The sequence below is a fragment of the Leucopleurus acutus genome (genome assembly GCF_964270905.1).
Source record: "Leucopleurus acutus genome assembly, chromosome: 14".
In the NCBI taxonomy this organism is placed as follows: domain Eukaryota; kingdom Metazoa; phylum Chordata; class Mammalia; order Artiodactyla; family Delphinidae; genus Leucopleurus; species Leucopleurus acutus.
The window spans coordinates 33,963,587-34,035,675 of record NC_139156.1 but is presented as its reverse complement, the minus strand read 5'-3'; the positions used below and the strand labels follow the sequence as shown (position 1 = coordinate 34,035,675).

At 38.8% G+C, this 72,089-nt stretch overlaps 2 protein-coding genes and 1 pseudogene across 6 annotated transcripts in view; 2 read left to right on the top strand and 1 right to left on the bottom strand.

Moving 5' to 3' along the window:
• The window catches only part of IDE (insulin degrading enzyme), a 112,851-nt gene extending 110,717 nt beyond the window's left edge, over window positions 1-2,134 (bottom strand). For 2 of the 4 annotated variants that reach the window (XM_082855031.1, XM_082855028.1), the window contains exon 1: window positions 1,985-2,134. In XM_082855031.1, coding sequence (XP_082711157.1) covers window positions 1,985-2,082 — 98 coding nt within the window. In that variant the 5' untranslated portion in view covers window positions 2,083-2,134. The remainder of the gene's footprint in view (window positions 1-1,984) is intronic. The other 2 variants (XM_082855030.1, XM_082855029.1) reach the window with 2 other exon arrangements.
• Window positions 2,135-17,010: 14,876 nt separating this feature from the next.
• On the top strand, window positions 17,011-65,276 carry KIF11 (kinesin family member 11; the record flags this gene model as incomplete). The annotated part of the gene is made up of 22 exons (XM_082854180.1): window positions 17,011-17,087; window positions 20,887-21,019; window positions 21,252-21,349; window positions 21,438-21,516; window positions 22,244-22,429; window positions 22,553-22,677; window positions 25,157-25,247; window positions 25,800-26,042; window positions 27,451-27,546; window positions 31,068-31,156; window positions 35,083-35,170; window positions 35,920-36,108; window positions 36,739-36,946; window positions 38,402-38,574; window positions 40,243-40,368; window positions 44,008-44,166; window positions 48,817-48,923; window positions 57,841-58,120; window positions 60,523-60,745; window positions 61,961-62,112; window positions 63,013-63,129; window positions 65,145-65,276. The coding sequence occupies 22 exons, from the start codon at window positions 17,011-17,013 to the stop codon at window positions 65,274-65,276; spliced, it is 3,171 nt and encodes a 1,056-aa protein (XP_082710306.1).
• On the top strand, window positions 45,318-46,125 carry LOC309971424 (heterogeneous nuclear ribonucleoprotein A1-like; annotated as a pseudogene). Its single transcript has one exon. The product of its transcript is annotated as a heterogeneous nuclear ribonucleoprotein A1-like (transcript).
• Window positions 65,277-72,089: the final 6,813 nt, after the last annotated feature.

Sequence of the window (72,089 nt, the reverse complement as noted above, 5' to 3'; positions counted from 1 at the left end):
AGTATGTTCCTTCCTAAAACTACACCCTGATCCCTTTGATTGGACCTGCATTTTCCTTACTAGCCTCAGCCACTAATTTTTAGTGTAGAGCTTTCTAAATGGTTGATTCCATTTATTACGCTTTGAGTCTCGAATTTCCCTCTCTGAGAACCACCATATTTTGAAGCTCTGGTTGTTCAACCCATGCCCTGGACTTCATCAATGAAAGTGAAGAACAGTGGCAGAAAACCATAGAGAAAAGTGAACTGTAAGTTGAACATATAAACCTTTTAGTTGTATAAAACTTAAAATTGATGCTTTCTTTAAAATCGCAAATTCTGTACGCTGGAGATAAGGTGGAGCAAAACACAGCCTATTAGCAACAATTTTAAAAAGTGTTCTGACATGAAGGAGGCCCAGGGAGGTACCCCGCCTATGCTCAGCACCTCCGCTTCCCTTTCTAAACTCAGGGATCGTTTTGCATGTTGTAGTGGATTCTGGGGTGTAGGAGGAAACAGAAGAGGGAAAAGAAGTTCCACAGATTCTTCATTTGCATTAGGCCTCCTTTAGTACCATTACTACTATCCTAGTTCAGGCAGTAAAGACTAAGGCCCAACCAGTTTCTCTGCCTCAGGCCTCTCCAGTCTCTTACAATCCTGCACACAGCTACCAAACTAGTTTCCTAAACAACCAGTTTCATTAGATCACTTCCCACCTCAAAAACTCCTAATGGCTCCCTACCAATTATTAACCAGAAAAAGCCCAACTAAAATCCAAAGGTCAAGCTAGTATTATCTTACTTTTATAACACAGGACTTGTTTCTTCCTAATTCCCCCAAGGAAATTCTCTAAGGCTCCGACTAATCTGCTCACCGTCCTCCCAACACAGACAGGCTAACCTGCACACCTAGGTAGGATTACACCCACCTTCTGCCTTCCCTTCAAAGGTCAGCCCAGACCCCCTCCTCTATCTTTGTCCCGCACCATGCTCCTAAAACACATCCTGCGCAGCTTCTGACCCTCTCAGTTGGCTATGCTCTCGTGGCATCTCAAACCGCTCCAGCAATTATGAAGGCAGACCATATTACACAGAGGGTCATCACTGTACCCTGCACTTATTAGGTCCCAGATAGTTGTTAAACCAGACGAAGAGTTCAAATAATGTACCTAAGTAGGGCAAGACAATACTGCCCATCTTTGCCAATTCCTCTTTATTCACAGTAAAGGGTATTCAGCGCTCGCTACAACGCTGAAAATTTCTAGTACACACAGAGCAGCCAAGTGGAGAGAGCACGCCACCGGATGGCAAAAACCTGCGTCCCAATCCTGGTTTCTGCCACAATCTCTCCTGGGCCTCGGTTGTCTCAGGTGTAAAACAAGGGAGCTGCGGTGAAGGATCCCAGGGTATCTTTCGGCTCCCAAATTCCCTCCCACAGTAAAGCCAATACTCGGCTACTCGCTAAGGCGGAGGCAGGCAAACTTTTACACTTCCCAAGGCTGGCATTTCCACAGAGGAGTGGAAACTCAGTCCGCAGAAGAAAAAGCGGAGCTGAGAGGAGGGTGAGAAGCGGTCTCCCTGGACTCGGATCCTTTACCCCATAGCAAGGGACAGTCCGCCTCGGCTTCCCAGTCACTCACAGGAAGACTCTCCCCAGAGTGGCGCGGCCCTGCGCGGCTCCCGGCAGCGGGCCGGGGTGACTGTTCGCGCTCGCGCCCCGCGCCCCCCGCACTTGTGACACACGCCCGCTGACCCCGGGTCACAGCCTCCGCCCGCCCTCACCACCCGAGGGACACCCTCCTCTCCGGGCAAGGGCCCTAGCTCCCGCCCCGCGAGCAGCCCTTCCGGGCCCCGTGCGGCCTCAGTGCGGCCGTCCGGGCCCCAGGCCGGCGGGACAGGCGGCGTGAGGGGCGGCGGCGTTAAGTGCTGAATCACCACTTTGCAACCCGAGCTCCAAACCACCGTGACCCAAGGGCCCCGAGGGCCCAGGCGCTCCGCTCGGCTCACCCACAGAGGCGCTCCGGAGGGGGCAGGCGGGCGCCGAGGACCGAGCGGAAGGTGCTGGACAGCGCGGAGTGCAGCAGCCACGTTAGCCGGTACCGCATACCCCAGCGCAGCCGCCGGGACCACAGCGAACGCTTCCTTCTTGCGCCGGAGCCGGCCTTGCTCACTGCGCATGCTCAGTCCGCCGCGCCGCGCCGGCTCCCGGGAGCCTCCGAGCGGCCGCCTCCCCGGGTTTTGCCTGGAGCCCGACAGGGCGGGGACGGAGGGCAGCCAGGGCCGGAGCTAGCGGGCGGGACGGAGTCTGGCCAGGGAGCTGTGGGAACCCAGCCATCAGGCTTCCCGGGGCGGGGAGGGGCCCGGCCGGCTCACGCCAGGCGCACGCGTGAGGGTGGCGATGTGTATCTGGCTCTGTGTTAGCAGGGGTCAGGGGGCTCACGAATACCGTGAGGACACAAGGGATCACGTTTGCGGAGGCGCCCTCATTGGCTGTCGGCCCCGGCAGTGCAGGTGTTGGAACAAGGTCGGCGAACTAGGCGACCTCGCACAAAACCAGTCGGCGGCGGGCGCGCGGCCCGCGGGCTCCCTCTAGAGCGCGGTGGGGACGTGGACCGCGGGGTAGGGGACCGGGAAGAAGTTAGACTCGAGGGCCCCCCCAGATGGAGGCCGGGACCCTGGGAGGAGTTTCCATCCTGGGAAACTAGCAGCCCTTCAAAGAGCAAGGTGGAGATGGGACAGGCCACAACAAAACAAGGCTTTCGGGGGTTTACAAATCTAGAATAGAAACTACCGCTCTGTACTACTACTATATATTTTTTAAAAACATTTATATGTAGTACTACTACTATTGTTAGTGTACTTCAGTCACTATTCGTAAGACAAGACTTTTTTCCTCCCGATGGCTTTCTGCTGTTTTGCACCCGAAAATAATTTAATAGTTGTTATGAATCTGACTTTCCGTTACGTTATTTTACAGGAGTCTTTAAAGAAAAGCGAAATTAGGGTCAGCAACTCTCTAGCTTAAGTGCTTTTAGGTTCTTGATGTGGCATACCGGAGACTACAGCCGAAGACAGTGCTCAGAATCCTATTATAGCTTCAAATGGGAATTCAGGAGAAGGATTCCTTAATCAAGTGGTTACTTCATCAAAGAGGTACTCGGGCATCTTTTTTTACCAATTTCTGCTAAAGGCAAACGTTGGATGGACGAAAACTGAGATAGCAGAGAGAAGGAAGCACTCCTAGTGCAGTGTAAGGTAAAATTTCACAATGTTACTTTCTAGTTCCAGCCCATCTGTATTAGTTTCCTGTGGTTGCCATAACAAATTACCACAAATTTAGTGGCTTAAAACAACAGAAATTTATTCTCTCACATCCTGGCTGCCAGAAGTCCAAATCAAGATGTTGGCAGGGCTGCACTCCCTGCAGAAGGTCTTAGGGGAGAATCTGTTCTTTGCCTCTTTCAGCTTCCGTGGCTTGAGGCCATATCACTCCAATGTCTGCCTCCGTCTTTACATTGCCTTCTCTTCTGTGTCTTTCTTCTTTTGTCTCTTATTAGGACATTTGTCATTGGATTTAGGGCACAATCAGGTAATCCAGGATGATCTCATCTCATCCTTAACTTAATTACATCTGCAAAGACACTTTTTCCAAATAATGTAACACTTACAGGCTACTGGGTTTAGGACGTAGACATATCTTTTGGGGGGCCGTTACTCACCCCACCTTTCTAGCCTCTACACCTGCCATCCACCAACTCCAATTCACACAGCTGTCACAGCTAATTGATGCTTACAACAATACTAACTTGTCAGTGCTCTTTCAAGCCCTATTGAAAAGGCATTGCCTTTACAAAACTTTCCTTCAATTCCATTCCTCACATACCCCATTGGAAGTAACACTCTGATCTGAGCCGCCACTCTCTAAAGGCATTTATTTGACTCTTAACCTTCCATATGGGTAAGAAGCAGTAGATTAGGAATGATGTCTTTATCATTTTTGTATATCATCTGGCAGCAAGCACAATGCTTAGGCAATGCTTGTCAAGTGCATGTTTGCTGAATCTTATTAAGCCTCTAGATGTAACTACCATTTATAGGAAATACAGGGGACAAATGTGTTAACTTACACCATAAGGATACAATCAGCAAAGTTTAGAATGTTTGGAACATTACACAACAAATGACTCTATTACTTTGACAAATAAATTGCAAAATAAAAAAGAGGAAGGAGAAGCCTATGGATTAAAAGGGACTTAGAATTGTCAAGCTATGACAAGCTGTTATAAAATTTGAATGAAAATGCAAAGGGCCAGGAAGACCCAAGCCAATCTTGAAGCAGAATCAGAAACACTTACGCTACCAAATTTTTTTCTTTTTTCTTCTTTCTTTTTTGCCACACCACGAGGCTTGTGGGATCTTAGTTCCCTGACCAGGGATTGAACCCGTGCCCTCGTCAGTGAGAGCACAGAGTCCTAACCACTGGACTGCCAGTAAATTCCCACCACCAAATATTAAAAGTTACTATTAAGCTATAGTAATTGAGATAATATGTTAATGGCATGAGGGCAGACAAATAGGCCATGGAAAACTATTTAGTAGTATTTACTAAAGCTGCACACATGCATATGTTATGACCCAGCAATTCCACCTTTATACTCAGAAATGTGAACACACATCCACAAAAATACATGCACTAGAATGTTCATAGCAGCATAATTATTAATAGTCCCAAACTGGAAACAGTTCAAATGCCATCAAGAGTAAAATGCACAGGAAAAGTAAACTGGGGAATAGTCACACAATGGAATACTATACAGTGATGAAAATGGACATACAAAAATTACACTGGACAATATGAATGAATCTCACAAACGTGATGAAAGAAGCCAGACCCAAAAGAGTATATACTATATGCGTCCACGCTCTTTCAAGCCCTATTGAAACCAGACCAAACTAATCTATAGTATTAGAAGTCAGGTTAGCGAGTACTCTGGGGTCTGCAGTGACTGAAAGAGAATGCAGGGAGCTTGTTTTACATGGGTGTGTTCAGTTTTTGAAAATTGAGCTTATAATTTGTATACCTTTCTTTTTGCAATACTTCAATAAAATCTTCAAAAACAGATTGTCTTCAAAAATGCAAAGCAAGAGGGCTTCCCTGGTGGCGTAGCGGTTGAGAGTCCGCTTGCCGATGCAGGGGACATGGGCTTGTGCCCCGGTCCGGGAAGATCCCACATGCCGCGGAGCGGCTGGGCCCGTGAACCATGGCCACTGAGCCTGCGCATCCGGAGCCTGTGCTCCGCAACGGGAGAGGCCACAACAGTGAGAGGCCCGCGTACCACAAAAAAAAAAAAAAAAAGCAAAGCAAGAAAAGAGACATTAACCAAATGAAATGCTTGGTTCTTGTTTAAATCCTGATTTGAACAAACCATTGTGGAAAAGAAATGTTTATGAGACAATTAGGAAAGTAAGAACACTGACTAGAATTTTGATGATATTAAATAATCAATTTGGGGGTTATGTTAGTGGCTGTTCACAGCAACTTTTTTTTTTTTTTATTTGCGGTACGCGGGCCTCTCACTGTTGTGGCCTCTCCCGTTGCGGAGCACAGGCTTCGGACGCGCAGGTTAAGCGGCCATGGCTCACGGGCCCAGCCACTCCGCGGCATGTGGGATCTTCCCGGACCGGGGCACGAACCCGTGTTCCCTGCATCGGCAGGCGGACTCTCAACCACTGCGCCACCAGGGAAGCCCCATGAACACTTTTTTAGTGCTTGGAAGAATGTTTAAGTTATGTTAAATAAAAATTCAGGTTGTGAAACTACATATTTAACTATGATTTCAATTATTAAAAACATAGACATTGGAAAGAAATACATCAAAATATTAATAGTAATCACTAGGTAGTGGCAATCTATTATATATATATATATATATATATATATATATATATATATATATAGGAGTTTAAGAAAGAAAGAACAGAAAAAAAAAAAAAGGAAACCAGTAGAAATATTCAATGGATACTTCAAAATTATTTTCCAGAACTGAAGGAAATGAGTTGCCAGCGTGAAAGGATTCACCAAATGTCAGCTCAGTGGGTGAAAATAGATGCGCACCAAGTCAGATTATTGCAGAGTTTCAGCACGTTGAAGGGAGAGAGAAGATTATTTAAGGTTCCAGAGAGAGAGAGAGAGAAAAAAAAAAAAGAGGCCACAAACAAATGACTGGGAGTCAGAATGGCTATGGACTTCTCAGCAGGAGCAGAACCTAGAAAACACTGTCTTCAAAGTCCTGGGGCAGCAATGCCCTTGTCCTAATGGTGGCACAAAAGCAGGAGAGTTCCCACCCTTCAGGGGCTATATGTGGTTGCACAATAGGTATATCAGAAGTAACTCATATAAATCAAAGTCTGGAGGGCTCTTCCCACGTGTTTTTCTCTGTGTGAAACCCCTGGACCTTTGCACATCCCAGAGTGTGAGTTGTGGGGGGGATCTGCAACAGTAATCAAGGTTGAAGTTTCCACGTGGAAGAGGAACTCAGGGTCACCTTTAATATCATTTAAATAAAATAAAGTAATGTGATATTTCTTACACCACCCAAGATCGTGGTTGCAAAATCATATCTGCTATAATAGTTTTTAGGGTAAAATTTAAGGACATAAAAATTATAGTAATAATCATAGGTATAAACTAATTACTATGGAAAATCAAATGTTGGTGAGTTGGTGGTTTATAGAAAACACTAAGTTCTCCAGATTACTAATAACTTCCAACAGGTTTCACATAGAAGGTCCAAGATAGTAGCAAACGCCTGCCATCCTTAAATTATTCTTCGAGAAGACCTAGCTTCCTGCTTGGAAGGAAATACAGTGAGAACAAAACACAGATTTATATTTCAGTAATTCTGCACTAGGTTAGTAGGATGCCTATTTAAAATGCTTTTCTTTATTGTGAAGGTAAAAATAAAGCTCTGAAATGAACAGAAGCACTTTTTTTTTTCAAGGTTTTAAAGACTATTTTTTTTAAGACCAGTTTTATGTTCACAGGAAAAGCGAGAGAAAGTTTCCGAGATAGCCCATACACTACCCGGCCCTGCACTTGCATGGCCTGCCCTCCTATCAACATCCTCCACAAGAGAGGTACATTTCCTACAATTGATGAACCCACACTGAAACATCACTACTACCCAAAGTGCATAGTTTACATTAGAGTTCACTCTTGATGTTGTATATTCTACGGGTTTGGACAAATATATAATGACATGTATCCATCATTATAGTATAATACATAGTATTATAAAATCCTAAAAATCCTCTGTGCTCTGCCTATTCATCCCTACTTCCCCTCTAACTCCTGGCAACCACTGCTCTTTTTACTGTCTCCATAGTTTTGCCTTTTCCAGAATGTCATATAGTTGGAATTATTCAGTATGAAGCTTTTTCAGATTGGCTTCTTTCTTTTAGGAATACACATTTAAGTTTCCTCCATGTGTTTTCATGGGTTGATAGCTCATTGCTTTTCATGGCTGAACAATATTCAATTCTTTGGATATATCACTTACTAAAAGGATATGTTGGCAGCTTTTAAGTTTTGGCAATTATGAATAAAGCTGCTATAAATATCCACAGGCAGGTTTTTGTGTGGACATAAGTTTTCAGTCTCTTTGGGTATATACAGTGGTCCGTCGGTACCCACAGGCACTGGTTCCAGGACTCTCGTGGATACCAAAATCTGCGGATGCTCAAGTCCCTTATATAACTTGGTATAGTGTAGGTGGTCCTCCATATTAGCAGGTTCCACATCCTTGGATTCAACCAACCACAGATCAAACATCGATCTACAGGGCTTCCCTGGTGGCACAGTGGATAAGAATCCGCCTGCCAATGACGGGGACACGGGTTCAAGCCCTGGTCTGGGAAGATCCCACATGCTGCCGAGCAACTAAGCCGTGCGCCACAACTACTGCGACTGCACTCTAGAGCCCGTGAGCCACAACTACTGAAGCCCGGGCGCCTAGAGACCGTGCTCCACAACAAGAGAGGCCACCGCAATGAGAGGCCCGCGCACCACAACGAAGAGTAGCCCCCGCTCGCCGCAACTAGAGAAAAACCTGCGTGCAGAAACAAAGACCCAACGCAGCCAAACATTTTTTTTAATTAAAAAATGATTAAAAATAAAAATCGATCTACAGGGAATTCCCTGGCAGTCCAGTGGTTAAGACTCCCACTTTCACTGCCACGGGCACAGGTTCGATCCCTGGTTGGGGAACTAGGATTCCACAAGCTGCATGGTGTGGCCAAAAAAACAAAAAATGAAACAAAAACAAACAAAAATCGATCTACATCTGTGATCCACTATGAGTTAATTTTTGTGAAGAGTGTAAGGTCTGTGTCTAGAGTCATATTTTTTGTCAGAAACACTTTCTGTGTTTAAAAATTAATCACTGTAGAGAGAAGTTGCAGAAGTACTTCTGTTTCAAATACCAAAAATCACACTGAAGAATTTTTTTACTGAGATATAATTCACTTACCATAACATTTGCCATTTAAAAGTGTACAATTTAGTGGTTTCTAGTATATTAACAAGGTTGTGCAACCATCACCACTAATTTCAGAATATTTTAATCACCCCTAAAAGAAACACAATCAGCAGTCACCACCACCCCAATGCCACCCTCCCCCAGACCCTGGTAACCACGAATCTACTTTCTGTCTTTACGAATTTTCTTATTTTGAACACTTTATTTTTTTTTATTAAAATTATTTATTTATTTGGCCATGTCAGGTCTTAGCTGCCGCATGCGGGGTCTAATTCCCTGACCAGGGATTGAACCCAAGCCCCCTGCACTGGGAACGTGGAGTCTTAGCCACTAGACCACCAGGGAAGTCCTCTGAACATTTTATACAAATGGAATTATACAATATGTCGTCTTTTGTGTCTGGCTTCTTTCACTTAGCATAATCTTTTCAAGGTTTATCCATGTTGTAGCATGTATCAATACTTTATTCCTTTTTACTGTAGAATAGTAAGTAGTCCATTGCTTAGATATACCACATTTTTAAAACATCCATTCATCAGTTGATGGTCATGTGGGGTGTTTCCACTTTTTTTCCTATTATGAATAATGCTGCAATTGAATATTTGTGTACAGTTTTTATGTGGATATTTGTTTTCATTTCTACTGAGTGTATACCTAGAAGTGGATTTCCTGGGTCATGTGGTAACTCTCTGTTTAAACTTTTGAGGAACTGCAATACCGTTTTGCAAAGTGGCTGCACCATTTTGCATTCCCACCAGCAATGTGTGTGGATTCCAATTTCTCCACATCCTTACACTTGTTATTATCCATTTCTAAAAACATATAGCCATCCTAGTGTATGTGAGGTGGTATCTCCACACTGAGATTTTAAAAGTATTTGTGGAATAACTACTGATTGTAGGCTAAATACTGATTGTAGAACAAATATTGATTATTTTAATCAGTGAGTTTTTTGGGGTTTTTTTTGCGGTACGCGGGCCTCTCACTGTTGTGGCCTCTCCCGTTGCGGAGCACAGGCTCCGGACGCGCAGGCTCAGCGGCCATGGCTCACGGGCCCAGCCGCTCCGCGGCACGTGGGATCTTCCCGGACCGGGGCACGAACCCGTGTCTCCTGAATCAGCAGGCAGACTCTCAACCACTGCGCCACCAGGGAAGCCCAATCAGTGAGTTTTTCAAAGCCCAAAGTTCAGTTATTTCTGAAGTGATTAATGAGAGTGTAATTAATGAATAATCACTATCTCCTACTCTAGCCATGTTTTATGACTTCACACAAGTATCTATATCAAGTTACACAACCCAGACAATTATACAAATATTGGATGATTATGTTTGTGAGGGATATAAACGGGCTATACAATAAAACCACTGACTGCTAGAAGGTCCCGTATAACAGCTCACAGAAAGAGAAATCTATTTTTGAAAGAGAACACAGTAAAGCTACATTAAAAAAAATTTTTTTTTTTGGCTGCACGGCATGGCATGCGGGATTTTAGTTCCCTGACCAGGGATCAAACCGGTGGAAGTGGAAGTGCAGAGTCTTAACCACTGGACTGCCAGGGTAGTCCCTAGCTACATTTAATCCTTTTTTAAAAAAATACATTTATTTACTTATTTATTTATGGCTGTGTTGGGTCTTCGTTGCTGCTCGCGGGCTTCTCTAGTTGCGGAGAGCGGGAGCTACTCTTCGTTGCAGTGCGTGGGCTTCTCATTGTGGTGGCTTTTCTTGTTGCGGAGCACCGGTTCTAGGCGCGCGGGCTCAGTAGTTGTGGCGCACAGGCTCAGTAGTTGGGGCACACGGGCTTAGTTGCTCCGCGGCATGTGGGATCTTCCCAGACCAGGGCTCAAACCCGTGCCCCCTGCATTGGCAGGCGGATTCTTATCCACTGTGCCACCAGGGAAGTCCGCTACATTTAATCTTATTTGGGATATTTGTATTGGCTTGTTTAATCAGCTAACCAAAGCTCTTAAAAAAAAAATTAGAGTATAAATTCAGGTTCCTTATCAGCATTAAGGCATTTAACAGAACAGCATCAAAATAAATAAGGTATTTTTATGATATCCTTCCTGTGGTAGGCTGAATAACAGTCCCCCCAAAGATATTTATATCCTAATCCTTTTGAATGTTACCTTATGAAACAAAAAAGGACTTTGCAGATGTGATTAAATTAAGGATCTTTAGATGGGGGGGAGTATTCTGGATGACCCAGGTAGGCCTTAAATGTAATCACATGTATCCTCATAAGAGAGAGACAGAAGGAGATTTGACGCAGAAGTGAAAGCATGGAGGTAGACTGGAGTGATGTGCCACAAGAAAAGGAATGCTAGCAGCCGCCAGAAGGCTGGAAGGCACATGCAACCAATTCTCCCCTAGAGCCTCAAGAGGGAGCCTGGCCCTGCTGACACCTTGATTTTTTTTTTTTTTAAGGATGTTCTTTTTTAAAAAATTAATTAATTAATTTTTGGCTGTGTTGGGTCCTTGTTGCTGCCCGCGGGCTTTCTCTGGTTGTGGCGAGAGGGGGCTACTCTTCATTGTGGTGCGTAGGCTTCTCATTGCAGTGGCTTCTCTTGTTGTGGAGCACGGGATCTAGGCATGCTGGGGCTTCCGTACTTGTGGCATGTGGGCTCAGAAGTTGTGGCTCACGGGCTCTAGAGGGCAGGCTCAGCCGTTGTGGCACACAGGCTTAGTTGCTCCATGTCATGTGGGATCTTCCCAGACCAGGGCTCGAATCTGTGTCCCCTGCATTGGCAGGAGGATTCTTAACCACTGCACCACCAGGGAGGTCCCTGACACCTTGATTTTTTTTTTTTTTTTTTTTGCGGTACGCAGGCCTCCCACCGCTGCGGCCTCTCCCATTGCGGACACAGGCTCCGGACACGCAGGCTCAGCGGCCATGGCTCACGGGCCCAGCCGCTCCGCGGCATGTGGGATCCTCCCGGACCGGGGCACGAACCCGTGTCCCCTGCCTCGGCAGGCAGACTCTCAACCGCTGCGCCACCAGGGAAGCCCGACACCTTGATTTTGATCCAGTGAAATCGATTTCAGACTTCTAGCCTCCAGAACTGTGAAAGAATAAATTTCTTTTGTTCTAAACCGCCAAGTTTGCTGTGATTTGTTACAGCAGTCATAGGAAACTGATACACCTCTCAAAAAAAAAATCTGAAGTAAAAATACTTAGAATCTGGACTCTATGTATAACCTACTCAGCAATCAAGAGTCAGTAGAATAAAAACATTTTCAGAGAAGCAAGTTCTCAAGAAATTTATTTCCTCTGCACTGTTTCTCAGGAAGCTACATGAGTAAATAAGGGAGTAAAGCAGGAAAGAGTACACAGATGAGATCCAGAAAACATGATCTCCAACCCAGGAAACTGGCAAAGGGAATTCCAAGATCCTGCATGCCACATAGCATGGCCAATAAATAAATAAATAGGAAAAAACCAAAAACAAGCCAAGGGAAACCCTAGGATGGCAGCTGGTACAGGCCTAGAGAGTAAGCAGTTCAATTACAAACAACTTGAAACTGATAGATTTCTGTTGTGATTGAATTGGTGGAAAGTTTTACTGAGGGGCTATAGGAAGAATTAGGAAAATAAGGAAAACTAATCAAATGAAACTGGGCAGTTATTAACTTTACAATAGACAAAAAGTAAAGGAAACATAATCTCACTAGATTGAAATGCTCAGCTATGAGTAGGCATATAACCTAAATACAGGTCTTTGATTTAACAAAAATTGTAATATTGGGGGTATGGGGAAGGGAAAGCAGAGGGGATAGTAAAGTTTGAGAACTAAATCCTCATCTTCCATAAGAGGAAGTCAATAAATGAAGTCTAAAATTGATTAATCAAAAGGTAACAGTACATACAAATTCTTTACAAAAATGAAAATGTGTAAATGCTAGAAAAGTAGCTAAGTTGAAAGTAGTTGTTTCTGGAGTAGAGGTCTGGAGGGATTGGGGTGAGATAAAGCAGGGAAATAGTTTTTTTGTTGTTGTTTTTATAAGCCCTTTAGAAACTATTTAACTTTCAAAATGATGTCCATGTTTCAATTTAAGAAAAATAAAATTCAATTTAAAATAATTTATACAAGAAATATACATACTCTTGAAAGAGAGAATGCCAGGTCAAACACATGGCCAATGATATCGCACTGGTAGAATTTAGGTTAACTATTCCTAGAGTATTAAAAATAATTTCTAGGGCTTCCCTGGTGGCGCAGTGGTTGAGAGTTCGCCTGCCGATGCAGGGGACATGGGTTTGTGCCCCGGACCGGGAAGATCCCACATGCCGCGGAGCAGCTGGGCCCGTGAGCCATGGCTGCTGAGCCTGCACGTCCGGAGCCTGTGCTCCGCAACGGGAGAGGCCACAGCAGTGAGAGGCCCGCGTACTGAAAAAAAAAAAAAAAAAAAAAATTTCTAAACATGGGCGAACTTTCAAGAGAGAAGTGTTGACTCACCTGAGTAGTTTGAGCTCCACAGAGAGTGTAAAATAACATATCAATGACAGCCACCTGCCTAGTGGAACAAAACTCTTACAAATTTCCATAAGACCCTGGCCATCTCCGTTAGATTTAGTCTAGTCTCGAGGGCAGGAAATATAATTCAGCCTATTTCTACAATGCCTGGCTTGTAATAAGCAACTCAATAAGGGTATGATGAAAATGGGATGCAGGTGCACTGACCACATGAAAAAATTAGGTGAACTAGGTGAGGGAGATAGCAGTTAACAATCTGGGATTTGGGATCAGAAAGAATTCTGAGTTCCTTCTCTGTTATTTATTAGCTGTAGACTACAGACAATATACTTAGTTGGCCTGTTTATTCATAAAAGAGTGAGAAATACTAGTTTCTGTTTCAAAGAGTTGTTCTGAAGATTAAATAAGATGGTGCACACAAAGTCTTTCATAAAATCTGACACATGGTAGCCCTAGATAAATGGCAGCTATAACTATTAACAAATGGAGACTCTTTAATTTCTTGCATCAACCCGAATGTCAGCTAATGTAAATATTGTTTTTTGGTTTTTTATATTTTTGGCCGTGCCACGCGTCTTGTGGAACCTTAGTTCCTGGACAGGGATCTAACCTGGGCCCCAGCAGTGAAAGTGCTTAGTCCTAACCACTAGACTGCCAGGGAATTCCTTAAATATAGTTTAGATATTTACTAATGAGAAAGAAAAGAAGAAATTAACATTTCTTGACCTATTATGTGCCAGGTACTTTACACATATTATTATTTTAATTCTTACAATAATAGTAATGATTATTATCTCCATTTTACAGACGGGGAAACCAAGGTTGAGAGAGGTTAAGTAATTTCCTACAGGTACTCATATATTTTTTTAGTGACTACTTTGTGTAAGGCTCCATTCAAGACACTGGGAGGGACTTCCCTGGCAGTTAAGACTCTGCGATTCCACTGCAGGGGGCACAGGTTCCATCCCTGGTCGGGGAATATTGAGCAAAACACAGTCCCTGAAGAAACTTTCATTTTAGCAAGGTAGATAGACAATACAGTGACAATGTAATTATAGATTATAGTAAGTGTTATGAAGGAAATAATCAGCATCTTGAGACAGAAAATTAAAGGAGGAATATGTTTTAGATAGAATGGTCAAGAAGGGCGTTTTTAAAGAGAAAGTTGAGTTGAGATCCGAAGGATGAGAATGGGTAAGCCATGCAAGGAGCCAAACTAGAGAGTTGTAGGGAGATGGTACAACAAATACAAAGGTCTGGCTGCAGGAAAGAGCTTAGGGGTTCTGGAGCACGGTAGTAAGCTGTGTGGATAGAGGCTGGAGTTGTTTGTATAGGCCAAGGCCAGATCATGAGGGTGTTGGGGCCCATGATAGGCTGCCCCCAAAATGTACCTCAGTGGCATATTGATGATTTGGAAATAAAGTTACTTAAGAAAGGGTCACTGCCACAGGGACACTTTGACCCTTCTGTCTCCCTGTGAGCAGGAAATAAACCTCTCATGTGAAAGGTGCACTCCCTGCATCTAGAGGTAAAAGGACACCCTTATCGCCAGAGACAGGGAATTCAGGCAAGAAGCCTATATAAACAGATCTTGTGACTTCTTTAATTTGCTACCCCAAGCCTAAACTCTGTTTAGATTATTTGCTAATTGAGCACCCCAAACTCAGTTTCTCTGTCAATTTCTCATAAATTTTTTGTTTCTTTGTCTAAAAATTACAAGCTGCCTGCTTTGGCCACTTCCTAGGTCCCATTTCTATGAGACTTCCTTGTGCTCCAATTAAAATTAGTTTTTTCTGCCTGTTAATCTGTCTTGTGTCTATTTCATTAGTCCAACAACAAGAATTCAGCATGGGTAAAGGGAGAAATTTTTCCCTTCCTGACAAGGGCCTTACAGAACATGGTAAAGAGTTTGGATTTTATCCTAGGTATACAATGAGAAGCTAATGTAAGGTTATAAAGTACATGAAGGGCATAATCTGTTCGTTTTTAAAAAATAGCCTTCCCTTTGCTGAGTGAATGCAGTGGGAATGGAAAAGAGCAGAAGCAGCGAGACCTGTTAAGTAGGTTGTTAAGGACAGTTACTCAGGGAAGAGATAAAAGAGACTTGGAATAGAGTGGAGGGCAGAGGTGATAAAAGCAACAGGGCTGCACTAGACAGGGAGAAGAAAGGAATCAAAGGTCTGGTTAGCACCACGTGTCTAAATGAGAAAGATTAGGGTGGTGGTAAGGGGGGTAAAGGGGGGACCTGTTTTGGACAGGTCCATTGTGAGATGCTGGTGAGCCATCTAAGAGGAGATATCAGTAGACAGCTGGCTATGAAGGATGGAGAGGACCATCCATCTAAGCTGTAGATGTAGATGTTTTCTTGGGGGAATGTAGGAGGTTAATAAGCAGAGGAACACTTAAAGGGGCCTGAGAGCTTTCCACCCCACCTGGCTGTCACTTAAGAAACTACAATGTATCTTGGGACTTACCTGGTGGCACAGTGGTTAAGAATCCGCCTGCCAATGCAGGGGACACGGGTTCCAGCCCTGGTCTGGGAAGATCCCACATGCCACAGAGCAACTAAGCCCATGTGCCACAACTACTGAGCCTGTGCTCTAGAGCCCGTGAGCCACAACTACTGAGCCCGCACGCCACAACTACTGAAGCCCACGCACCTAGACCCCGTGCTCCGCAACAAGAGAAGCCACTGCGATGAGAAGCCCGCGCACCACAACGAATAGTAGCCCCCGCTCGCCGCAACTAGAGAAAAGCCGCACGCAGCAACGAAAACCCAACGCAAATAAAAATAATTAATTTTTTAAAAAAGAAAGAAACTATGATATCTAGGTTCCCGTGGCCTAAGTGTGGCCCAGAAGCGCAGTTCCCAGAGCCGACTATGGCACAGGCCCATGATTCATTATTTCCTGGGTCCAGCACCCACACCTAAGCTGGTCGAGTCACCCCAAGCACTGCCGAAACGCCCAGAGTACCCTTACGGAAGCCAGCGGTCACTGCGTGCGAGCCGGGCCAGGGTGCGCGGGCTGCCGGGATTTGTAGGCTGACTGGGGCGGGCGTTTGCGCAACCTCCTTGAGACCCTGCCCGACGCTGCGCCACGTAGACAGGGGGAAGCGCGTCCTGAGCCTGCAGCAGTTACTGCAGGACGGCTGTCGGAAAGAGCAAAACTGATCTTGTTTTCTTTCTTGGAATCATTTGGGGATGACGATTTCTCATCAGTTAAAGGATAAATTCCTAGTCCTAAAGTAACATTCAGTGTCCTTTTCATCACGATTTCGTACCCGTGGTAGCCTTAACACTTCCTAATTATTCTTCAAAACTAGTCTGGACGTTTCCTCCGAGAAAGGGGCTTCCTTTGGACCTCTCTCTTCTGTGCTTCCACAGCACTCTCTTACAATTATCTAATAACAATTACAATCACGACCAGCCTTCCTGAGCGCTTCCATGTTCTAGTCTAAGCTATTTACCCGCACCACCTCATTAATTCTCACACAGCTCTCTGAGATGGTTGCTATTATTCCCATTTTGAAGATGAGAAAATTTTGGTTTAGAGACGCGATATAATTGACCAAATTGAGCAAGTTTAAGTGTGACACTACCAAGTCCGGCGTCTCTCCCACTAGACTACGAGTTCCAGGAGGGCACGGTTGGATCTGCTATTTACTTTCCAGCGGGCCACGCCCCGGGAGCGGGATCTGGTGTCTACACCGCGTCCCATGGTGCCTTGCGCGCCTGCGCTGCAATTGGCCCGGAGAATCGGCTCCTTTTTCAAATTGAGGCGCCGAGTCGTTGCTTGGTTTCCTGGGCTTCGGGCGGATACTAGACTGGTGATTCGAAGGCTCGGGCGGGTGGAGGACAGACGCCGGGGCCAGTCACAGTCCCTGGTGGAGAGCGATTTCCCCGGCCACGCCAGCACCCGACAGGGGAGGAGGGCATCCGGGTCCGCGCCGGCCGCCGAGCCGCTCCACGCCCCACGGCGCCCGAGTCCGCGACCAGGCCTTGATTTTTCGGCGGGGACCGTCATGGCGTCTCAGCCGAATTCATCTGCGAAGAAGAAAGATGAGAAGGGGAAGAACATCCAAGTGGTGGTGAGATGCAGGTAGGCCGAGCTTGGCAGGATTCCGAGCCCCGGGCTTTGCTGCAGGGCTCCTTCCTGCGCGGTCCGAGGAGAGAGAGCTTTTGTTTGCAATTTCTGAAGGGACCAGACCTTCCTGTTTCATAGTTATCTGCGTTCTGTTTGATAGAATGACACCAGGTTGCTGTGAGGAGTAAATTAGTATTTTTTCTTTATTTTTCAGAAGAAAGGAATTTATATCTGAGTTTATAGTTTAAACTGCTATTCAGAAGGAGAATTTGGTCGCCGTTCTTTAGTGAAATGTGTTCTTTTCTAAAAAAACTACTGTCGACAAAGATTTAGGTGTCACTCCTTGCAGTTGGTCCGTTTGGAGATGACTGCACACCTACTTTACAGATGTTTTAGCACTTATGTTGGGATTGCCATCCCCTCCATCACCTCTAAAAACGTAATCAGTCCCCTCTTTTTATTCTAGATGCAGTATTTCCTTAATCCCTACTAAACAAGTAAACATCACTGTATTTAAAATTTAAAAATTAAGTTGTAGAGTGAGTTTATGTTTTTAAGATCAAGGAGAAAACTTAAGTTCTGCTACATTTCCCAGTGGTTTCCATATCACTTCCCAATTTTAAAATGAGCTAGGAGGGGAAGGACATACTTGAAGATACTTGAGGCCCTCCATAGTTTACTGGTATTTGTGTGTTTTGTATGTCTGTTTTTGCTGCTGTTGTTTTAAAAACTACCAACTATCAGAAACTTTTCTGTAAATTCAAACGTATTCTAAAATTAAAAGGTTATTTAAAAAGTGTATTAACAAACTTTCTTAGGTTATTGCCTACACAGCTTTGGTGACTTGAGTTGTAGATATCAAAGGTAATAGCTAACTTTCTAAAGTAGGCGCCAGAGAAAACATTTGGTGGTAACCTTAAGTCTAGCCAAAGTTTTAGATGATTTTGATCGTTTAGTAAAGTCAAGTGGTATTACCTTTTCTGTGTGGCTTCATTTTCTTTAATTTCATTTTTATTGTTAGTTACAGAATATGTCAGACCTATAAAAAGTTATAGAGAACAATGAAACAGACATCTGCGTATCCATCACCCAGATTAGAAACAGAACAATCATTACATCTAGAGTCCCAGCGTATCCCTCCGCATCCCTTTTCTCTACCCCAAGAGTTAAACATTATCCTGAACTTCATGTTTATTATCTCCATACATTTCAAGGCTTAACTTAAAAGAGATTTCTTTTACTTTATCACTAATGAAAAGTGCTTAGGTTGTGTCTAATGTTTACAATAACTTCAGTATAAAGAGATGTTTTTCTTTTCAAGTTAGCCTTTTCTTTTTCAAATAGCCTTCCTAATGCAAACATGTCCTTAAACTTTACTAAATAAACAACTTATGAGACCCTCGGAGGTTGTCAAATCTTTTCTGTAAAGGGCCCAGATAGTAAATATTTTAGGCTTTGCAGGCCACGTGTGGTTTCTGTCACATACTCTTCTCTGATTTTTTCCCCCGTTTTTTTTTTAAATTTTAATTTATTAAATTTATTTATTTTTGGCTGCGTTGGGTCTTTGCTGCTGCGCCCACAGGCTTTCTCTAGTTGCAGTGAGCGGGGTCTACACTTCATTGCGGTGTGCGGGCTTCTCATTGCGGTGGCTTCTCTTGTGGAGCACGGACTGTAGGCATGCAGGCTTCAGTAGTTGTGGCTCACGGGCTCCAGAGTGCAGGCTCAGTAGTTGTGGTGCACGGGCTTATTTGCTCCGTGTCATGTGGGATCTTCCTGGACCAGGGTTCAAACGTGTGTCTCTTGCATTGGGAGGCAGATTCTTAACCACTGTGCCACCAGGGAAGCCTTTTTCCCCCAGTTTTAAACTTTTTAATTGGCACAGTTTATTGTAGCCTAAGAGATCAGCAAAATTTGAAGAGAGATGACTTCATTACTTGGTTACAATGAATACAATCTTTACGATGTTCTTTACTTGTACAACAACTCTATGAATATTTATGGAATGAATGAATGGATTTAGCAATTCATTCAAAAAGTCTGCTGGACACGACTTTTTTTTTAAAATCCTCAGTCTTTGTTTACCATTTTGGTTGTTTGAATTTTAATATACTGTATTGAGGCCAACTAAAATTGATGGGTTTGCTAGTGTCATCAGCAGAAACCTTGCAATATCTAATTAAAGAAGTCTGGATAGGAAAATAGTTGCTTAGCAGCACTCTTTATTGCAGTGCCAACAGTCCCTTAAGCTTCTCTCTGGGAGCTTTGATAACTCTTAGGAATGTGTGATTTGTGTGAATTTCTACTACTCTGCCCTGACAGCTTGAATGGTATTCATTTGGTAACTTAATCACACATCCAGGCAAGAGATTAGACCAATTGGAAAAGCTTTAACCATATGAGAGGAATTCATTCCACTTGATACTTTTGTCCTACCTCAGTACAAGTTGGTTTTGACTTAATTTTGTTGAACTTTTAATAATACTGCATACTGTGACTTATGTGCATTGTGTAGGTTTCAGTACATTTGACAAATGACAGCATGACCAGATATTACTTGGAAGTTACTGAGTTAAATTTCCCAGGATCACAAATTTGGTCTTCTGACCGGTCAAACATGCTAGGGGGTGGGGCATGCCAGAGGACATTGAGGTATCCTTCTTAAAATAAATAGCAACTTGGTTCGTCTAGTAATGAGGGGAAAGATAATTTCCTATTTGGTGTTTCCTGTCACAGTATGTGATAATGAATGGGAAAAATGAACTCAGGTCAAGAGTACACCTTTCCCTTTGGCCCAGATGTGCGTTAAGTGTATCAATATCTTATGGATGCTATTCTGTGGACTATGGTTCTTTTTAGCTTTCCCATCATTCCCCTTAGGATGACATTTATTAAGCAGTGTAGTATAACAGATATTTGCATGCCTACTGTGTGCTAAGCATAGTAGTAGACACTGGGGAAACAATAAATTAAACAGGATTTCTTTCCCTACACTGTGAGGTTGGTACTATTACCAACCTTAATTTTCAAATGAGAAGACAGGCACAATGGACTACATTGCCCAAGCAGACTGGATGGAGAGTCCTCACTCTACTGAAATGCCTAAGGAGGCATTTATTATCTTAGTTTACTTCACAGGGAGTCTTTCCCATCACCCATGCCTCTCCCCTATCCCACCCTGTCCCAATTAAGGCCACATTAAACTTTTGCTGTATGTTCCTACCTTTTACGTACCCTTTCTAAACATCACCTCTCTTATAATCACTTGTTTTATGTCACTGTTCCCCACTAGACCTCACAGTGCTGTGAGGACAAACAGTTAATACATGTGAAGCACTTGGAACAGTGAGTACCTGGCACCTAGTAAGCACTCAACGTATTAGTCATTATTTTAATCTGTTTTTTATTTTGTGCCATTTATCCACTGGCAGGTTAATATTTTGAACGCAAATCTGGTATGTTATTTCTACTACATCATAACCTAACTTGACTGGATTCTAAGAACAGTGGAAATAGAATTCTAAAAAATAAGTTTGGCATTTTTTACAAGTTAATTCTGTTAGCATCTACTCCAAGAAACTGTCAAAATTGTACATGTCTTTCAAAACTTTTTAAAAAACTAATTTTATTTCTGGGATTTGAAACCCTTAAAATTCTGCTGTCTGCCTTAGCAGTGTCATTTACTCCTCATTTAATCTCTATCACCAACAGTGTAGTTAAAGCTTCACATTGTTCTTGTCTGAGGTATTAACAAAAATGTCATCAATAACCAGATAACTAAGAGTTCTTGAATAACCTTCTGTGTTTCTTTTTACAGACCATTTAATTTGGCAGAGCGGAAAGTTAATGCCCATTCTGTAGTAGAATGTGATCACATACGGAAAGAAGTTAGTGTACGAACTGGAGGATTGGCCGACAAAAGCTCGAGGAAAACATATACTTTTGATATGGTACTTACTTCCTAAAATGCTTCTACTTCTTTATTATTCACTAATGTAAAGTTATCCTAGTACACATATTTTCTGTAGGTTCTAGTGTACAGTTACAAATTTCAGTTAATCCTTTAAGTTGTCAAATGGTTTCTAGTGGGCTGAATAAGTTAATATATTAAAAACAAAATTATTAAAGTAATTCTGAAGTGTTTTTTGTTTTTAAGAAATGCCTTTTTTTTTTTTTGGATAGGTTTTTGGAGCATCTACTAAACAAATTGACGTTTATCGAAGTGTCGTTTGTCCAATTCTGGATGAAGTTATTATGGGCTATAACTGCACTATTTTTGCGTGAGTGAAACACTATTTTTCAAATTGATGAAAAGGTTTAGATGCGTGTATTCGTTCTTTTGTTTAACACTTTTGTTAATTTTGACAGGTATGGCCAAACTGGCACTGGAAAAACCTTTACAATGGAAGGTGAAAGGTCACCTAATGAAGAATATACTTGGGAGGAGGTATTTATTGTTTATAACAGACTTCTGTCTCTAAAGTGGCTGAAGTATATCCAAATAAAACTTGGTTGAAGGCCTGTCTTGAAATGGAAAAGATCAGAGTACCCATGTCAAACATGAATTTAGGAGAAACTACTACTACAGTAAAATTAAAGTATATGGTATGGCTTTTGTTTAAGAAACAAACATTCTTATTGGCAGAGAGAGGAGCAATACATATGGCACAGTTAAGTGATAAGAGAAGGGTCTGTTGCGGAGAGAATAGTTGGAGCAGACTATTGTGGGAAAGTGGAATGTGAGTAGGGCTTGAAGGGGAAAACCTTGCAGTGCGGGAGTTAGTATCATAAAGTTAGTCAGAATTAGAGAATATACTGTTAGATGAACGCTTCTGATTAAAATGATGGTGTTATGTTCTCATGAGAAAATTTGGAAAGGATTATTGAAATTGGCTGTATAAGTAGCTTGGTTCAATTGGTTTCTGTGTAATGCTCAGGCATAAAGTGGCTGACAGGAATGACAGATTTGTGGAAGGTGTAAGGAAGAATAATTACTATTAAACAGACTGTTGTAAATGGCTTGGCTTCTCCAACAGGTTAGTTTTGTTTTGTTTTTAAACCTGTTTTGACATACTTATGTTTAAATATACTATAAAGGAGGCCCTTGTTATATGTGTTTTAACTATTGCAGTAAATGGCATTCTTTAAAGTCTTTATTAATGTTACAATTTCAGGATCCTTTGGCTGGTATAATTCCACGTACTCTTCATCAAATTTTTGAGAAACTTACTGATAATGGTACTGAATTTTCAGTCAAAGTGTCACTGTTGGAAATCTATAATGAAGAGCTTTTTGATCTCCTTAATCCATCTTCTGACGTTTCTGAGAGACTACAGATGTTTGATGATCCTCGTAACAAGGTAACTTCAGTCTTTGAGAATGAAATGACTCCAAATGTTAATGTGTGATACTTTGGGAAATCTATCTATCTATATATATATATTAAAACCAATCTAATGGATGCTTTTTTGATATTTTGTCAGAGGGGAGTGATAATCAAAGGTTTAGAAGAAATTACAGTACACAACAAGGATGAAGTCTATCAAATTTTGGAGAAGGGGGCAGCAAAAAGGACAACTGCAGCAACTTTGATGAATGCCTACTCTAGGTGAGAAAGCCATTGTTTCCCTCACCGCTCCATTTCCTTTTTAAGAAGAATTATGAACTTGGGGAATCACAGTGGGGTGAGTTAAGGTATGTGAGTCACACGTCTAGATTGTATGCTAGATTGCATGCCTTAGTAATTGGCTTGAGATTTATAGGGAGAGCACCAATGTTGGGAGAATGTTGAAAGGAGAACAAAGACAAGTTGAACTTGAGCAGAAGTATTAAGTCTTTTAAAGGAGAAGACTTCTTTTCCCAAATGAAATTATACATGGGAGCCCAGATTAAACTGTGGCGGCTATAGTTGATTTGGCAGTAGGATGCTCAGAGGCTAAGCTCCTCAACCTTAGGAAGGTTTGCCCTGAGCACTTTTCTGGAGCCTCTCAGTATACTGAGAACACAGTTTGAAAACCTCTGATTTGAGTAAGGATTAGAGGAAAATCAAATGACTTTATTTTATTTTTTTCCAGCTTTATTGAGGTATAAATGACAAAAATTTTATATATTTAGGTTGTGCAACGTGATTTTTTTTTCCCCCAATGGCTTCGTTTTAATGTAGGAAGACAAATGGTCACTAACACTGGCTTTTAAGAGGAGAAAGGGGCATATTTGATAGTAACCCCTTATAGGATGCATCCCAAACTCTCCAAATGCAGTTCACTAAGTCAGAGGTGATTTTTTTTCTGCTAGTCTTTGAAGGAAACATCAGAATGTAATTGAAAGAGCTGTGGATTAGGAGTTAGATATTTGTGTTTAGTTCCAGTTCTGCAGTTAACTAAATATGTTACTTCAGGTAGTTAAACTTATCTGAATATCATTTTCCCTGAGCTACAAAATGACTTTTAAGGCTCTCATTTCTTTGCTCTCTTATAGTTGGACATTTCTACAATATGCTATAACGATTATAATTGCAACTCTGTAAAAATATGTATGCATTTAAAGAAAGAAGAAAAATAGCATAAGATGAAAGTAATTAAGATCATGGAATTATGTGTGCTATTAAAATTTTAATTAAATTTTCCTATAATAGCTTTCCATTTAAAAACTTAAGTTATAAACCAATCATAGAATGAAATTTCCATTTTCATTGAATGATTGGTTTATAACTTTATTTAGAATTTGGAGGAATGAACTTAAGAAAATTTCTTTTCTCTAAATACTTTTCTCTGAAATATAAAATTCCTATTATTCTGTAAATTTGAATAATTAAGGATTCCCTTTTTCGTACGTAGACTGGAATAAAGATCTCTTCTTATGAATGTATGTGATAAAGAGAAGGAAAACGTAATTCACTTTTCCAAAATCAGAGTTGACTTTTGTGTTTAATTGCATTAATTCCATAATCTTCAATTAGGAATGGGTAAATTATGGTAGGAGAATATGAGATGCATATTATAATTCAAATCTATAGTTTATATTTTTCCATGTGCCCTTCCTCCTTTCTGTTATATAAGATAATTCAAATAATTTTGTAAAAATGATACTTATTGTAAAATTTTCCAAGTAACGTGAAAAGTACAAATGAGGAAATTAAAAATTACCATATGCTAACCATCAATGACATTAACAAACATAATGTTATTTACCAAATGTCATTGATGCAGAAAGGAATGATGTCTTTGGTTGTCTGTATGATTTTGATATCTCTCAGATAAAAGTTGAATGTCAATATACAGCATAAGACAGACTTTGGAAAACTTTATAGTCTAGCAGTGATTATCTTGTAGTGTTTTGGTAAACACTGTTTACTAATTTCTGCTGTTCAGTGGAAGGAGCTACCTATCTCTGATGACATTCTCAAAGCAGGCAATGTACTTTTAGAACAATTGGCTTTGAAGGGGAGTAATCAGATGGCTTGCCTGGTGCTGTTTGAATTTATGGTAATGACTTATTTCAAGTGGTTCTTTTTAAAAAAAAAATTTTATTTTTGGCTGCGTTGGGTCTTCATTGCTGTGCGCGGGTTTTTCTCTAGTTGCGGGGGGGGCGGCTACTCTTCGTTGCGGTGTGAGGGCTTCTTATTGCAGCGGCTTCTCTTATTGCGGAGCACAGGCTCTAGGCGCGTGGGCTCAGTAGTTGTGGCTCTCAGGCTCTAGAGCGCAGGCTCAGTAGTTGTGGTGCACGGGCTTAGTTGCTCTGCAGCATGTGGAATCTTCCTGGACCAGGGCTCAAACCCGTGTCCCCTGCATTGGCAGGCAGATTGTTAACCACTGCGCCACCATGGAAGCCCCTCAAGTGGTTCTTATAAATAGAAAGATCGATTGCAAGCCTTCCCTTTTGGGATCTCCCCTGCGGGGGGCAGGTGGAAGAAAACAAAAACCTAGCATTCTATTCATCCACTGTCTTCCAAAATCTTATTGGTATCTTCTCTGATACTATCTTTTTCTACCCTGGTGGATTTAGATCTTTCTTTGCTGTTTTCAATATTTTATAGAAAGCAAATAATGTTTTGTATAATGACTGGGCAACTTGGTCTTGTTTTCTAGTCGTTCCCACTCAGTTTTCTCTGTTACCATACATATGAAAGAAACTACAACTGATGGAGAGGAGCTTGTTAAAATTGGAAAGTTGAACTTGGTAAGCATCAACACTAATAACCACTGTTTCATTCTTTCTGTTTTTTTTTTCTAGTTTTATTGAGGCATAATTGCCAAATAAAATTAAGTATTTAAAATGTACAGCGTGGCAGGATATCCTTTCTCGTGGCTGAATAATATTCAAGTGTGTATGTGTGTATCACATCACATCTTCTTTATCTGTTCATTCATCAATGGGTACTAAGGCTGTTTCATACCTTGGTTATTGTGAATAATGCAATGAACGTGGGAGTGCTGATATTTCTTTGAGATAGTGATTTCATTTCCTTTGGATACATACCCAGAAGTGGGATTGCTAGGTCAGATGGTAGTTCTATTCCAATGTTTCATTCTTTATCACCTCATAAAGCAGCTTGAAGGTTTGTATTTATAGACAATATTTTTGTAGTCACTGGATTATTAGGTTTGTAGTGGATTGTTAATTATGGAAAAATTACTGGCTATTTAATATATTTATGTACAATACGAGAATGAAAGTCTTCTATTCCAAATCCAATAGACTGAGAACTTACTTTTATTTTTTAAATTTAAGGTTGATCTTGCAGGAAGTGAAAACATTGGACGTTCTGGAGCAGTTGACAAGAGAGCTCGGGAAGCTGGAAATATCAATCAATCCCTGTTGACTTTGGGAAGGGTTATTACTGCTCTTGTAGAAAGAACACCTCATGTTCCTTATCGAGAATCTAAACTAACTAGAATCCTCCAGGACTCTCTTGGGGGACGTACAAAAACATCTATAATTGCAACAGTTTCTCCTGCATCTCTCAATCTTGAGGTAAGCTCTTTGAAAGGTATCCAGAAGTGTAGTAGCTATAATTCTTATTTAATATCACATATTTTTAAAGTTCATCAATTGGCTTCATTCATTCTATACTACGGTAAAAAGAATCTGACCATTGCATGTGGACATGTAGAGGAGGACACCACTGGAAAAATTGTCTTTCTCCTTTCTGGCAATTTTTAATCTTAAAAAACTACTTACTGGGACTTCCTGGGCATGGTGGTTAAGAATCCGCCTGCCAATGCAGGGGACATGGGTTCGAGCCCTGGTCTGGGAAGATCCCATATGTCGCGGACCAACTAAGCCTATGTGCCACAACTACTGAGCCTGTGCTCTACAGCCTGTGAGCCACAACTACTGAGCCTGCGTGCCACAACTAATGAAGCCTGCGCACCCTAGAACCCATGCCCCGCAATAAGGGAAGCCACCGCAATGAGAAGCTCACACACTGCAATGAAGAGTAACCCCCGCTTGCCGCAACTAGAGAAAGCCCGCACGCACCAACAAAGACACAATGCAGCCAAAAATTAAAAAAAAAAAAATAAAATAAATAGTTACTTAAGAGGGGTGGGTAGGATGAATTGGGAGATTGGGATTGACATATATACACTACTGTGTATAAAATAGATAACTAATGAGAACCTACTGTATGGCACAGGGAACTCTACTCAATGCTCTCTGGTGACCTAAATGGGAAGGAAATCCAAAAAAGCGGGGATATATGTATACATATAGCTGATTCACTTTGCTGTACAGCAGAAACTAACACAACTTTGTAAAGCAATTATACCCCAATTAAAAAAAAAACCAAACTAGTTACTTAATTGCATTTTTCCACACAGTCTTCAAAGAAAATTGCTGTGGTCATTAGCAGTGGATGGTCTAATTGAGGACTTAGAAGTGGGTTAAGTGAATGCTGCTGTTTTACAGGCTGCTTAGAGAGCACTGAAGATGGGGTTGGATGTGTGGGAACAGGTAGGAAAACTAAGAGAAACAACAAAGATGGTAAAATCTTATATTGGGTTATGTGCTTTAAATGGAATTAGGAAAAGCTTTTATAAGGTCTCTAACTCCTCTTTCATTTAAAAAAATATCTTTATTGGGATATAATTCACATACCATAAAATTCACCCATTAAAAGTATATAATTCAGTGATTTTACTGTATTCACAGAGCTGTGCAACTATCACCAAAATCTAAGTCTAAACATTTTTTTAATTAATTAGTTAATTTTATTTATTTATTTTTGGCTGCGTTGGGTCTTCGTTGCTGGCACGCGGGCTTTCTCTAGTTGCGGTGAGCCGGGACTGCTCTTTGTTGTGGTGCGTGGGCTTCTCATTGCGGTGGCTTCTCTTGTTGAAAATTAGTATTTTCGGTAATTGGCCTTTTCTTTTCATCACAGGAAACTCTGAGTACATTGGAATATGCTCACAGAGCAAAGAACATACTCAATAAGCCTGAAGTTAACCAGAAACTCACCAAAAAAGCTCTGATTAAGGTATTTGTGAATTTTTGTGGAGTAATGTATAATCTTGTTTGACAAATGTGAAAATGAGGAGCTGAAATAGATAATTGTTAAAAAAATTTATTAAATTGCCTATGGTAAGGCTTTTCATCTAATGATTTGAACTAAATACCCTATGTGTTAAAATGTTTTTTCTAATGCTAATATGTTGACTTTACCAGCTCTATCAAGTCAGCAAAATTTAAGTATATAATGGTGCTTCAAGGAAGTTTTAATTAGCAGTTCCCTAATGAATAAGCATCTTATTCATTAATGCAAGATATTGAGTATCTTCACATGTTTATTATGCATTTGTATATTTTTTATGTGAAATGTCTACTAAATCCTTTGCCCAATTTTTAATTGGGTTGTCTTTTTATTAAGTTGTAAAGAGTTGTTCATATCTTCTTGATACAAGCCCTTTATGAGATTATTTGTAAATATTTCCTCCCAGTCTGGCTTGTCTTTTCCTTTTCTTGGTAATAGTTTTTTTTTTTTTAATTGAAGATTTTATTGAGGTAACTGTAGATTCACTTGCAGTTGGAAGAAATAATACAGAGAGATCCTTTGTACATTTTATCAAACAATATAGTAAAAAATCACCATAGGGGTATTGACATTAATAACAACTCACTGATCTTATTCCCCAGTTTTCCTTGTATTCACGTGTGTGTGTTTAGTTAATGCTATACAATTTTGTCACATGTGTAGGTTCATGGAGCCACCACCACAGTCAAGATACTGAACAGTTCCGTCATAATAAGGATTCCTCATTGCCCTTTTATAATCTTTTCCTTCCCACTTTCACCTCCCCTCCCTAATCTCTGCTATCCACTATCTGTACTCTATTTCTAAACCTTTGCCATTTCAAAAGTGTTATTGAATGGAATCATATAGTATGCAAACTTTTGGGATTGCCTTTTTTTCACTCAGCATAATTCCCTGGAGGTTCACCTGACTTGTGCATATCAATAGATTTTCCTTTTTCGTGCTGAGGAATATTCCATGGTATGTGTATACCATACATACAGTTTGTTGTCAGATTCATCTGTTGAAAGACATATGGGCTGATTTCAATTTTTCACAATTATAAATAAAACTGCTTTGATCATTAGTTTACAGTAATTTGTGTACACATAAAATTTTCATTTTTCTGGGATGATTGCCCAAGAGTATAATTGTTGTGTTGTATGGTAATTGAATGATAAGTTTTTAAGGAACTGCCAAGCTGTTTTCCAGAGCGGCTATACCATTTTACATTCCCACTAGCAATGTATGAGTCATCTAGTTTCTCCACATCCTTACCAGCATTTGGTGTTGTAACTATTTTTTATTTTAATCATTCTGATGAGTATGATAGGTAATAAATAATATCTCACTGTGGTTTTAACTTACATTTCTGTACTGGCTAATGATGTTGAACGTCTTTTCATGTCCTTATTTGCTGTTTGTTACCCTCTTTGGTAAAACGTCTGTTCATGTTTTTAGGCCCATTTTCTAATTGGATTATTTGTTGTGGTGGTGGTGGTTTGAAAGTTTTTAATATATTCTACATACTAGTCCTTTGTCACAAACATGGTTTGCAATTATTATCCCCCAGGCTGTACTTTTCTTCTCATCCTCTTCTTATGGGCTTTTGCAGAGCAAGTGTTTATAATTTCGATGTGGTCTAACTTGTCAATTTTTTTCTTTTATGCATTGTGTTTTTGGTGTCAATTGCAAGAACTCTTTGCCTACCTCTAGATCCTGAAGATTTTTTCCTTTTTTTTTTTTTAATGAAGGTTTTGTATTTCTACATCTCACATTTAATTTCATGATCCATTTTGAGTTGATTTTTGTATAAGGCGTAAGACTTAGATCAAGGTACATTTTTTTCACCTGTGGGGTGTCTGGATGGCTTTAGCATTCTTTGTTGAAAAAGCTATGTTTTCTCCATTAAACTGATTTTGCACCATTGTGAAAAATCAGTTGGGTATATTTGTGTGGGCACATGTCTGGGCTTTCTATTCTGTTCCATTGATTTATGTCTGTCCGTCCACTAATATACAGTTTTAATTACTGTAGCTTTTAAAAAAAGATTTTTATTGGAGTATAGTTGATTTACAATGTTGTGTTAATTTCAGGTGTACAGCAGTGTAATACCTCTTGGAATCAGTTTAAAGGAAGTTTATTTGAGAAAACCTCTTTTTTCATAAAGAGCCTCAAAATTGTCAGGACCTGAGGAAAACTACAATGATTTTATATTCATTGTTATAAAAATGCCAGGCTCTTTTATAAGCATTAATTTTATTTAGACACTTGAATTTTTGAACCCTAATGTTAGTATTAAATCTAAAATATTTAACAGTAATTCTTTAAGATGATAAAATATTCGGTCATTTTAAAAATTTCAATTGTTTCAGTGTATATTTTTAATAGTTTGTTTTAGGATCTAATTAAGGTTTACCCTTTGCAACTTTTTGATCTATCTTTAGGTTTCAATACATTGGTTCCTCTTCCATCTACTTTCCCTCATATAATGTATTTGTGGAAGTATCTGTATTATTGTCCTGTAGAAGTTTCCTGTACTATCTTGACATGTTCTATTCTTCATATTTTCTATAAATTGGTAGTTGGATTTTGAGGCTTGATAGATTCAGGTTCTATTTATTTATATATTTTTGGCCAAACTAGTTCATAGGTGGTGGTATGTTCTCCCACTAGGAAGCACAGAACGTGGTTCTTTCTCTTTTTGAGGGGAATTGATTATATTCAAGTGACTTGATCCATTAGTTCTTTAACGATCACAAAATGATAATTTTCTAATTCAATTATTCTTTCTTAGTTGATTGCTGGACTACCTCTATAAAGAGGAACTTTCCCTCAGCTACCCAAGGGTATAATTCTTATAGGAAAGGCAGGACAAATGCTTGATTCATTTCCTTTGACAGTTTTGAGAGTAATGAGTTGGTTTCCCAGCTTTCTTAATATCATTATAAACTCATGGACTTAAAATATTTGTGCTTACCAATTGTAGTTATACTAATTACAGTTGTAGTTATAATATCCTCACTGATGTTCAAACTGTCCCGTCTTTGGTCAGTGGGTACCTCTTAAGTGGGTTCTTGAGTCCTTTTCACTAGCCTAGGCTTCTTTGGCTTTCTTCCTATTTTGTTTGACAAGATGTTGTAGGTTCATCCTGAATGTTTCTTGCCCCAGTCCTAGAGTCAGTCGCTTCTCTAAGAAATCCTGGTTCCTTTTAATGTGAGATGCTATTTAGAGACCAACCTGGGTACTGGAGGTTGTGTTTTTTCTTCAGAAGCCTGTATTTTTATAATGAGTGCATTTAAAGGAGTTTTGGAAGCTGTTGAAACACTTTATTCTAAACGGATTAATATTGAATGAAAAGTATGGTTATGACTTTTTATCATACATTTTTATGCTTTAAAAAACATAGGAGGGCTAACTTTGTTTTATTTATTGCATATCTTCCCCAAACTGAAGTGTTACATTGACATGACATTCTTCTTGCATAGGAGTATACAGAAGAGATAGAGCGTCTGAAACGAGATCTTGCTGCAGCCCGTGAAAAAAATGGAGTGTACATTTCTGAAGAAAATTTCAGGTAAGCCCTTGGCTATGGGAATTAATTTCTAAGAGTAAGCATTTTCTGGTAATAGGCTGTTTGAAGTGCCTCCTGTAGATGCTTCTTTTCATTTTGACATTAACAAGTAGTTATGAAACAGTTTAAAACTCTTTTTATGTAACTTTATTTTTAGATAATGATAGATTCATATGAAGTTGTAAGAAGAGTACAGAGGTCCTATGTATTTTTCACCCAGTTTCCCACATCTTAAGTAACTGTTTGTACAGTATCAAAACTGGGAAATTGACACTAGTACAATGTGTGTATATAATTCTACCTCATTTTATCGCACTTGTAGATTTGCTATAGTTCTACAGTTAAGATGCAGATTTATCCTATCATTACAAACATCTTGCTCTTGCTACCCCTCTGTAGTCATATTCATTAACCCTTCTTCCCCAATGATCCCTAACCCCTGGCAACCACTAATCTGTTCACTTTTTTAAAAAATATTTATTTATTTATTTGGCTGCGTCGGGTCTTTGTTGCGGCATGCAGGATCTTAGTTGTGGTACATGGGCTTCTCTCTAGTTGTAGCACACAGGCTCAGTAGTTGTGGCATGCGGGCTTAGTTGCCCCGCAGCATGTGGGATCTTAGTTCCCTGACCAGGGCTCGAACCCGCATCCCCTGCATTGAAAGGCGGATTCTTAACCACTGGACCACCAGGGAAGTCCCTCTGCTTCACTTTTTAACCCTGGAGAAGTTTGTTTCAAGGAAAGTTTCTACTGAAGCTTTATGTAGAAACAACAATAATAACAGAGGCAGAAGGCAAGTGGGATGCTAAGGATTATAACTTGAAAATTCCTGAATGCGTTTATCCTTGATACTAAGGAGGGTGACTTTCACAGGGCATTTTTGATAATAACCAAAAGCATTTTAATATAACCTTTTACTCTTTTATAGATGTTATATTACATGATCATTCTAATGGTATATAAATCATTTAATAAACTCATTTTTTCCATTTATTTTCAATTACCATAATGTGCTATATCCTCCTGATTGTTGTTCATATGTTAGTTTTACAAATGCTCAAATTTATATTGTGTATTATAGGGTATTAAACAATAATTCTCCTTTCATTCTTCCTATGTGACTTTAGTTTTGTTTGTTCCTTTCATGGCCCATACCCAGTTGGCAAAAACATTTTTACAAAAATCTTTTGTAAATTTGCACTTAATTCTTAAACTTGATATTTTAAAATGTTTTCTTTTTTCTGTTTCTCTGGTTTTCAGATATACTTCTCTACCATACACACTAGTGCTGCATTATTTTTTTTCAAGTGTTCACTTTACAGGTGTCCCTATTTCTATCATTTTAATATTTTTATATGTTATATATTATTCAATAAAAACATTTTATATTTTAAGTTTGGTATCAGAATGCTAGAAAACCCAACTTAAACTGACTTAAAACAGCAAGGATATTTAGTCCAGTAACTCAAGGATCCTGTTTCCTGTCCTGAGTGGTAACTTTCTTCTAGGGCTAGCTGTTCATCAGGGAAGATGATCAGCAGCAGAACAGCTACCTTCTCTCATTCATGTCTCATGTGGATGAGAAGCTGCCTGTCCTTTAACCATCAAAACTGGCCAGGGGAACATCACTTGTTGATTAGTTTAGTCCTCAGTTATGTCCTTGTATGAACCAATACAAAGGCAAAGGAGTTGAATTTCCCTGATTGTCTTGAGCCAGTCAGGCTTATTCCCTGGATTTAGGGATGGATTAGGCCCCCCACCCACCCCCCATACAGGTTGGCTGCTGTGCAGTCAGGGGAGAGTAATTCCCCAGAGGAAATCTGGATGCTGGAAATAGGTGCTTAGTAGGCAACCAGTGGATATCTACAAGTGGTTTTGTCTCTTGATTTGCTAATATGGTATCTTTTGCTGTTAGTAGTCAAACATTGGACACCGCAGACTTAATTTTCTTATCTTCTGTTCATCTCTTTGATGTAGTTTAGATTAAGAAATAACTTTAGTTTGTCCATCCCATTATTTTAAGGACAGTGTTTACTCATAATAGGCATGAGGCATGATCTGAAATAAAGTTAATTCTGAAAAAGCTCTTAGAATTATTATACCCTAAGTCAGAGAAAGATCACAAAAGCTGCAGCCAACATTTAAACATTTATCCCAAGTTTAATAGACCTTTTAAAACTATATCAAAACTATATCATTCCCTCCAGCCTCTGCCCACTCCAGCTGGCCTGCCATAGCCAGCCAGCACATACTGTCTGCACAGGGGATGTGTCTATACAAGGCCATCCATGCCTTTAAGCCTGGGAGAGGTAGTATACTAATTTGAAAAGATACATGTTCCCATATGTTCATTGCAGCACCATTTATAATAGTTAAGATGTGGAACCAACCTAAGTGTCCATTGACAGATGAATAAAGAAGGTGTGATACATAAATAATGAAATACTACACAGCCATGAAAAAGAATGAAATCTTGCCATTAATGTCAACATGGATAGATCTAGAGGGTATTATGCTAAGTGAAATGAGTCAGATACAAACAAATTTATGATTTCACTTATATGTTGAACCTAAAAGAACCAAACAAATGAACAAATGTAAAAAAAACAGAAACAGACTCAGATACAGAGGACAAATTGGTGGTTCCTAGTGAGGAGGGTGGTGAGGGAGTGGGCAAGAGAGGTGAAGGGGATTAAGGGGTACAAAATTCCAGTTATATAAGTCAGTCACAGGGATGTAATGTAAAGCATAGGGAATATAGTCAATAATATTGTAATAATTTTATATGATGACAGATGGTAACTAGACTTATTGTGGTGACCATTTTGTGATGTATAAAAATATGAAATCACTATGTTGTACACCTGAAACTAATATAATATTGTAAGTCAATAATACTTCAATTAAAAATTATTTATCAAAACTGTATAATTCATTAAATAGCAATGTTGCATCCCTCTTGTATATTCAATATAGGAAAAGCATTTCAAATATCCCATTCTACTTTAAAGAGCTATTTCCAATAAAGAACTAATATAGTTATCAAAAGACTGTTAGAATTAACTCTCCTCTTATACTTCAGTTCTGTCTTTTCCTTTAATTAACAATATCTCTAGCTAATAATTTGAGGAAATCTACATTCTTAAAATTCTTTGCCATTTAAGCACAGTGCGGAATAGAAAATGATTGGTAGTTATGAGGGAACTAGAAGAAAGCAAAAGATAGCACTGACTTCTGAAACTTGCTAATGCTCAAAAAATCAGAGAGCCCCGTTAAAGCAGACCAGAATTGTCTGGTCCAAAATGTCAGTAGTGCTAAGGCTGAGGAACTGTGCTTTAGAGAATAATCGTTTATCTCATGAGGACTTTTGTGGTGGTGTGACAGTGGTATGTGACAGTGGGGTGTGTATTGGGGTATGGGTGCTGGGAGCAGTGGAGTGTAATTGCTCTATATACATACTTTAGTTTCCCAGGTTTTCGCCCCTTATCTCACCCCTTCCTCCTGTGACACTTGATGCCTTCACATCACAAGCCTCTCCTGGATTCTGTGTGTCTTGTTTATACTTCATATTCCTGATTCCTGATAAACACCTAGCTGTATGTCCCACCTCTACTTTTTTTATGTGGGTTATAATCTTCTGTCATCTTTGTAGCTTCTCAGATTATATATACACACATGTTTTTTCCCCCTCATAGGTAGGGATTCTCAGTTTCAAAATGGAGAAAACAAGAAAAAGTCTTTATAAACCAAGGACAAAGAATACATTTGTTTCCTGCACTTAGTATCTATCTCTTGACACTTAGGCATCATTGTCATGATAGTGATAAATGGTAGAGATTATATGTAACTGCCTCAATTGTGTTAGAATAAATTTTATAAGAATTAGGAAAAAATATTAACTGTCAAACTCCTTTTAAATTTTATTTTAGAGCGATGAGTGGAAAACTAACTGTTCAAGAAGAACAAATTGTAGAATTGCTTGAAAAAATTGCTGCTGTTGAGGAAGAGCTAAGTAGGGTAAGCATTCAAAACTGTATTGAATGTCATGCAAAAAGCAAATATTAAAGGACAATTTCAGAAGGTGAGGGACCTGATATTTTTTCTTTAAGATTTTTTTTCTTGCTGACCTTTAAACTAAAAGTAAGTTGTATCACAATATTTTTACTATCATCAATGATAATGAAGAAGCTGACTATTTTGACACTTATATTAATGGAACATTTTAAGAAATTAACTGAATTGTACAATTTAATGTTAAAGCTAAATAGTGAATGCTGAGACATTTTCATCAACATGTTTATCAGCTGAGGAAATGCAGATGTTGGGAGAAACCAGATGTTAAATAACTAAGGTAGAAAGACCTGACCCTTCAGTGCCACCCTCACACTGGCAGTGTTGGAAGGAATCTGAAGAATTAACACCACTCCATTAGACCTATTACTTGTTTTTTGTTTGTTTGTTTGTTGCATGGCTTGTGGGATCTTAGTTCCCTAACCAGGGATCAAACCTGTGCCCCCTGCACTGGAAGCGCAGAGTTCTAACCACTGGACCGCCAGGGAACTACCCTGTTACTTGTTTTTAATGAATTTATAGGAAGAAACCAGATGCCATATAAAATGTTCTAACCTACCTGGTAACTTGTTACAACTTTTACATGGAAATAATTTGTTTGGTTCTTCTAATATTATATTACGAACTAGCCAGGTATCTCAACAACCAGTTCTGAGTTTTTTAATTCTTAAAAAAAAATGTTTAATGTGTTATAGGTTACAGAATTGTTTATGGATAATAAAAATGAACTTGACCAGTGTAAATCTGACCTGCAAAATAAGACACAGGAACTTGAAACCACTCAAAGACATTTACAAGAAACTAAATTACAGCTTGTTGAAGAAGAATATTTCACATCAGCTTTGGAAAGTACTGAGGAGAAACTTCATGATACTGCCAGCAGGGTTTGTCCTTTGTTTTAATTTGTACTTGCATTAAAGAAATTAAAGAATGGGTAGGAGTAACTCTTAGCTTAAGCGTTAATTGTGAAATTCTATTTATTCACCCCAAATGATACTTCCATCCATTTAAGAAACATTTTGTTACTATTTTGTCTAAATTTTCTTCACTAGAGATGCTAATTTAAGAAAAAACTATTCCTAAAGTTTTGAAAATAGAACATGACTTTAATATACTTTGTGGATGTTTAGAATAATGGTGTTGTAATGCTTTACCTGTGGTCATGGTTGAGATTAATCAGTCTTCAAGAATTTAGTATCTTCTAATGAGTATTCAATTTTTTATTAGGTGTACTTTTCCTAGGAATTAGTAACATATAATGGGGGAAAAAATTTGTGAGGGAGCATAATTGCTAAAATAGATTGGCAAAATCAGTTTTCCTTGTCTAGATGGCTAGGGGAGGGGAAATAAACATTCCTGGATAAATTAGCATAAGTTTAAAATTTTCTTCTGATACAATATATAAAATTTACTAGTTCTTATCAGGAAAAATCCTTATGAAGCACAGATATTTTCATTAGACTGCTTTTGTCATATCCATCTTATCAACACTTATTTTTAAAAATCATATATAGTTGCTTAACACAGTTGAAGAAACTACAAAAGATGTATCTGGTCTCCATTCTAAACTGGATCGTAAGAAGGCAGTTGATCAGCACAATGCAGAAGCTCAGGATATTTTTGGCAAAAACCTGAATAGTCTGTTTGATAGTATGGAAGAATTAATTAAGGATGGCAGCACAAAACAAAAGGCCATGCTAGAAGTTCATAAAACCTTGTTTGGTAAGTTCAGGCATTTCTAATTCTAATCTTTGTGTGTTTAGTGTGAGACTAATTTCAAAACTGATAATTAAATATCATAAAAACTCAGGTGACAGTGTCAGTAGTCCCCTCCAATGCACACTACCTATTCAGACTAGGGATTAATGCCTTTGAATTAAATGTTAGTTGAGTTTTTTCTATAAAACTCATTACATACCTTGTTACATATCTTGGGTTTCCTTATTGAAATTTTCTGTGCATAAACATTCTCCAACTTTTTTTTTCTTTTGAGAATGTGTATTTTGAATGTTTGCTATATTGTCAGAATATATGGGTATTATTTTTAACCATAACCATTGTTGTTATCTTCATTTAGGAAAGTAAGTATCCATTCGTTTATTATTATTTTAAATTTATGTAGGTATGCATGTATGTATCTATGTATGTATGTATGGCTACGTTGGGTCTTCATTGCTGCGCACAGGCTTTCTCTAGTTGCAGCGAGCCGGGGCTACTCTTCATTGCTGTGTGCGGGCTTCTCGTTGCGATGGCTTTTCTTATTGCGGAGCATGGGCTCTAGGCTCCTGGGCTTCAGTAGTTGTGGAACACGGGCTCAGTAGTTGTGGCTCGTGGGCTCTAGAGTGCACGCTCAGTAGTTGTGGTACACAGGCTGAGTTGCTCCCTGGCATGTGGGATATTCCCAGACCAGGGCTCAAACCTGTGTTCCCTGCATTGGCAGGAGGATTCTTAACCACTGCGCCACCAGGGAAGTCCCCCATTTGTTTATTATTAAAGTATTGTCTTGGGCTTCCCTGGTGGCGCAGTGGTTGAAAGTCTGCCTGCCGATGCAGGGGACACGGGTTCGTGCCCCGGTCTGGGATGATCCCATATGCCGCGGAGCGGCTGGGCCCGTGAGCCATGGCCGCTGAGCCTGCGCGTCCGGAGCCTGTGCTCCACAGGGGCAGAGGCTGCAACAGCGAGAGGCCCGCGTACCGCCAAAAAAAAAAAAAAAAAAAAAAAAGTATTGTCTTCACTATAGAAAAGTTGGAAGATGCAGAAATGTAAAAAATTGTAAAAATCACCTAGATCTAGTCACTCTAAGCTACCCACTAAAAATTTTGTTTATTGATTTCTAGTTTCTCTTCTTTCACCTCTTTTATCTGCAGTAATACTGTGTATTACCTTCAATTAGAGATTAGTTTTTAGAATATTCTAACTCTTGATTTACACTGAGTTACAGTTTTGGGTCTGATACATCTACAGATGTGCCAAGTGCTTACTGAGTACTGCAGGAACGTATTTAATTTATATTTACAATAATTCCATGCTTATGTAGTGAGCCAATTATTTTAAGCTTATTTGTTATTACAAATTTCCACAACAAGGATATAATTTTTCCAACCTCTTTGAAAGTTGTATTTGTATTTAAATATATTTATTGCCGTGTTTAAATCTTCTTTTTTTTTTTTGGTATAGGTAACCTGCTGTCTTCCAGTGTCTCTGCATTAGACACGATTACTACAACAGCACTTGGATCTCTCACATCTATTCCAGAAAATGTGTCTACACTTGTTTCTGAGATTTCTAATATGACATTAAAAGAACAATCATTAGCAGCAGAAAGTAAAACTGTACTTCAGAAATTGATTGTTAGTAAATCTCTTATTTTTGAAGGGTTACATTTGATAAGTCTTCAAAACCAATGTTAATGGCTATTCTTTCATCTTAAGCTTTACTAGACACAATGGTAAACATATCACTTTAAGAGAGTAGGTTTATATTTTTAAAGGCAAATCTCTTCACTGTTTTTTTCTCCCAGAAAGATTAATTTCCAAACGTATATGTATAACTTTTGAAACTTCTTTCACTTACATCCTGTAACATAAAGAGTAGGAGTTAGTAAGCCTTTTAATAACTAGAAATAGTAGGTTTAGCTTCACGTGAATTCAAGGGACCCATGACTTGTTAGCTGGCTCAGAAATTGGTCATTCATCTTTTCCTCAAGGGTCCTGGAATAGTCATGCTAATGTTACTCTGACCCAACCAGGAGATATTAGGTAGTTAAGTTTAAAACTACAGAAATTCAGAAAAATGTGCAAGAAAAATGACTTACAGAATTTGGAGAACGTATATAAAATTTGTGGGGTCAGATATGTGTGATCAAGCCCTTCTGGCCTTTAACTGTGAGGCTGTTTTTCATAATTCTATAGAAGCCAGCCATCTAATTACACAATGTTGTTTACCTTTTCCATACTTGATTTGTATATACCCTTTATTTTGTAATTGTATCATTTGTCTAGGAAGTTCTTAGTCATCTCACTTTTTTTTCTTTGTACAGGCTCGCTGCCACCCTTTCTGAGTTTAACAATATTTGTTGAACATTTTCCAAGTTCAAATGTTCACTGACACTGCCTAAATTCAGTGCTTATGACATTTGGTAGATTTCTTCAGTCACCCAAATTTAATAAAGTTAAAAGATACTCTGTTGGTACTAACTTTTTGGAAATTGATTCATTTGCTAAATGGTAGTCTGTATTTATTGATGACTTTCTATCAAGCTATAAGCAAGCTTGAGTCTGAAGAGATGATTGCTGCTCCCACAGAATGAGTTGAAATTAGTATGCTCGCTCTTCTTTCAAAAGAAAACCAGTACCCTTTGAAGCATTTACTAATTATTTCTGTTATAGTTCCTCATGCTTGCCCTAGTAAAAGGAGCTTCGTTCTGAATTCTTTTCTTCTTTTTATAAAAATTCCCAATCTACAGTACTTTCTCAACTTTTCTATGTAACTTGACAAGAACAAGAACCTTGACAAGTTCTTCTGATACAATAGGATACAACTCGCCAGGTCTTCAAATTTAAATACCTCCAGCCCAAAGCCTACTTTTGAAGACTATTTGGTTTCAGCATTTTTGACTTAGTAATCTAAACTTGTTTGAAATTTATTTCGTTAAAATATAGTTGTAGGTGTTTTTTTTTTGCTTCCTTTGTTTGCAATGCTGAAATCTTATCAAATGACTGTCACTTTCCCCTCATCTGAATTCTTGACTTCTGTTGCAGTAGACTGTTAAAAATCTATTGTACATCAAGCAACAATTTTTGTAATTACTGTATGCAGGATTAAGTGATTTATGATGAATATAAACTCTAGTAATAAATAGGCTCTGTAGGGTATACAGAATAGAGAATGGATACTTAGGATTTTAATATGCATATGTTTAGTTAACACAGTATTTAAGATATTATGATTTAACCAGCCAGATTTATGGAAGTGAAAATATTCTTTTTAAAGAGTTGTTTGTTTATTTTCAAAACCAGAATGTACTTAAGAGTGACCTCCTCAGTTCACTGGAAACAGTTTTATCACCCACTGTGGTATCTATACTGGAAATCAATAGTCAACTAAAGCATATTTTCAAGACTTCATTGATACTGGCTAATAAGGTAACAAATATTCTTATTATCTCAAATTGTTGTTTAAGAAAGAAACTCTGTCTGTGGCCACATCTAGAGAGATGTCCACATGCAAAACCCATGGGTTGTGAGAAGGAATCTGGAAGAGGGAGGAGATAGGATGCTCTCTGCCATTGATGCGGTCAGCAGAATCATGGCGAAGAAAAATGAGAGGGAATGATCTTCAAGATAAATATTTAACTTCACATAGTAATATATATAGCGGTCTATCATACGGTGGGTGAGGAAGATATACATATGAACGTATACCCATATATGTATGCATAAATGCCTCAACATGGATAATAAAAAACCTCTGGAAGTGTTTAGAAACGGTAACAATCATCTCTCAGAGGTGGGAGTGGGACTGGATGGGGTTCTAGGGGCTGAAGGGGAAAGGGACTATTCTCTGCATACTGTTTTCTACCTTTTCTATTTTGTATGTATTCAAAAAAATAAAAATAAATAAATAAATGAATTTAAAACATTTTTAACTTAAGAAAAGAAATTAATTTTTTTAACATCTTTATTGGAGTATAATTGCTTTACAATGGTGTGTTAGTCTCTGCTGTATAACAAAGTGAATCAGCTATACGTATACATATATCCCCATATCTCCTCCCTCTCGCGTCTCCCTCCCACCCTCCCTATCCCACCCCTCTAGGTGGACACAAAGCACCAAGCTGATCTCCCTGTGCTATGTGGTTGCTTCCCGCTAGTTATCTCTTTACATTTGGTAGTGTATATATGTCCATGCCGCTCTCTCACTTCGTCCCAGCTTACCCTTCCCCCTCCCCATGTCCTCAAGTCCATTCTCTATGTCTGCGTCTTTATTCCTGTACTGCCCCTAGGTCCTTCAGAACCATTTTTTTTCTTTTTTTTTAGATTCCATATATATGTGTTAGCATATGGTATTTGTTTTTCTCTTTCTGACTTACTTCACTCTGTATGACAGACTCCAGATCCATCCACCTCACTACAAATAACTCAATTTCGTTTCTTTTTATGACTGAGTAATATTCCATTGTATATAAGTGCCACATCTTTATCCATTCATCTGTCGATGGACACTTAGGTTGCTTCCATGTCCTGGCTATTGTAAATAGAGCTGCAGTGAACATTGTGGTACATGTATCTTTTTGAATTATGGTTTTCTCAGGGTATATGCTCAGTAGTGGGATTGCTGGGTCATATGGTAGTTCTATTTTTAGTTTTTTAAGGACCCTCCATGCTGTTCTCCATAGTGGCTGTATCAATGTACATTCCCACCAACAGTGCCAGAGGGTTCCCTTTTCTCCACACCCTCTCCAGCATTTGTTGTCTGTAGATTTTTGATGATGGCCATTCTGACTGGTGTGAGGTGACCCAAGATATGATCTATCCTGGAGAATGTTCCATGAGCACTTGAGAAGAAAGTGTATTCTGTTGTTTTGGATGGAATGTCCTATAAATATCAATTAAGTCCATCTTGTTTAATGTATCATTTAAAGCTTGTGTTTCCTTATTTATTTTCGTTTTGGATGATCTGTCCATTGGTGAAAGTGGGGTGTTAAAGTCCCCTACTATGATTGTGTTACTGTCGATTTCCCCTTTTATGGCTGTTAGCATTTGCCTTATGTATTGAGGTGCTCCTATGTTGGGTGCATAAATATTTACAATTGTTTTATCTTCTTCTTGGATTCATCCCTTGATCATTATGTAGTGTCCTTCTTTGTCTCTTGTAAATAGTCTTTATTTTAAAGTCTATTTTGTCTGATATGAGAATTGCTATCCAGCTTTCATTTAATTTCCATTTGCATGGAATATCTTTTTTCCATCCCCTCACTTTCAGTCTGTATGTGTCCCTAGGTCTGAAGTGGGTCTCTTGTAGACAGCATATATGCAGGTCTTGTTTTTGTATCCATTCAGCTAGTCTGTGACTTTTGGTTGGAACATTTAATCCATTTACATTTAAGGTAGTTATGGATATGTATGTTCCTATTATCATTTTCTTAATTGTCCTGGGTTTGTTATTGTAGGTCTTTTCCTTCTCTTGTTTTTCCTGCCTCGGGAAGTTCCTTTGGCATTTGTTGTAAAGCTGGTTTGGTGGTGCTGAATTCTCTTAGCTTTTGCGTGTCTGAAAAGGTTTTAATTTCTCTGTTGAATCTGAATGAGATCCTTGCTGGGTAGAGTATTCTTGTTTGTAGGTTTTTCCCTTTCATCACTTTAAATATGTCCTGCAACTCCCTTCTGGCTTGCAGAGTTTCTGCTGAAAGATCAGCTGTTAACCTTATGGAGATTCCCTTGTATGTTATTTGTTGTTTTTCCCTTGCTGCTTTTAATATTTTTTTTTTGTATTTAATTTTTGATCATTTGATTAATATGTGGCTTGGCATGTTTCTCCTTGGATTTATTCTGTATGGGACTCTCTGTGCTTCCTGGACTTGACTGACTATTTCCTTCCTGTATTAGGGAAGTTTTCAACTGTAATCTCTACAAATATTTTCTCAGTCCCTTTCTTTTTCTCTTCTTCTTCTGGGACCCCTATGATTCAAATGTTGGTGTGTTTAGTGTTGTCCCAGAGGTCTCTGAGACTGTCCTCAGTTCTTTTCATTCTTTTTTCTTTTTTCTGCTCTGTGGTAGTTATTGCCACTATTTTATCTTCCAGGTCACTTATCTGTTCTTCTGCCTCAGTTATTCTGCTACTGATTCCTTCTAGAGAATTTTTAATTTCATTTATTGTGAAATTTCATTTATTGTGTTGTTCATCATTGTTTGTTTGCTTTTTAGTTCTTCTAGATCCTTGTTAAACGTTTCTTGTATTGTCTCCATTCTATTTCCAAGATTTTGGATCTTCTTTACTATCATCATTCTGAATTCTTTTTCAGGTATACTGGCTACTTCCTCTTCATTTGTTTCGTCTGGTGGGTTTTTACCTTGCTTCTTCATCTGCTGTGTGTTTCTCTGTCTTCTCATTTTGCTTAACTTACTGTGTTTGGGGTCTGCTTTTCGCAGGCTGCAGGTTCGTATTTCCCATTGGTTTTGGTGTCTGCCCCCAGTGGCTAAGATTGGTTCAGTGGGTTGTGTAGGCTTCCTGGTGGAGGGGACTGGTGCCTGTGTTCTGGTGGATGAGGCTGGATCTTGTCTTTCTGGTGGGTAGGACCACGTTTGGTGGTGTGTTTTGGGGTGTTTGTGACCTTATTATGATTTTAGGCAGCCTCTCTGCTAATGGGTGGGGTTGTGTTCCTGTCTTGCTAGTTGTTTGACATAGGGAGTCCAGCACTGTAGCTTGCTGGTCGTTGAGTGGACCTGGGTCTTTCTTAGCGTTGAGATGGAGATCTCTAGGAGAGCTTTCGCCATTTGGTATTACGTGGAGCCGGGAGGTCTCTGGTGGACCAATGTCCTGAACTTGGCTCTCCCACCTCAGAGGCACAGGCCTGACACCCAGCCGGAGCACCAAGACCCTGTCAGCCGCACAACTTTTGGGAAGTCTGAGGTCTTGTGCCAGCAGCGTTCATTAGGTGTTCTGTAGGAGTTGTTCCACATGTAGATGTATTTCTGATGTATTTGTGGGGAGGAAGGTGATCTCCACATCTTACTCCTCCGCCATCTGGAAGGTCTCCACAAAATTAATTTTTTTTTTCTTCAAAGATAGAAGATCAGAAGAAGGAAATGGATGGCTTTCTCAGTACACTGTGTAACAATCTACATGAACTAAAAGAAGATACAATTTCTTCCTTGGCTGAAACACAGAAGCTTTGTGAAAACTTAACTGAAGACCTGAAGACAATAAAGAAAATCCATTCACAGGTATCTTATTTAGGTGATTTAAGGAGCGTAAAAAGAACGTATTATTATCTTTAACCTGATAATCCCTGTTACAGACTCAAAGCTATGTAACTAAATTAGAATCCTGAAAATACCATAGCCACTTTTGCTTACAACAGTAATTAATGTGAAATAATTGAGAGTATTTCTCTTGATCAGTTAATATTTGATGATTTGCTACATGTAGAGCCCTATGCTAAAGCACAATAAAACGTAATAGTCCTTTCCTCACATCAAGATAAAGAGGCACTGCAGAAATACACCATCAGGAGCACAGTTAGAGGAAAATGGTCATAGCATTGAAAATGAACATGTATCTACATTTTAACTTGATAATTTTTGTTGTTGTTGTTTTTGTTTTTACTGTAACATGGATAGTTACTCTCTTTCGCAAACTATTCCCTGGTTTCTTTTACTATTTTTGTCTCATCAGTATCAGGCATTTAAATTGCAGTAAATTGATACAATTCTTTTTTTTGTTTGTTTTTTTTTTTTGTTTTTTTTTTTTGCGGTACGCAGGCCTCTCACTGTCGCGGCCTCTCCCGTTGCGGAGCACAGGCTCCAGACACGCAGGCTCAGTGGCCATGACTCACGGGCCCAGCCGCTCCACAGCATGTGGGATCTTCCCGGACCGGGGCACGAACCTGTGTCCCCTGCATCGGCAGGCGGACTCTCAACCACTGCGCCAACAGGGAAGCCCTGATACAATTCTTAATTTTTATTGATAAATGTAATTTATGACTTGCTCCATGTAAACTATTCCTCAGTATATGATGCTTTAAATCAAAACCAAACCTTCAAGCCAGGCAAGTCATAATCTATAAATATCAGATATATGGAAAATAATTTCTGGTATTCTTAAGCCCTTAGTTATGAATTCTGAAGTTCTGTTAAATGAGGCTATTACTACATGACAGAACTCTTTGGTCAGTGAAACTGTTGACATGGTTTAGTGACCAGTAAAGAATTCTTTGTTTTGGAAAGTGAGGGAAAGGGAATTCATATCCATGTCACCTGAAATGAGAAGGGAAATACATCTAAGGTTTTTAGATAAGAATTAAAGCAAGTTTAGCTTTCTGTCCCTGGACGCCGCCGAACAAGCATTGTTAAAGTCTCCCCTCTCCAGGGCCCTCATGTCTAAGTCAGAGTCACCCGAAGAGCCCAAACAGCTGCGGAAGCTCTTCATCGGAGGCTTGACTTTGAAACAAGCGATGAGAGCCTGAGGAGCCATTGTGAGCAGTGGGGAGCGTGCACAGACTGTGTGGTAATGAGGGATCCAAGCACCAGGCGCTCCAGAGGCTTCCGGGTTGTCATGTATGCCACTGTGGAGGAGGTGGGTGCGGCCATGAAGGCAAGGCCACACGAGGTGGATGGAAGAGTTGGGGAACCAAAGAGGGCCGTCTCAAGAGAAGATTCTCAAAGACCTGGTGCCCACTTAACTGAAAAAGATTTTTGTTGGTGGCATTAAAGAAGACACTGAAGAACATCACCTAAGAGATTATTTTGAACAGTACGAAAGTGATTGAAATCATGACTGACCAAGGCAGTGGCAAAAAGAGAGGCTTTGCTTTCATAACCTTTGATGACCATGACTCTGTAGATAGGATTGTCATTCAGAAATACCACACTGTGAATGGCCACAACTGTGAAGTAAGGAAAGCCCTATCTCAGCAAGAGATGGCTAGTGCCTCATCCAGCCAAAGAGGTCAAAGTGGAAGCTTTGGTGGTGGTCGTGGAGGGGGTTTTGGTGGGAATGACAGCTTTGGTCGTGGAGGAAACTTCAGTGGTTGAGCTGGCTTTGGTGGCAGCCGCGGTGGTGGTGGCTATGGTGGCAGTGGGGATGGCTATAATGGATTTGGTAATGATGGGAGCACTTTTGGAGGTGACGGAGGCTACAACGATTTTGGCAGTTACAACAATCTTCAGATTTTGAACCCATAAAAGGAGGAAACTTTGGAGGCAGAAGTGCTGGCCCCTATGGTGGTGGAAGTCAGTACTTTGCCAAACCATGAAACCAAGGTGGCTATGGCTGTTCCAGCAGCAGCAGGAGCTATGGCAGTGGCAGGAGGTTGTAATTACTGCCAGGAAGCAAAGCTTAGCAGGAGAGGAGAGCCAGGGAAGCTACAGGAAGCTACAGGGAAGCCCTAAACATGTCTTTTTTAAAATGTGCTGTATGAAGTTAGTCTACTCTGAAGCCATCTTGGTAAACTACACCAACAGTGTGAAGTTAGAATTTCTTCATGGTGATGCCAGGTTCCAAATTTATTTACAACCTGCTTGGGTGGAGAAGACATTGTCTTCAGAAACCTTGGCGTAGTTGAACAGACAGTTACTGTGTTGTGACCTGGAGTTCACAGTTAAAAGGGTCACCCAGGGCTTCCCTGGTGGCACAGTGGTTGAGAGTCCGCCTGCCGATACAGGGGACACGGGTTCGTGCCCTGGTCCAGGAAGATCCCACCTGCCGCGGAGCGGCTGGGCCCGTGAGCCATGGCTGCTGAGCCTGCGCGTCCGGAGCCTGTGCTCCGCAACGGGAGAGGCCACAACAGTGAGAGGCCCACGTACCGCAAAAAAAAAAAAAAAAAGGGTCATCCAAGCAAAGGAGTTTTTTGGTTATTAATATGATTGTTGGCACATCCTATGCAATATATCTAAATTGAATTATGGTACCAGATAAAGTTCTAGATGGGAATGAAGCTTGTGTATCATCCATTATCATGTGTAATCAATAAATGATTTAATACCCTCTTGAGGGAATTCCCTGGCATTCCAGTGGTCAGGACTCGGTGCTTTCACTGCCATGGCCCGGTTCATTCCTTGGTGGGGAAACTAAGATCCCACAAGCTGCACAGCACGGCCGAAGAAACAACGAAACAAAACCTTCTTGAATGGAATGAAAAAAAAAAAAAAGAAAGATAGCAACTTTAAAATAAGATTATTTGTTTCCCTAATTGATAAGCATGAACCTTTTCAGACAAAAGGTTAATATTGGAAATTAGTACAAATGATAGTTAACATTTATTGAGCAACTCACTATGTGTTTATTCCTCCCACCAATATAGATACAGGTTCTATTACTAGCCTAGTTTTCTAATGAGGGAACTGAGGCCGCAAGAGCATCTTACAATAGTTAGATCCCCTTATAGCCATAGTGGTGATGATACTGCCTGAAAGGCATCCATTTTTGAGGGGCTCTTCTATATGTTTCTAGAACATATTCTTGCTGTTTGAAATTGCAACAAGTTTACCTTAAACCTGCCTAGATCTTTTTAGGTATGTAGATCAGCTTTTTATTAATTAGCTGTTTTGAAATGTTTAAAATTGGCAAGCAACTGTTTAAAAACAAACAAAACGGGACTTCCCTGGTGGTCCAGTGGTAAAGAATCCACCTTACAATGCGGGGGATGCGGGTTCAATCCCTGGTCAGGGACCTGGGATCCTGCATGCTGCGGGGCAACTAAGCCCGTGCACTGCAACTACTGAACTCATGCACCTTAACTAGGGAGCCTGCGTGCCACAAGCTACAGAGCCCACATGCTCTGGAGCTGTTGCACCACAACTAGAGAGAAGCCTGCATGCTGCAAGGAAGAGTCCACACGCCGCAAAAAAAGATCCTGCATACCTCAACAAAGATTCTACATGCCGCAACTAAGACCCGACACAGCCAAAAAAAAAAAAAAAGTGCTCTTAAAAACATCCTGCTTTTTAAAAAAAAATTAGAAAAAAAACCACCTATGCCGCCGTGAAAAGTATTTTAGCATGAGTGGTTTGACTTCCCTGGCTTAAAGGAAGCAAGTTTACTAACTGAGCTATTTCTGAGATATTCTAGAACTTGAAGTTAGTGCTGACAAACCAATGATGTAAACTCTGAACACCTGGTTACATGTAGATAAATCTGAAAATACCTGCATTTCCCTCTACTTTGAGATTAGTAAAAATACTGACACTCTATTCATAATCAAAGTGTTAGATGTATATTGTCAGCTGATGTGTTATTCAGAAATGTGTTTAAAGATCCCAAGTATGAGAAAAGGTTAAGCTCTATTTATTTATTTGGCCACACCTCGAGGCTTGCGGGATCTTAGTTCCCCAACCAGGGATTGAACCCGCACCCTTGGCAGTGAAAGCACAGAGTCCCAACACTGAACTTGTCAGGGAATTCCCTCTATTTACATTTTATTTATATGATCCAACTAAGTTCTGTAAAATGTTTCAGCTCTATTAACTGATAATATTTTTGGACTTCTTGACCCATTAGATTTTCAGCATTACTTTGTCTTCTGGTAGTGTTATCAGTTAAGAAGCAACTATGTATATCTGTCAAAGTGGTTCTCAAACACAATGTGACGTTTTGGTGTATTTGGTTAGTTTTGAGGTACTCGGAAAGTAACTTGTTACTTATGGTTAAAATATGAAAGTTTGCTAATTATTTACTTTTTTAAAAAATGCCTGTAATATTACTATCCTTTTAATATCACTTCCACAAATCTCCTATATGTGAGAGAGATGGAGTTAAAGATCTCTTGTCAGGAATTTTTATAATTCTCACCTATGGGAAAATACTTTATATCAGTATAGAAAAAAAGTTTAACTGTTATAATTTCAGTCTTTTCCTTCCCCACACCTTTCTTACAGGAACTTTGCCAGTTAATCAATCTTTGGAAGGAGAGATTCTGTGCTTTGGAAGAAAAGTGTGAAAACATGTGGAAACCACTTAGCAGTGTTCAAGAAAATACAGAGCAGTAAGATGTTTTAAATTTTTTTTTAATATATCTTTTCTGAATAAGTTGCAGTCTTTATAATCTCCACTTTCCCCCAGATACTTCAGTGTGTATCCTAAAAACATAAGCTAATATCTTATATAATAGTTATTTTATTTAAAAAAATTTTTTTATTTTTTAATTTTTTTGGAGTATAGTTGATTTACAATGTTGTGTTAGCTTCAGGTGTACAGCAAAGTGAATCATTTATACATATGCATGTATCTATTCTTTTTTAGATTCTTTTCCCAAGCAGATTATTACAGCATATTGAGTACAGTTCCCTGTACTATATAGTAGGTCCTTATTAGTTATCTATTATAACAGTTATTTTAAATTAGAAAATTAATATTGAGAACTACTATTATCTAATATACAGACCTAATTCAAATTTTGCCAATTCTCTCACTAATGTTCTTTATAAGAAACAAAAAAGATTTTCCTCCTGGTCCAGGATTTAATTCAGGATCACACATTGCATTTAATTGTCATGTCTCTTGAGTCTCCTTTAATCTGGAGCCGTTCCTTAGTTTTTTTTTTTCTTTTTTTTTTAGTTCCTTAGTTTTTGTCTTTTATAGCCTTTTCTTTTTCAAAGAGCATAGAATATTTATTTAGTACAATGTCTCTCAGTTGGGGTTGGCTTTCATGATTAGTTGCAGTTGTCAAGAAAACCACAAAGGTGGTATGTTCTTAGTGCATCTCAGATATCAAGAGGTTTAACTTTTGTAATTTGGTTGTAATGTTGTCCTCTAGATTTCCTTTGCAATTAATAAAGAACATAAGGGGAGATACTTTGAAACTATATAAGTATCCTGTTCCTCTTAGAATCTATTGATATGTATTTCTGAAACAGTTATGATAGTGGTTATCAAATGATCTTTTTTTCTAATCCCATCATTCCTTCAGCATTTGTTAGTTGGCATTCTACTGAGAGGAAGAATTTTCCCTTTGTCCTGCCATTTATTCTTTTTTTTTAAAATAAATTTATTTATTTTTGACTGTGTTGGGTCTTTGTTGCTGCATGCAGGCTTTCTCTAGTTGCAGCGAGTGGGGGCTACTCTTCCTTGCAATGCGTGGGCTTCTCATTGCAGTGGCTTCTCTTGTTGCGGAGCACAGGCTCTAGGTGCGCTCGCTTCAGTAGTTGTGGCACACAGGCTCAGTAGCTACAGCTCGCGGGCTCTAGAGCGCAGGCTCAGTAGCTGTAGTGCATGGGCTTAGTTGCTCCACGACATGTGGGATCTTCCCAGACCAGGGTTTGAACCTGTGTCCCCTGCATTGGCAGGTGGATTCTCAACCACTGCACCACCAGGGAAGCCTCCTGCCATTTATTCTTATTCATTTATTTATGTTAGCATGTACTCATGCATTCTTTTATCCTCTGGGTATAGTCCACTATTATTTATTCTGGTGTTCAAATTATCCCAGTTTTGACTAGTGAGAGCCTCTTCAACTTGTCTCCTGTGTCCTTTTGATATGATCTGTCCTTTTTGAGCATTTTCTTACTTTCTGATATAGCAAGATATTCCAGGTATCTTGTACTTTCTCAGCCCCAGCTCTGAAATCATATTAATATAAACCAAGATCTGGGCACTAGGTGTTCTTATTGCTACTGTGGTGTCATTTCTTCTAAAGCTCCCAAGGTGGACATAGCTAGAAATACATGTGTGAATGTGTATATATATGTGCACTTAAATATCTTTCTTTTCTGTATTTGTGCTCCCTTTTCAGACAGAAACCTGGCTCTCATCCACAATATATCTACCTATTTGCTCAATTTTAGAATACACATTAAGTAATTTCACAGTTTCTAACCCATATCCATGATGAAATATATACTGACTAATTAGAGTAGGGTTTGGCAAACTATGGCTGCTGAACCGGATGTCTGCTACTTCAAGTAATTTTATTGGACACAGTCATGTTGGTTTACTCAATCTGTCTATTTGTTTATGTGTTGCCTTTAGCTATCTTTGACTGCCTTTGCACTGCAAAGGTTACATCAAAGACTATATACCTGTAAACCTAAAATATTTGCTATCTGGATTTCTAAGAAAAAGTTTTTAAGAAAAGCTGATTCCTGCACTAGTGTTCAGTGTTCCTTTATAGCCTCATTGCTTGCCCGTCTCACATCCTTATCATATATTCTGATCAGCCTTATGTTTTCTTTTAGAAATTTTATAGTTTTATGTAAGATTTAAAGACATGATCTATTTTTAATTTTTTGTATAAGGTATGGGGTTTGTCAAGATTCAGTTTTTTGCCTATAGATATTCTAAACTAATGAGGATAAGGGTATTCTGATATTTACCCCTATTTTTGCCCATTAAATTGTTCCTTTCTGAAGTTCCAAACAGGTCTGCTGACCACAAATGCTATTTTCCTTTGTCTGAGAATATCTTGACTTTCCTTTTATTCCTGAAAAATATTTTCACTGGCTATAGAATTCCGGGTTGACAGGTCTTTTCTTTCAGCACGTGGAATATGTTGTTTCATTTCCTTTTGTTCTCCATGAGATGAGAAATCCAATCATTTGAATCCATGGCATTCAAATGATTGTTCACCTATAGGCAGTTTCTCTGTAGCTGCTTTTAACATTTTTTCTTTGTCCTTAGTTTTTAGAAGTCTGATTATATTGTGTCTTTTTTTTTTTTTGTGGTACACAGGCCTCTCACTGTTGTGGCCTTTCCTGTTGCGGAGCAAGGCTCCGGACACGCAGGCTCAGCGGCCATGGCTCATGGGCCCAGCCACTCCGCGGCATGTGGGATCTTCCCAGACCGGGGCAGGAACCCATGTCCCCTGCCTCGGCAGGCAGACTCTCAACCACTGCGCCACCAGGGAAGCCCCTATATTGTGTCTTCTTATGTATTTCTTTGAGTTAATCCAATTTGGGTTTGCTCAGCTTCTTGAAATGTAGACTTATACCTTTCACCAAACTTGTAAATTTTCATCCATTCTTTCTTTTCTTTTTTTTTTTTTAATCCAAGAATTGTTTGTCTGTCTGTTTGTTTTTTGGTGGCACTGCTTGGCTTGTGGGATCTTAGTTCCCTAACCAGGGATTTAACCCGGGCCACAGCAGTGAAAGCACTGAGTCCTAACCACTGGACCACCAGGGAACTCCCTTCATTATTTCTTTGAACATTTTTTCAGCCCTATATTTTTCTCCTCTGCTTCTAGAACTATGATGACACAAATGTTAGATTTTTTATTATGGTCCCATAGGTCTCTGAGGCTATAGATACTAGTCTATTTTCTCTTTGTTGATTGATTGAGTAAATCCTGTAATCTATCTTTGTCTTTATGTCCACAGACCCTTCGTTTGTCATCTCTAACCTAATGTTGAACCCATTCAGTGAGGTGTTTTATTTCAGTTACCGGTTTTTTCAGTTTATAATTTTCATTTGCTTCTTTTTTCTTAAATCTCTTCTATTTCTTTTTAAGATTCTCTCTTTTTTTTTTTAGTGTTTTCTTTTTTTTTTTTTTGGCTGTGCCTCGCAGGCTGTGGGATCTTAGTTCCCCAACCATGGATTGAACCCAGGCCCTTGGCAGTGAGAGCATGGAATCTTAACCACTGGCCGGCAAGGGAATTTCCTTTCGATGTGTGTTTTTTAATTTTTTTTTTAATTTTTATTTTATTTAATTTTTCATACAGCAGGTTCTTATTAGTCATCAATTTTATACACATCAGTGTATACATTTCAATACAAATCGCCCAATTCATCACACCACCATCCCCACCCCCCCATGGCTTTCCCCCCTTGGTGTCCATACATTTGTTCTCTACATCTGTGTCTCAACTTCTGCCCAGCAAACCAGTTCATCTGTACCATTTTTCTAGGTTCCACATACATGCGTTAATATACGATATTTGTTTTTCTCTTTCTGACTTACTTCACTCTGTATGACAGTCTCTAGATCCATCCACGTCTTAACAAATGACCCAATTTCATTCCTTTCTATGGCTGAGTAATATTCCATTGTATATGTGTACCACAACTTCTTTATCCATTTGTCTGTCGATGGGCATTTAGGTTGCTTCCATGACCTGACTATTGTAAATAGTGCTGCAGTGAATATTGGGGTGCATATGTCTTTTTGAATTATGGTTTTCTCTGGGTATATGCCCAGTAGTGGGATTGCTGGATCATATGGTAATTCTAGTTTTAGTTTTTTAAGGAACCTCCATACTGTTCTCCATAGTGGCTGTATCAATTTATATTCCCACCAACAGTGCAAGAGGCTTCCCTTTTCTCCCCACCCTCTCCAGCATTTGTTGTTTGTAGATTTTCTGATGATGCCCATTCTAACTGGTGTGAGGTGATACCTCATTGTAGTTTTGATTTGCATTTCTCTAATGATTAGTGATGTTGAGTAGCTTTTCATGTGCTTCTTGGCCATCTGTAAGTCTTCTTTGGAGAAATGTCTATTTAGGTCTTCTGGCCAATTTTGGATTGGGTTGTTTCTTTAATATTGAGCTGCATGACCTGTTTATATATATTGCAGATTAATCCTTTGTCCATTGATTCATTTGCAAATATTTTCTCCCATTCTGAGGGTTGTCTTTTCGTCTTGTTTATGGTTTCCTTGGCTGTGCAAAAGCATTGAAGTTTCATTAGGTCCCATTTCTTTATTTTTGTTTTTATTTCCATTACTCTAGGAGGTGGGTCAAAAAAGATCTTGCTGTGATTTATGTCAGAGAGTGTTCTTCCTATGTTTTCTTCTAAGAGTTTTATAGTGTCCGGTCTTACATTTAGGTCTCGAGTCCATTTTGAGTTTATTTTTGTGTATGGTGTTAGGGAGTGTTCTAATTTCATTCTTTTACATGTAGCTGTCCAGTTTTCCCAGCACCACTTATTGAAGAGACTGTCTTTTCTCCATTGTATATCCTTGCCTCCTTTGTCGTAGATTAGTTGACCAAAGGTGCGTGGGTTTATCTCTGGGCCTTCTATCTTGTTCCATTGGTCTATGTTTCTGTTTTGTGCCAGTACCATATTGTCTTGATTACTGTAGCTTTGTAGTATAGTCTGAAGTCAGGGAGTCTGATTCCTCCCGCTCCATTTTTTTCCCTCAAGACTGCTTTGGCTATTCAGGGTCTTTTGTATCTCCATACAAATTTTAAGATTTTTTGTTCTAGTTCTGTAAAAAGTGCCATTGGTAATTTGATAGGGATTGCATTGAATCTGTAGATTGCTTTGGGTAGTAGAGTCATTTTAACAATATTGATTCTTCCAATCCAAGAACATGATATATCTCTCCATCTGTTTGTATCATCTTTAATTTCTTTCATCAGTGTCTTATAGTTTTCTGCATACAGGTCTTTTGTCTCCCTAGGTAGTTTTATTCCTAGGTATTTTATTCTTTTTGTTGCAATGGTAAATGGGAGTGTTTCCTTAATTCTCTTTCAGATTTTTCATCATTAGTGTATAGGGATGCAAGAGATTTCTGTGCATTAATTTTGTATCCTGCACCTTTACCAAATTCATTGATTAGCTCTAGTAGTTTTCTGGTGGCATTTTTAGGATTCTCTATGTGTAGTATCATGTCATCTGCAAACAGTGACAGTGTTACTTCTTCTTTTACAATTTGTATTCCTTCTCTTCTCTGATTGCCGAGGCTAGGACCTCCAAAACTATGTTGAATAATAGTGGTGAGAGTGGACTTCTTGTCTTGTTCCACATCTTAGAGGAAATGCTTTCAGTTTTTCACCATTGAGAATGGTGTTTGCTGTGGTATTGTCATATATGGCCTTTATTATGTTGAGGTAGGTTCCCCCTATGCCCACTTTCTGGAGAGTTTTTATCATAAATGGGTGTTGAATTTTGTCAAAAGCTTTTTCTGCATCTATTGAGATGATCATATGGTTTTTATTCTTCAGTTTGTTAATATGATGTATCACATTGATTGGTTTGTGTATATTGAAGAATCCTTGCATCCTTGGGATAAATCCCACTTGATCATGGTGTATGATCCTTTTAATGTGTTGTTGGATTCTGTTTGCTAGTATTTTGTTGAGGATTTTTGCATCTATATTCATCAGTGATATTGGTCTGTAATTTTCTTTTTTGTAGTATCTTTGTCTGGTTTTGGTATCAGGGTGATGGTGGCCTCATAGAATAAGTTTGGGAATGTTCCTTCCCCTGCAATTTCTCAGTGTTGGTACCTGTTATCTTTATTCATTCAAGTTGTGATTTTCCAGAATGGTTTTTAATTGTGTCTTGAACATTTTGACTATTATGTTAGGAGGTTCAGAATCCTATTTAAGTCTTCTTTTTTAAGTAAGCAGGTCCTGGGCCACTTTTTTGGGCTGTGGTTCCAATAACAATTTAATTTTCAGAACATTAGCAGTTTTATTCTGGCATGCTTCGTTCCTATGCTATGCATATGTGAAAAATATGTATTCTGCTTTTGATGGATGAAGTGTTCTAAACACATCAGTTAGGTCAAGTTAATTGGTAGTGCTTGCTGTTCAGGTCACCTGTATCCTTACTGAGTTTCTGTTTACTTATTCTATCAATTACTAATAGAGGGGTGTTGAGATCTCCCACTATAATTGTAGATTTCTTTATTTCTCTTCTCAATTCTGTCAGTTTTTGCCTCATGTAAGTGATGCTCTGTTGTTAGATGTATACACATTAGGGTTGATACATCTCTGATAATTGACCCTTTTATCATTATGTAATGTCCCTTTTTATCCTTGATAATTTTCCTTATTCTGAAATCTACTTTGTCTGAAATTAATACAAAAACTTCAGTTTTCCCTTGATTGCTATTTGCATAATATAGCTTTCTCCATTCCTTTACTTTTGGCATAAGTCTTTTTTTATTATTATTTTTTAATTTTTGGCTGTGTTGCATCTTTGTTGCTGCACACAGGTTTTCTCCAGTTGCGGTGAGCAGGGGCTTCTCACTGCGGTGGCTTCTCTTGTTGCGGAGCAGGGGCTCTAGGTGCAAGGGCTTCAGTAGTTTTGGCTCGCGGGCTCTAGAGCACAGGCTCAGTAGTTGTGGTGCATGGGCTTAGTTGCTCTGTGGCATGTGGGATCTTCCCAGACCAGGGCTCAAACCCATATCTCCTGCATTGGCAGGCGGATTCTTAACCACTGTGCCACCAGAGAAGTCCCTTGGCCTAAATCTTTATATTTAAAGTGGATTTCTTATAGACAACATATAATTTGGTCTTGATCTTTTATCGAATTTCACGATGTATGGCTTTTATCTGTGTGTTTAGACCATTCTCATTTAAAGTATTGATATAGTTGGCTTAAAGTGTACCATTTTGTTTTCTATTTGTTGCATTGTTTGTGCTTTATTTCCTTTTTTCCTTTCCTAATTTAAGTTGAGCATTTTTATGTTTTCATTTTATCTCTCCCATTGACTTATTTATACTTTTAGAATTACTTTTTTAAACTGTTTTTTCTAGGATTAATAATATATATTTTAAAATAATTTTAATCCACCTTCAAATAATTTGCTGTTTCATGTGTAATGGAAGGACCTTAACAGTATATTCCCGATTCCTCCTTCCTGTCTCTTATGCATTGTTTTCATGTATTTTACTTCTACATATGCTATATTTACCCAATACATTGTTACTCTGATTATTTTCTTTTTCAGTATGGCTTCTAGAAATTTTTAAATTACATATGTGGCTCACATTATATTTCTACTGAATGATTCTGCTCTAGAATTCTGGCTATCACCTATCCTACTACCTAACTCCTATCATCTGTTTTTCAATCCTGTTGTTGGTCCTATTCATTATATCATGTTTCCACTCTGAATTCTTCTTTCTAGATTCTTAATCTAGAAAGTGTTTCTTTTATTCCTAGTGGGTTTTGATTCCTTGAGGGGATAGATTTGTGTTGATAGCCTCCAAGCTTACCACTTAATTTTCTTTTCCTTTTTCAATTATTTTCACTTAATTTGTAGTTGAACTTCCGCTTTCAGCACATTTGCTTCCTCATGTGATTTGCTCACATGGTGTACCATCTAGTGGTAGTAGAGGGTAACCTTCATTCCCCAAAGTTTAACTCTGCTCCTGTGAGATGACTTTGAATGCTATTACAGGGAACTTTACTGAGAGAAGGAAGCCATCAATGAATTTTTTTTTTTTTTTTTGCGGTACGTGTGCCTCTCTGTGTTGTGGCCTCTCCCATTGCGGATCACAGGCTCTGGACGCGCAGGCTCAGCAGCCATGGCTTACGGGCCCAGCCGCTCCGCGGCATGTGGGATCTTCCCGGACCGGGGCACGGACCCATGTTCCCTGCATCGGCAGGCGGACTCTCAACCACTGTGCCACCAGGGAAGCCCCATCAATGAATTTTAAATGTATATTTTGATATTAGTTTTATATTAGGGTTATGTTACATTGTACTATGTGTGCTATATGTATAGTTTGTCTCACCCCAATATAATTTTCTTTTAATTATTAGGTACCTTTATAGTTGACTTTGTTTTATAATATTTATAATTTTTATGATTTATTTTGTATCATAGGCAAGGCAAAACTGCGTAAGAACAGAATAACTAACTGATTGTGGACAGTTTAGGGACTAAACTAGAGGCTAGAGGCTGTAGGAGGTGTCCTTAAGTACCATAATCTAGTAGGAGGAGTAAAACACATGGGCAGTGTTCATTTTAATAGCCATATAGTTAATATTCTAAGAGGTACAAAGTAAAGTGTCATATCTGGAAAAAGTTTTATAAGAAAAGAGATATTTTCAAAGGTCATTTAGTTGTAGATGTGATGTCAGTCTGCTGTGAAAAGACAATTAAGGGCTTGGGCTCTGGAATTAGACTGCTTAGGTTTGAATGTGCCATTTTTGAGCTGTGGGATCTTGGGCAAGTTATGTATCCTTTGAGTCTTAGTTTTTCAAGTTAACAGTGTTATTCTCTTTTCCTATAGGAAATCTAAAGATATAATCAGCAAAACAACTTCTCACAGTGAAAAATTTGGTGCTGATTTTGATGACTTGTCAGCGGAACTCAGACATTTTAACCAGGAAGGTACAAAACTGGTTGAAGAGTCTGAGAAACACTGTGATAAACTCAGTAGCAACCTTGAAATAACATCTCAAGAGACTGAACAGAGATGTGAGGCTCTGAACACAAGCACACTTTATTTTTCTGAACAGTGGGTATCTTGCTTAAATAAAAGGGAAGAGGAACTTCAGAATTTATTGAAGGTAATAACTTTATAACTGGAACCTCATTTGGGGAGAATAGTGATAATCAGAAAATTAAATATTCTTGGCTAAGAATTGGTTTCAAAACACATGATATTTTAAAGTATAATGTTTTTGTTTTTGTTTTGCTGCATTGGGTCTTCGATGCTGCACGCAGGCTTTCTCTAGTTGCAGCGAGCGGGGGCTACTCTTCATTGCGGTGCGCAGGCTTCTCATTGTGGTGGTGTCTCTTGTTGTGGAGCGTGAGCTTCAGTAGTTGTGGCTCACGGACTCTAGAGTGCAGGCTCAGTAGTTGTGGCGCAAGGGCTTAGTTGCTCCACGACATGTGGGATCTTCCTGGCCCAGGGCTCAAACCCGTGTCCCCTGCACTGGCAGGCGGATTCTTAACCACTGCGCCACCAGGGAAGCCCCTAAAATATAATTAATGACTTAAAATTTTAAGTGTAACAGTTGGTATGCTTATATATGATCTTGTTTCACATATGTTTCCTAGATCTTCAAATTATTTAACATTTACCTGATCTGTCCTATATCTATCTGTGGTTTTTGACTTGTTAGTTCCTTCAGTTAAGAGCACCCCATCTTTTGATATATAATACTTTTCACCTATGTATGCTTTTTACTTTTCTCCAGGTACATTCAAACCTGTTATTGCTTTAATTATTTAGGATATTGTTCTGGTTACTCAGAAGATATCTGATAGATTTGTGGGTTTGCTTGAACTTAACACTTGCATGAGCCCTTTGTGGCTTGGTTTTTCTTCTGTGCAATAAAATGATTTTACTAATATTCTCAGGAATTAGGTAAAAGAATTTAAGTATTTTAAGCTATATAAGCTATTTTCACTAAAAGGAACCATGACTAGTGGAGAAATAGGTAATTTCAGGTTTGGAGCAGGAAGTGTACCAGATGAGCCTACAGATCTTGTCATACCAGAAAGTGAGGAAGCTGTTAAAGATTAGTGGGGCTGTGTCAGAAAGACTTAGGAGCCAACTTGATGACACTCCCCTGTTTAAAGGTGGTACAATTTGAGCATCAAAAAGAGTAATTGCTACGATAGATTAAGATATGTCAAATATGTTAAAATTGATGAATTCATAAAAATTTCATTAGTCTCCTTTGGATCACGCTAGGGAAGCAAGAAATGATTTTGAGAAGTGGTAAATAAAGGGAAACAATTGAGCATCCATCTGTCTTTCCTGAAAGAACTCTATCTTGGTTCAACAGGGTAATGGATGAAGAAAACTGTTTCAAAGAAGAATCCCAGCTAATAAAATGCAGAAGAAATGACAGAATTAGGATATCACAATTTTGCAACCCTTAGTGAAATAATTCCTGTGGACATTAATGACTGCTTACACCATTTGATCAAAAGCTGAAGGAGATGTTTATAATTAAGAGGGTGACCACACTCTAACACACGGATTAGTCTTCTTTTTCGGGATTTTAGTTCCCCGACCAGGGATTGAACCCAGGGCCTCGGTAGTGAAAGCGTGGAGTTCTATAACCACTGGACCACCAGGGGGTTCTCCACACTGATTAATCCTAATGTGAGAGACATGACCAGGCATTATGTGCTTTCAGTACCACCTATGAAATATTCTTGCCCAAAAGTTAAAAACTTATTTAGATCAAGCCTTTAGATCTAACTAATTTGTAGAAAATACAGAGGACAGATGAACATGTGAAAATAACAGCTTAGAGGTGCAATTGACAAAATCCAGAAATTGAGATATTCAGTAGAGCACAAAGACCTGGTTTCTTCAATGAAAATTTTTTTCAAGGAGAAAAGTATGAGGAAGGATAACTTATATCAAGAAGGAGTTAAGACTAGAGGGCCTTAAGCCCCGGTTTTCCTGGGATAGTCCTTGTTTATATCTATTGCACTGGGGTTATTACTATTAATGGCCCTTTTTACTCTGAGAATATCTCAGTTTGGATGATAAATTATATAGTCAATTAAGACATATCAACCAAATATAATGATGAATTCTGATTCAAACAAAACAAGTCTGAAAAACAGACAATTGGTGAAATTTGAACACTGACTAGACATTTGATATAAAGAAATCAATGTTAAATTTTTTAGAAGTGAGAGTGGTCTTAAGAAGCTCTTAACGCTTAGAGAAGTATGCTGAAGTAAATGGATGAAATGGTATAAGATTTGCTTCAAAATAATCCTGGTGGAGAGCAGGAGTAAGTGGCCAATCTTGTTTGATCTATATCCCATGTAGTAATAAATGTTGAGGCTGGGGAGTGAATATAAGGGAGTTATTATTTCTACTTTTGCAGTTTCTAAAACTTTTATTATGGAAAATTTCAAGGTAAGGAGAAGTTAAATATTGCATAAAGCACTGACAACTTTGATTTTAATAATGAAGTCTCATTTGCATCATTTACAGGTTGTACAACAAGGTTGTGAGGCTTCAAGTTCAGAGATTACTGAAAAATTAATTGGACATAAAGCAGCTAATGAGAACCAGCATAACATTCTTCTTGGTCAGATAACTATTGATGAAGAAGAATTAATGACACAAAGTCAAGAACTTAATAAAACCGTAAAAATTGGTTTGACTAAGCTTAATTGCTTTCTGCAGCAGGATCTGAAACTGGATATCCCAACAGGTACTTTAAAAGGGAAATGGAATTGTTAAATTTTTTGAAGTTGAATTCAACTGTATACAGTGCTAGATGTTCAGAAAAACAAGGTCCTGCCATTGCCTGATAGGAATTTGCCATCTCACTCTGATCAACTCAAATATGGAAAAATTAGAACCCCAAAATAGCTTTGATCAAGCATTAAATGATGCATATGACATATATGCCCAAACACTTGGGCATCATAATTCAGTAAAAGTTTACAAACATTCAGGGAACTGGCTTTGGTTAAGAGAGCACATTTTAAAAGCAAATAAAAACAACCATCTATCTAGCACTGTTTATAAAAGGACATTTTAATACCAAAAATAGTGGAGGAATGTAATTAAATAAATCTAGTTTAATGCAGAGCTTACCACATTGCGCATTTTCTCATGTGTACCTCTCATTTTGTCATGACTGTTAGATTGGCATTTAGGAATTACCATTTTGGGAGGTCAGAGATGGCAAGGATCAGTGTAGGCTATAATGATTCAGGAATGCCTTCATGAAAGAAGGTGTAACAAACTGTTTCACACAGGATGAGTAATTGAGTTATTCATTAGATTGTGGTAGGGGTTGCACACCCTGTAAGTTTAGTAAAAATCACTGAGTGAATTTTGTGGTGTGTAAATTACACTTTAAAGCTTTTTTTTTTTTAAGCAATTATAAAAGAGGATGGCACTAAAGGGTGTCAATTTATTTTTTCCCCAAAACTCTCGATATTTATTGTCCACTTTTCAATGAAATTAGGAATATAAATATTAAGTGAAAAGGCAAGTGCCTGTGTAAATTATGAGAGCATGAGTTACTATAAAGAAATGTAACTGGTTAATATTTAGCTACCACCAAATTTAGTGAAATGATTATCCCTGTCAAACTGATCATGCTGCCATTCCTCAGAGCACTCTGAATCGTTTTAGAGCCTACAATACATCTTCTATACATGCTCAGAGATGGAAAATTTCATGTTTTGGTGTAGGTGGAATCTTGAAAATGGTTGAGTCTATTTAAGATCAGTTGTCAAGTTAGGAAATATTTTAAGCAACATATGCCTGACAGATAGCAAGACTGATTCTCATATGTGGCAATGGTTCTATTTTTGGAAGACAAAGACTTATTGGGAGGTATAAGTTCTAGCATTAAAAAAAATACCTTACTCATATCCCACACTTCAATTTTTACCACTTATGTCTACTAAAGGTATGACACCACAGAGGAAAAATTATTTATACCCATCAGCACTGGTGAGAACCCAGCCACGTGAACAGCTCCTTGATCAGTTGAAAAGGAAACAGCCTGAGCTGTTAATGATGCTAAACTGTTCAGAAAACAACAAAGAAGAGACCAGTCAGGTAAAATTTATTTTAGGCATCATAATTTTAGAACTCTCCCATGAACTCTTTTAAAAAAAAAAAATTATTATTTATTTATTTATTTAGGTTGTGCCAGGTCTTAGCTGCGGCAGGCAGCCTCCTTAGTTGTGGCTTGTGGGCTCCTTAGATGCGGCATGCATGTGGGATCTAGTTCCCTGACCGGGGGTCGAACCCGGGCCCCCTGCATTGGGAGTGTGGAGTCTTATCACTGCACCACCAGGGAAGTCCCTCCCATAAACTCTTGATGTCATCTTCACGAGAAGAATTTTATTCTTTGCCCTTCAGTCCTACCCTGTCTCATTAAGGATAGTTGACTGCTAAGCCTGTTTCTTTTAATTGGGCCATTTTTTATGATTAAACTTAGAGATAATTATAATAGACAATGTTTATGTTATGCTGATTATGTGCCCGACACTGTTCTAAACACTTTACATACATATTTACTCACTTAATTGTCTCAATAACTCTATAAGGTGAATGCTAGTACTATCCCCATTTTAAAAGGTGAGGAAACTAAGAATTGCCTTGTCCTAAGTCACAAGGATGGAGCTGGAATTAGAACCTAGCTCCACAATTTGTGCCCTTAACTATAGTGATTATAGAAAAGTTGGGAAATTGGAGAGTAACAAAGAAGGTAAAAAATAAACTGTAATCTCTTTATTCTGAGATTACCATATTTAACATTTTATTATAGGTACTTCTCTATATGAACACATAATAGGAATTATTTTCATTACTTTGTAGACTTCCTACTGATTTTGTTGAGGTTTAACTTTTATGTAATGGACATTGTGTTATTTTCAAAGAAGAAAACTGCCTTTACTTGTGTGAAGGTTTTTAAGCCCTGGGACTTAATCACTCATCAGCTTCTTATTTTAGGACTTGGATGAAGGAAAGGCAGTTCTGGTGCACACTGTTGAAGAACCTCTAAGTCAAGAGCCATCTGTAGACACTAGTTTGGATTGTTCATCAAGTTGTGGGGTTCCATTTTTCCAGGTACCTGATTATATCCTATCAGATAACCTTTCCACATCTGATGTAAGTCAGTCATTTGCTATTCAGTATAAAGGGATTACTCTTGGTGGGTGGAATAGAAAAAATATTTCAGTCATTCCTTTGGGATGGCTTGTTAACTTTTCTGATTTAAATTATTTACACAAGTATGATAATCGATTAGGGGTTTTTGGTAGGATAAATAAAGGCAAAATATGACTTAATCCCATCCTTAGCTGGTAATATTCTGCTGTTATATTTATCCCTTTTCTGCTTCCTACATACTCAGAATGATACTAAAAACAGTCATTTCTCTCTTCCCTCCACCTTTGACATGGAAGTCCTGGAGCCTGTCTCTGTCTATGATCAGACTTTGAAGGCTAAGAAGTTTAAAAGATTGAGAGACCGAATGCCTCTCTGTTAAATGACTGATTCTCCAACTTGAGGCTTTTCTCCTATTCACTATTCCCCCACGTAGCCTCCTGCCTTGATCTTGTGTGTTTAAATCCCATGCCCTCTCCTATTACCTTTTCATCACTGTTGGGAGTATGGCACTGTAAACTATCTACATCTTTCCCTCTAATTTGAAGTCATGAGCCTAGACAGTCTGTGAGGTAAGGATTTCCTTACTTACATAGGACATTGATGTCTACATTTTATAGTTGAAGCACTGCTTCTGATATGTATATGCTTGTACCTGTCTTTAATAGACCTGCAGGCCTCCACCAAGATCTAAAGATTCTCCATCCCTGATTTAAGCTGTTAAAACTTCTAGTTCAGATTTTATTAAATTCCTCTCTGTCTGCATCAAGGCAGTTTTATCTCCAAAGTCTTCCTACCTTTTGCTTCATTCTTTACTATTAGAAAACTCTAGATATATTTCTTTCTATTTATTGACCCTCTCTTCTATCTTATAAAGTTAAGAAAAGGGGGAAAGTTAAGAGAAGGGAACCTTAGTGACTACTTAATCCCTGTTTGGAAATCCTTTCGTTATTAAAGTTTATGATGTTTTGAAGGCCAGGCTTAGTGGTTCGGCTATGGCAAAGAAGTTCCTATAGTACCAGAAAAGACTTGGGATTGGATTTTAGACCTTTAGCTGAAGTCCAGAAATTATTTTTACTCTGATAGCAGTCTGATATGGGGAAATTTTCTGGGTTAAAAACTTTAAAGTTGGTTTATGATTTGTCTAAGAATTGATGAGTGGGTCTACAATGAAAGTTGTCAGTTACTTAAAACCTCTCTAAGGGCAAGTACAAGGATTCCAATGAAATATTTCCAAATGAGAAATATGAAATAAGTTTTTTTAAAGATAAGATACAACTTAAATAAAAAGTGCCTTGAGGTAGCCTGTATATCAGATTCTGTGCTTAAAATAGAATTGCCTTTTTTTTTTTTTCACCCGCACTGCACCTCTTGTAGGATCTTAGTTCCCTGACCAGGGATTGAACCCAGGCCCTCAACAGTGACAGCATGGACTCCTAACCACTGGACCACCAGAGAATTCCCAGAATTACCATTTTTGTACAATAACAAATCTTTGTTTCCCGAGAGCAAGATTTCTAGCAGCCACACTATTGACATTTTGAGCTGGATAATTCTTTGTTGTGGTGACCTGTCCTATGTATTATGTTTAGCAGCTTCCCTGGCTTTTGTCCACTAGAAGCCAGTAGCAACCACCTAGTTTTAACAACCAAAAATGTCTCCAGACAGTACCAAATGTCTCCTGGGGTGCAAAATCTCCCTACTGAGAACCATTGCCCTACAGTAAAATGTGTAATTATTCCTTGGAAAATCATACAGAAAATTAATATTTCTTTCTTCCCCCTCTTGGTAATAAAATGAAGAAGGCATTCATTTCTACTTGCCAAATTGTTGGCTCAAATTTGTGCTGAGTGTTTTCTGAAGTTTTCCACACCTAATTTCTTGCCTATAAACCAGAGAACTTTGAAAATAGAATATGATTAATATGTATCAGATGTTACTTTATATTGACTTAATTTTCCCCCTTAAATCCACAGCATAAAAAATCACATGGAAAAGATAAAGAAAACAGAGGCATTAATCCGCTGGAGAGGTCTAAAGTAGAAGAAACTATAGAGCAATCTGTTACGAAGAGCAGATTACCTCTACGAGCCCAGAACAATTTTTAGTTAACTTGAGGACTGGTAATTTTACTTTCTAAGAAAAATGAAAAATAAAACCTGTAACCCCAGAACTTGAGCCTTGTGTATAGATTAAAAATGAGTAGAAAATATCAAGGCAGTACTGTAAATTTAGTTGAATTTATTATCTACCCATTTTTTCTGTCATTGCTGTAGTTTACTGTATATTAAGTTGGGTTTCATTTGGGATTTGCATTGAGTAAATATGTATTTCTAGCTTTTGATATAAAATAGCTCTTTCATAACAAATGAAAAATATTTTTCTAGTATATTACTAAATAGCAGATATATAGAAGCTGCAGTGTTCTTTTAGGCTTGAACTTATATAGGTAAATATCACCAGTGCATGGTTTTAGGAAGGACCATATCCTTTCTTTTCTTTGTATGATTTAATTATGTTTATTTGCTTACCTCCTTCCCTAGACTGTTTCATTCTGCCTTCTCAGCAAACTTTCTCCCTTTTTTTGTCACCAAACCATTTGTAGCGCTACAAAATGGTATCCATTATTATTATGGGATAGCCAGAATTTTACCTAGAAATCTTTTACACTTTGCTGTGGTTATCTCTAAAATTGCTGTCAACAATAAACACAACCCTAGAAGTATCCCTTCCTTCAATATTTTAATTTGTTTCCCCCTAGATATGAAAGCATTTCATTCCTTTATGAGGCCTAACACATTAGTCCCCACAGAGTTCATAAAAAGCCATCTTCTCCAGAATATAGATTGCTATTATGAGAGAACTACCTGGAGTTCTGATTAATGGCTATGTGACCCTATTTTGAAGCCTGTATCTTGTGTAAAAGGTCAAAGTGTTTAAGTGCTTTTTGAAGCTATTAATTATGACTATCATTTATATTCGTTTACCTGGTGAAACATTTTGTTTTTCTTTGTATATAATAAAATATGTGTGTATATATTTTTCGCTCTTGAAATCTTAACCCTTATTAGAAGGGCCCTGACAATTTTGATCTGGCAGCCAAATTTCTGGAAGTTGGGATGTTTCAGCATGAAGAACCAGAGCACTTAGAAGGAATATATGTGAAGAATAAATTTTTTACACACATCAAGTTTAAGTGTATAAATTCAGATTTGATTCTGATAGCTAAGTAAAACCAAACCGTGTTGGAGAATTAGAAAATCTGCTACTTCAAGGAACTAAGTTTGCCTTGCAGAGTACTAATTATCTTAATAAAAATGATCATATAATTTCTCTGCAAAATCAGATGTCAACATAAGCTATGGATAATATCTAAAAATATAAGCTACCCTCAGTAAACCCATGATTAATAAATTTGGTTTCTACATTAACTTATTTGTCTCATTATTTCTTATTTGGCAATGGGTATGTTTACAGAGTTAAGCCAGTTGTATTAAAATTCCTAAAATAAACTTCTACCGAAGTACCAGCAAGGAAGAAGGGCCTTGGTAAACATCCCGGCTTTCAGTTGCACTTGAAGGGGCTATGATTTAGTGTAAGATTAATGAAAAACAGATTGGGCCTCACAGGGCCTGAAGTCCAGCTTTAAGTCATCTCATTCCCTAAGTTTTAAAGTTATCTAGGAATGCTAATGCAACTGGTTGAACTGCCTGACAGAAGCAAAAATAAATCTGGAGAATTTTAACATCCAGAGCCTTAAATTAGCTCTGTAAATTGTTGTTGTTGTTGTGGTGGTGGTACGCAGGCCTCTCACTGTCGTGGCCTCCCCCGTTGCGGAGCACAGCCTCCGGACGTGCAGGCCCAGCGGCCATGGCTCACGGGCCCAGCCGCTCCGTGGCACGTGGGATCCTTCCGGTCCGGGGCATGGACCCACGCCCCCTGCATCGGCAGGTGGACTCCCAACCACTGCGCCACCAGGGAAGCCCTGTAAATTTTAATATACAATGTCAAGGACTCAAAAAATAACCCTCAGCAGAAACAGAGTAGGTAGCTTCAAGGACCCATTCCTCCTCAGAGGCAGAAACATTCAGAAACAATTTTGTCAGAACTTGGAAGCAAATGTTGAATCAAGAACAAAGTAACTTAAAAACTAGGAAAGCTTTTTGGTGTTTTACTTGCCCTTGTTACATTCCCCTTCCCAGCTCTGTGGTGGTCTTGAAGACATGCAGAAGCCCATCATTCTCAAAGAGTGAGACCCTGTTCCCTGGTCATGAAGGAGCAAAGGATATCTTAATCTCAGAAAGTTGTTTGTTGAAACCTGTCTAAGCCAACCTGAAGGACTGAAGCAAGGCACTTTCCTTTGTTTCATCTAACTCAGAACTCAGGGTGGAAAAATGGCAGGTATTTCTCAAAAATATTGTAAGGCAAATGAACAACCTGCTGCCACCTTTGGCAAAGGATTACAGTTGAGGTAAATAAAGGAGTGCCTAAAGCCTGAGAGGAAAAAATGGGAGATAATTTCCTAGGGAAGTTAGGCTACTCAAAAACAACAGTGTATACTAGGGAACTGAGAAAGCCATCAGTTAGGCCAAGTTGCATGGTTAGAAAAGACCTGAGAAGACCTAAGTGTTCACTGCTGGCTGAACTCTAGGCTCAGCACAAGCAGGAAGTGAAGGCTAAGCTGATTTAAAATGACCTAGCTAAGCACTTAAAGGAGTGCTCCAACACAACCAACCTACGAAGACTGGGAGGATTTTTTTTTTCTTTTAATTCTTGTTTTATATATTTATTTTTTGGCTACTAGCATTCAAGAAAATCTGTCAACACACTAGCTGAACACAAGCAAAAAAGTCTTTAGAGACTACGTAAGTCAAAGAATTGAGACTTTACAAAAGAATAGTTTAGAAAAGTCACTAAATAAATTGCTACAGCCCACAGCAAGGAACAAAAACAAACCCCAAAGCATGAAGAATCTGATTTCCAAAGTTACCCTATTACAATATTCAAATGTTCAGTTTTCAACAAAAACTAGGAATTATGCAAAGAAAGTATGGCTCATTCACAGAAGAAATGAACATAAACCATCCCTGAGGGAGCACAAACTTTGGACTTTAAATCAACTGTCTCATATATGCTCAAAGAGCTAAAGGAATCCAGTAGGAAAATGTCTCAACAAATAGAGGATATCCGTGAAGAAACCATAAAAAGGAACCATACAAATTTGGAGCTGAAAAGTAAGATAACTGAAATGAAAAATATCACTAGAGGCTTCCAACAGTAGATATGATCAGGCAATAGAAAGCCAGTGAACTTGAAGCTAGGTCAATTGAAATTGTCCAATTGAAGAAGCAAAAAGGGAAAAGAATGAAGGAAAAAGTAGAACTTAAGAGACATGTGGAGCACGATGAAGCACACCAATATTTACAAAAAGAGAGTACCAAAAGAATAGGAGAGAAAGAAAGAGGCAGACAGTACTTGACGAAATAATGGCTGAAAACTTCTCAGATTTGTTAAAACACTCAAATCTACACATCCAAGATGCTCAATAAATCCAAACAGGATAAACTCAAAGAGATCACAAGACAATCAAACTGTTAAAACTGAAGACAGAATCTTGAAAGCAGCAAGTGTAGTCTTCAGGAAGATGCAAATCAAAACCACAATGAGATATCACTTTACATCCACAAGGATAGCTATAGTAAAAACAGAAAATGACAAGTCGTGGTGAAGCTGTTCAGTGGGAACCCTCATATATTGCCTGTGGGAATGTAAAGTGGTTCAGCCACTGTTTGAAAAGTTTGGTGGTTCATAAACAAGTTAAATGTAGAATCACCATTTCACCCAGCAACTCTCCTCCTAGGTATCTACCCAAGAGAAAAGAAAAAATGTATCCACACAAATTTGTACACAAATGTTCATGTTAGCTCTATGAGCTAAATGGTATAAACAATCCAAGAGTCCATCAACATATGAATGGATAAATATGTTATATACATATAATGGATTATTACTCAGCCATAGAAAAGATTGAAGCACTGATACATGCTACTGTGTGGATAAATCTTGAAAATATAATGCTATGTGAAAAAAGTCAGATGTAAAAATTCATATATTGTGTGTTTACATTTCTATGAAATATCCAGAATTGGTAAATTCATAGAAACAGATTGGTGGTTGCCAAGGCTGTTTTGAGTTGAGGGAAAGGAAATGACTGCTTAATGAATATCAAGTTCTCTTTTGGGATGTTGGAAATGTGTTGGAACTAGATAGATGTGGTTGTACAACGTTATGAATATACAAAGTGCCACGGAATTATGTACTTTAAAATGATTTATTTTAGGGACTTCCCTGGTGGCACAGTGGTTAAGCATTCTCCTGCCAATGCAGGGGACACGCATTCGATCCCTGCTCCAGGAAGATTCCACATGCTGCGGAGCAACTAAGCCCATTTGCCACAACTACTGAAGCCCAAACACCTAGAGCCCGTGCTCTGCAACAAGAGAAGCCACCACAATGAGAAGCCCACGCACCGCGACGAAGAGTAGCTTCCACTCACTGCAACTAGAGAAAGCGTGCGCAGCAATGAAGACCCAATGCAGCCATAAATTAATTAATTAATTTAAAAAAATAACCTAGTATACCAAGAGACAGACCAAAAACCCACAGAAAAGACAACAAAAACAAATCACAGAAATTACAGCTAATTGAGTTGCCAAACAAGATCTTTTATTTATTTATTTTTGGCCACACCATGCAGCTTGCAGGATCTTAGTTCCCCGACCAGGGATTGAATCCAGGCCATGGCAGTGAAAGCACCGAGCCTTAACCACTGGACCGCCAGGGAATTACCAAAATTCTTTAAATGTTTAATTTTATGTAATTCCCAAACAAAATGTGGAATTCCCAAACAGGATCTTTTAAAATTAAAAAAAAAAAGAATCAGATGGAAATTTTAGAACTGAAAACTACAATAAATTATGAATACAGGGGATGGGTTTAGACGCTGGATAGACAGTTAAAAAGAGTTTCAAAAAGTGGATGATAGGTTAGAAGAAAATTGTTACACTGAAGTATAGCAAGACAAAAGGATGAGAAATAGGAAAGAAACAGGATGTGGTGAAGAGATCTAACATCCATATAATTAGTGCCTCATAAGGGAAAAGAATGGGACTGAAGCCCTATAATTCCTGAGCAAGATAAATGCAAAATCACACCTAGGTACACCATAGGCAAACTGCTAAAAGGTTAAATGAAATAAGAAAGTAAAAACAATAGAGATAATTAAACTGCTGAAACAAAATAACTGATTGCTATCACAGAACTCTATACCTAATGAAAATATTTTTCAGGAATGATGGTTCATTAAAAGCATCTTATGTGTCTAAGAAATGAAAATTGATTTTTGTCATCACCAAACTGGCACTAAAGGAAACACTAAAGAGTGTTCTTTAAGTGAAAAGAAAATGTTACCAAATGGCATCTCAGAGATGCAGGAAAGAATAAAGAACAATGGAAAATATAAATGCATCAGAAAGGTAAATAATCACTATAAAACAATAACAATGTTCTATAGGGTCTAAAATATATATGGAGTTAAAACCCTCAAGAATAGCACATAAAATGGAAGAAGGATGGGACTTCCCTGATGGTCCAGTGGGTAAGACTCCATGCTCCCAATGCAGGGGGCTGGGGTTTGATCCCTGGTTGGGGAACTATATCCCGTATGCATGCTGCAACTAAGAGTTCACATGCCTCAACTAAGAAGCCTGCATACCACAACTAAGAAATCTGTATGCCACAACGAAGATCCTGTGTGCCTCAACTAAGACCCAGAGCAGCCAAAATAAATAAATAAATATTAAAAACAAAAAAAAGATGGAAGAAGTTTAAGAAGAGCTAAAGGATTCAAAGATTCTTTGATTATCTGGGAGGTAGTAAAGGTTCTCATTAATATTAGACTTTGATAAGTAAAGTCTAAGTAAAATATTAAACTTGAAAAGAATGTATTTTATCATTGGATGGATTTTTCTGTAAATGTCAGACCAAGTTGATTGATAAGGTGGTCAGGTCTTCTGTAACCTTACTGATTTTTCTGTGTAGTTGTTCTATTAATTAAAATGTTGAAGTCTTGAGAATTCCTTGGCAATCCGCTGGTTAAGACTCCATACTTCCATTGCCGAGGGCCCGCGTTTGATCCCTGGTTGGGGAACTAAGATCCCACAAGCCGTGCGGTGTGGCAAAAAACAAAAATTGAAGTCTCTAACTACAACTGTGAATTTTTAAATTTCTCCTTTCAGTTCTTTCCATTTCTAGCACCTGTGTTGTGACGTACATACATCCTTAGAATTGTTATACTTCTGGATGAATCGACCCCTTTATCAGTATTGTCCCTTTGTATCCTTTGTGACATTCCTTATTCTAATGTTAACTGTTATATTAATGTAGATACGCCAGCTTTCTCTTTATTTTTAATTTCCTTTTTAAAAAATTAATTAATTTTAAAATTGAGGTATAGTTGATTTACAACTCCAGCTTTCTCTTTCTTAGTGTTTGCATGATACAGGCATACCTTGGAAAGCCTGTGGAATCAGTTCCAGACCACCACAACAAAGTGAATATAATAAAGCAAGTCACACAAATATTTTGGTTTCCCAGTGCATATAAAAGTTATGTTTACACTATAGACTGTAATCAGTTAAGTGTGTAATAGCATATGTCTAAAAAAATAGGGATTTCCCTGGTGGCGCAGTGGTTAAGAATCTGCCTGCCAGTGCAGGGGACATGGGTTTGATCCCTGATCCAGGAAGATCCCACATGCCGTGGAGCAGCTAAGCCCGTGTGCCACAACTACTGAAGCCCACATGCCCTAGAGCCTGCATTCTGCAACTACTGAGCCCGTGTGCTGCAACTACTGAAGCCTG